This window comes from Antechinus flavipes, chromosome 2 (assembly GCF_016432865.1).
Source record: "Antechinus flavipes isolate AdamAnt ecotype Samford, QLD, Australia chromosome 2, AdamAnt_v2, whole genome shotgun sequence".
Taxonomy (NCBI): Eukaryota; Metazoa; Chordata; class Mammalia; order Dasyuromorphia; family Dasyuridae; genus Antechinus; species Antechinus flavipes.
Genome location: NC_067399.1, coordinates 278,673,045 through 278,745,133, shown reverse-complemented (window position 1 = coordinate 278,745,133; position 72,089 = coordinate 278,673,045). Strand labels below are relative to the sequence as shown.

General features: G+C 36.9%; 3 protein-coding genes and 1 pseudogene across 3 annotated transcripts; 1 reads left to right on the top strand and 3 right to left on the bottom strand.

Annotated features, from left to right (window-relative positions):
* The first annotated feature begins 2,048 nt into the window (after positions 1-2,048).
* On the top strand, positions 2,049-2,573 carry LOC127546641 (transforming protein RhoA-like; annotated as a pseudogene).
* Positions 2,574-14,212: 11,639 nt separating this feature from the next.
* On the bottom strand, positions 14,213-18,946 carry LOC127549342 (normal mucosa of esophagus-specific gene 1 protein-like). The gene is made up of 5 exons (XM_051977263.1): positions 18,814-18,946; positions 18,557-18,616; positions 18,359-18,444; positions 17,437-17,497; positions 14,213-14,838 (listed from the first exon to the last, which is right to left on the bottom strand). Exons 2-5 carry the CDS (start codon positions 18,590-18,592, stop codon positions 14,770-14,772), a joined length of 252 nt encoding a protein of 83 aa, XP_051833223.1. The 5' UTR covers positions 18,593-18,616; positions 18,814-18,946; the 3' UTR covers positions 14,213-14,769.
* Positions 18,947-22,308: 3,362 nt separating this feature from the next.
* On the bottom strand, positions 22,309-29,493 carry LOC127546271 (normal mucosa of esophagus-specific gene 1 protein-like). The gene is made up of 4 exons (XM_051973477.1): positions 29,301-29,493; positions 29,113-29,198; positions 27,720-27,780; positions 22,309-22,669 (listed from the first exon to the last, which is right to left on the bottom strand). The coding sequence occupies exons 1-4, from the start codon at positions 29,334-29,336 to the stop codon at positions 22,601-22,603; spliced, it is 252 nt and encodes an 83-aa protein (XP_051829437.1). The 5' UTR covers positions 29,337-29,493; the 3' UTR covers positions 22,309-22,600.
* Positions 29,494-41,458: 11,965 nt separating this feature from the next.
* On the bottom strand, positions 41,459-62,818 carry SPATA5L1 (spermatogenesis associated 5 like 1). The gene is made up of 8 exons (XM_051977262.1): positions 61,606-62,818; positions 59,226-59,411; positions 52,408-52,566; positions 50,025-50,234; positions 49,688-49,909; positions 48,289-48,423; positions 44,982-45,107; positions 41,459-43,611 (listed from the first exon to the last, which is right to left on the bottom strand). Exons 1-8 carry the CDS (start codon positions 62,743-62,745, stop codon positions 43,447-43,449), a joined length of 2,343 nt encoding a protein of 780 aa, XP_051833222.1. The 5' UTR covers positions 62,746-62,818; the 3' UTR covers positions 41,459-43,446.
* Between the last annotated feature and the right edge of the window lie 9,271 nt (positions 62,819-72,089).

The following is a 72,089-nucleotide window of genomic DNA, read 5'->3' as shown; positions in this document are numbered from 1 at the left end:
GGAAAACAAGGAAGGAAAGGAGGGAGGGAGGGAGAAAGGGAAGAAGGAAGGAAAGGAGGGAGGAGGAAGGAAAGGAGGGAGGGAGGAAGGAAGGAAGGAAGGAGGGAGGAAGGAAGGAAGGAAAGGAGGGAGGAAGGAAGAAAGGAAGGAAAGGAGGAAGGAAAGGAGGGAGGAAGGGAGGAAAGGAGGGAGGAAGGAAGGAAAGGAGGGAGGAAGGAAGGAAGGAAGAAAGGAAGGAAGGAAAGGAGAGAGGAAAGAAGGAAAGGAGGGAGGGAGGAGGAAGGAAAGGAGGGAGGAAGGAAGAAAGGAAGAAAGGAAGAAAGGAAGGGAGGGAGGGAGGAAGGAAAAGATGGGGAGAAACAGAAAAAAGGAGAGAGAAAAAGAGAACGAGACAGAAAGAGAGAGACAGAGAAAGACAGGCAGACACAGACAGGGAAACAAGGATAGAATTATATCTATTTTGTCCCTTAACTATTCTTAGTCTGGGGGATATGTTCAGGTTCCTCTAAGTTCTGATCATTTTGTCATTTTGAGGGGGTGGAGAACCTTCAGCTCTATATTTAAAGCTGGATCCCTTTTCCACGAAATACTGGTTCTATAATGAGCACACAATAGTAAATAAAGAAAGCCATTTCCCCCCAAAATCATAGCAAAAACAGAAATCAGAGAAGGTATACATAGGAGACTATATACCAGATAGTAAAGAAATTCTCCCATTGGGAGTGAGGTAACTCAGTTCAACAGTGTTCTACACCTCACCCAAGCAGAAACTCCCTGAACTTTAGAGTAACAAGTTGGGCATGAGAGAGACTGAGACTACCTGCTCCTCTTATGTTTTCCAAAAAATGAGATAGATCTCTTCCATCCTCTCTCTTGAATCTGGAAGCTAGAATCTCTCAATGTTTAAAGAGCTGAGAAGAAATTGAGTTGAGAAGATTCAACTTGAGTCTTGAAGATTCAAAACTTAAGAGTATGACAGAAGACCAGCGAAGATTGGAACTCTCTTGCTTCTCAAGACAACTTCCCATTCATCTTCACTAAGAAGTAGAGACTCCCATAGCAATGGCCTTTAGACAGGGCTTTCAGTTGAATGTGCCCACAGCTGTGGTTCATGTTTGGGTTAATTTTTCTTTGACTGGTTTGCTTTCTTCTAAGGTCTCTTCTAGTTCTCAATCAATTGATCCTGGGATTCCCAATGCCATGAATGTTTTCCTTTGTTACTAGGAAGGTTGAATAAATCAATCAATAAAAGTTCTTACTATATTTTTAGATATGGTGCTAAGTGGTGGAGAGGGAAAGTAATAAATAAGGAAATCACTGTAGAGTGATTAAAAAAAAAAAAAAAGAAATTGTATCATGAAAGTAGGTGGAGGTGCCTGCCCTGAGAGTCAGTTCATGCTTGTAAACTGGGACGGAGAAGGGAAAGTAAATAGAAACCCAGAGTCACTAAACCAAATACAATATCCAATGAAGATAAAAGGTCACGAGCATATCATTCTTTTCTGCGGGAGTGGTTACCTAGATAGGTGGCTGTTTTCCTTCAATTCCTTAAGTGTATCTGATTAATTTCTCTGTCCAGCATAGTTTCCCAGCGGCTTCCGAAATCTGCATACTGGGATTGGTAAGCCTAGCAGAGTTCTAAAAAGGAAAAAAGAAAAGAATATGGCAGGATAAGAGGCTGAGACTGGCAGATACTCTCCTGTTGAGATCTCAAAGAGTGAGCTAGGAAAGATAGTGTCATTGCTAAAGTCCCAGAAGAAGGATTTAGAGGTGCCAGGTTCCGTTACCTTCCAAATGGATCAATCCTGACAGCTGAAAAGCGAGAGGAGAGATATTAAAAAATAAAATAGGGCTCCAGTCGCCCCACTGCCACAGCTGCCCATCCGCACTCCCACTCCTCACTGGCCGGCTGATTTCTAGAATAGAAACTGCCTGGGTCCCAGAACGCCCAGTTTGCAGAGCACCTTGTCTGGGCCTTGGGACTCCAGAACCACTTGAGTTACATCCACCATCTAGCAAAAGTTATTAGTGTGTAATGGTGCACATGCTTATTGATTGTATTTAGCAAAGACCAAGTCCCTGAAGTTTATTTGCCCACAGTGTTTGAAAATCATGTCGCAGATTTTGAAGTTCATGGAAAACAGATGGAATTGGCTTTGTGAGACACAGCTGGTCAAACAGATTATAATCGCCCCACTCTTTCCTACCCAGATACCGATGTTATACTTAAGTATTTTTCCATAAAGAGATCTGATATTTAGAAAACATCCGAGAAAAGTGGACCCCGGAGGTGAAGCATTTCTGTCCTAATGTGCCCATTATCCTGGTTGGAACAAAGAGGACCTTCGACATGATGAGCATACAAGACAGGAGCTGGCCAATTTGAAGCAGGAGCCAGAGAAATGTGAAGAAGGCAAAGATACGAAGATACGGTGAAACAAATTGGCGCATTTAGGTATATGGAGAACTCATCCAAGACCAAAGAGGGTGTGAGAGAGGTTTTTGAAATGGCCACAAGGGCTGCTTTACAAGCCAAAGCCTTCCTTTGTGCCTCCAAGTGCCTCGACTTTTGAACTCAGAGGAAAGCCCAAGCCCTCACTCTGTTCATTTTTGAAATGATATTTGTTAATCTTAGTATATGATTACTGGTCTTTTCCATTTACCTGCAATTTACTTGGAGATTTACAGATGAGAAATCATATTACAGTATTTAGAAACCATAATTGGCTAATTAATGTCAGTGTGTTCAACATATTTGTGCATACTAGGGTCCTCTGACATTATTCTTAATGTCCCTCCTCATTCTCCCAACCAGCACATCTGGCATTAATTCAAAGGAATTCTTAACTTCTGCTTCTTTTTATTTTATTTTTTGTTAATAGAATTTTATTTTTCAAAATACATGCAATGAAAGTTTTCAACATTCATCGTTCTGAAACCTTGTGTTCCAAATTTTTCTCCTCTTCCCCTTCCCACTTCCCCAAGACAGAAAGCAATCCAATATAGGTTAAATGTGTACAATTCTTCTAAACATCTTTCTATATTCATCATAATGCATAAGAAAAATCAGACAAAAGGGAAAAAAACACAAGAGAATTAAAAAACAAACAAGCAAACAATAAAAGGTGAAAATCGTATGCTTTGATTCACATTTAGTCTTCAGAGTTCTTTCTCTAGATGCAGATGGCTCTTTCCATCCCAAGTATATTGGAATTGCCTTGAATCCTCTCCTTGTTGAAAAGAACCAAATCCATCATAGTTGATCATCATATAACCTTGCTGTTACTGTGTACAGTATTCTCTTGGTTCTGCTCATTTCATTTATTCTTGCTTCTTTTTAGAATATGAAAAGGTGATTACTTGTAAATTGGACTTTGACTACTTTCATACCTAACACATCCTCTTGATGTCAGCTGTAGGATCCTCTGGAAATAAATGGGGAGTCACTTCAGAGAAAAACCTCTTATAAGGCTTTTATGGTTATAACTTTGGTTATTCAATTATTTGAAAATGGGACTCAGAGACAGCTTCATGCAGCTGTAGCAAAGCATCAGTTCTGTGATTTCATGTTAGTGTTAGTTACTGTGTGATTTGTGCAGCTCAATGTATATTAAAAATTGTCTATCTTATCTTAGATGAAGTATTTTTGATATAATTGAGTTTTCTAATACTGATATTTGTTAGCTTCACAGCTCTCTGGGTTTTTGTTGTTGTTGTTTTGAAAAGAGTACATTTGAACATATAGTCAGATGAAAAAACATTCGAATTCCTTTTTGTCAATTACTCTACTGAATGACAGCCATTTGCAGTTCCCTTTATGCACTAATGTCCGCCACTCCTGTATCATGGATCTTGAGTCAAAGAATGGGAAATTGGTTCTACCCCACAGCAATGCAATAGCTCAGAAATTGGAGTGATTTTGTCTGAACTCAAATTGCAGCATCTTGATATATGAAATGTTTCTTTATATCACAGTAGTGAGTTCCTTTAATCTCTTTGGAGAGCTTATTTTTGCATCTCTTTGTTGGAGGTCAAAGTCCCCCTTAGAATTTTTCATTCCTTTCTAGTGAATTAAATTTTTTTTTCTGTATCAGTTAATTTTTTCCCAGTTTTCTAAACTTCCTGTAAGACAAAAAGAAATAAAATAGGTTCCTGCCCTTAAGTTTTCAGCCTAGACGGAAGAAATAAAACACACATATGCACTGACTCACATGTTGCAATACTTGTACATCTAGAAGTGATATCAATGATCTCTGCATATTGCCAATTGTAAGAAAGAAATAGAACCAATATCAATATTAAACAGCTAATGATATTGTTATTTATAATACTTTTATAATTATAATTTAACCAATGGGTGTCCAGTGCCTGGAAAAGTCCTAGAACAAAGTAAGTGCTTAATAAATACTTGTTGACTGATTCATCACTTGATAACTTTATTGGAGAGTTCCACATGTTCTACTGGGGCTGAAATGCTGAATAAGTACAGTATTCTCTATAATTACCAGAGAGTTTGAGGCCATCTATCTCTCAAACTCCACCTCCCTCTGTGACAGGTCATGACTGTAGGCTAAGAATGTATATATTCATTATTCTACTAAATAGATCCCTCACATACTGGCTAACTCCACCTTCCTTTGATGGTGCTGTATTTCAATGAGCTGAATACATGAGGTCACAATGTTGCTCCACATGCTGAAATACTCCACATACAGCAGTTCCACTCTTTAATACAGAATCAATTAAGTAGAAAATCAGTACTTAACCAGAGAACACAATACATAATAAAATAATAAACAAAAATAACATCAAAAACAACAAAAAGTTATAACTACAAAAACTACATCTCTATTTACAATCCCCAAAGACAAAGGATCAATCCAAACTAATGAATTCTATGACACATATAGTTTGAGTTCTCAAATAGACAAAAGACTGCTTCACAAGATAATTAGTTGTTGTTATTATCACTATTAATGGTTAGGACTTATATGAGCACTGAGGCTTTGCAAAACATTTTACAATTTGCATTTTAGATTTCTCATTTGATTCTTGTGAAATAGTGATGTTCTTATCCCCATATTGTAGGTGAAGGAACTGAAGCTACATGAGTCACCTGATCATATAACTAGTAAGAATCTGAGGAAGGATTTGACTCTGAGACCAACATTCTATCTATTATGGCTCCCAGATGTTGCATCCCATTTGATGGTCAACACACTTTCCCAAAGATATTGGTCATAGACAACAACTCTGGAATCAGGGTCTCAGCTAACCCACAACAAAGGGATTCAGTGCACTGGAACTCAGGAGAGTTGATATGTCCTCCTTTAGACAGCTGGTTATTGATATAGACTTTTTACCTCTATTGATATATCCAATTACCATGTATCAGAGTAAGTGGAATCGGCAGCTAACTATATGAGGAGACATAATATCATTTCAATTCCTTGTACCTGAGAGAAATAATTCATTTGAAACTCTATTTTATTCCAATTCGTATTAATCATTTTGATAGAATCATATCAAAATTCTGTATATAAGACCCCAGTACTGTGAGCTGCAGACTTTAAGTTCACTTGCTTAGTTAACTAAAAACCCTCCACCCTTGTTTTGCCTTTGTAATGCTGACCAAGCCCATTGTGGCAGAGATCACAACTACAACCCAAAATATTTTGTACCTCTGCACTAATCATAGGCCATTTATGACCACTTAGGTCATTGATTGTGATAGTGTGCACCATTTCCTCCTGCCCAAATTAAGAAGCTTATTCTTCTTATGTAGAGATAATCTTTCTTTCATCCAAATTATGACTCTGCCTGTTATAGTTTGCTTATTTTGACTTATACACTACATATCAATGGAATGTATTTGGTATAGCTGTTCCAGAATAACTGTACATCTAGCCCTATAAAAATAGAGCTCAGGAAGGAGGAGGCATCTCAGATCATGAGGAAGATCTGGGTTCCACTTCATTGAACAGGACTATGGACCCTTTAATAAAGGCCATTGGCTCAGAGTTCTGCCTCAGTCTTTTTTATTGTAGGTGAGATAATTATAATCCCCACAACACCATCAAACCACCATTCCTCAATGTCACAGTGACCCGTAACATTGTTCTCTTGCTTCTCTCAGTCCAAAATCCTCAATGTTCTTTGAAACATGAAAAAGGAATATTTACAAAGAAAGAAAATGTGTTTGTATATACACATATGTCTATATGTGTATATACATATATATATCATTTTACATACATATGCATATTTATATGAGTATATGTATGTTTATTATTATTTTTTAAAGAAGGCTATAGACTCAGAAGTGTTTTTCAGAAAAAAGAACAAGGGAGGGGAATATAAATTGAAATCCAGGCTCACTAAAATATAATACCCAATGAAATGCTAAACAAAATTTTACCAATGAACACCTCACTGCAGTATTATCTTCTTAATCCTCTCTTGGATACAACATCAATATTAAGGCCATTTACTGAATTTGAATTTGTTACTGTGGTAACTCTATGTACTTTGCTCCTCTTCTCCCTTTGTGCCTATAGAAACAGAAATATGTAGCAACATAAAGTCAATGGTCCCATCTTCACACACTTGTCCATTACTAATTGAAGCCATAGTAACAGCCCACAGTCATAGCTATGACCACAGAGACACCCCATATAAAAAGCTCTGGTCTTTATAGGAACACCAATTTAATTTGCTTCTTGGCATAGAGTTTCTATAATAATTTGCCACTTCATTTCATAGAATAGAAGGGGAAAGCCACTAATCAAGTATTCTTTTACATTATAATTTTGAGTCAGCAACATTTTTCCTCTAGGAAACAGTAAAATAGCAGAACCATTATTATTTTAAAAAGCAAATAATGATGTCCAATAAGGCTCTATTGCCACAATTTCCTGAAGTCATTGATGACTATCTTAATATATTCATAGGGTTGTTTCAAGACTCATAAAAATACATTATTATTATATGATGTAATAATAAAATGATATTATTATAGCTCATATAATAGCTAAAAATGCCAGCTATCTACATAGAGAACTTTATAGCACTTTACAAAAGACACAAAAGGGGCACCATGGATAGAGCACCAGGTCTAGAGTCAAGAAGATACGAGTTAAAATTCAGCCGTGTGACCCTGGGCAAGTCATTTAATCCTGTTTGCCTCACTTTTCTTATTTGTAAAATGGAGATAATAATAGCATATACCTCCTGGGATTACTGTAAGGATAAAATAAATTTTGATAAAGTGCTTTGCAAACTTTAAAGTAATATACAAATGTTGTTGCTGTAGCTAAATGGTCACTGGAAAGAGTGCCGGGCCTCTTGAATTCTCTTCCTGATTTCAAATGTAACCTCAGACACTGTGTGACTCTGAGCAAGTTACTTAACCCTGTTTGCCTCAGTTTCCTCATCTGTAAAATGAGCTGGAGAAGGAAATGGTAAACTACTCCAGTATCTTGATCCAAATGGAGTAATAAAGGGTTGGGTATAACTCATAACAACAAAATATTATTATGATGATCTCACAGTTTGCATAGATTATCTTGTTTGAGCCTTACAACTATCCCGAGGTTAAGTGCTATTATCAACATTTTATGGATGAGGAACTTGAGAGATGTTAAATGACTTACCTAGGGTCCCAAAGGTAGTAAACATATTAGGCAGGATTTGAAACAAGATCTTCCTGATTCTAAGTCAAGTACTCTAGCCACAACACCATCCAAACAACTACAACAGTTCCAGTAGCCCCAGCAGCAATATAAATACTTTATAAACTGCAGGCAGGGCAGGACTAAGAATAGCCATTGATCTTCCCGTTTTAATACACTTAATTAAGGGGCTCCAGTTAATGTGCAGAGAATAGTGCTAAATTCACACTAAGAAAGCTCAGATAGAATCTTGCCTCAGAAACCTAATTATGAGGAGACCCTAGGTAAATCATTTTACCACTCTGTGTTCCAATTTCTTCATCTGTCAAATTCCTGTAGTATTGGTCTCACATGGTTGTTATGAAGATCAAATATGATAATATATGTATATGACTAAATAAATGTATACTAAATATATGCATATATTTATATACAATGACTGGTAAAACTCAAAGCAGTATATCAATTATAATAGTATTACGTGTGATCAGTTCTCCCATGCTATTTGTGATATGGTCAGTCCCAGTCTGGTTCCAACACTAAAGCTGAGAAGGAACCTTGATAGGTTATTTGAACACTATAGGAAAGGAAATCTACTCACTTGACTCCACCACATGATCTCCTTTTTCCATTTTCATACATTGTACAAACTATTTATCCAATATTTTCAGGAAATGAGGTAAATGAATGAATGAAGCATTTATTGTTTTTATTATATAAAAAGCTCTGGAAATACAAACAGAAAAAGCCCCTTCTCCTAAGGAGTTTAGTGAGAGAAATAACACATGTGGAAGGATTCAGCTGCAAGTCAGATGGGAAAATTCTGTGAACCTTAGGGTATAGCAGCAAAATATATGTGATGCCTTTTCTTTAGTGCCATTTCTACCAATAAATTCACATTGGTTATCTTTGGAGGCAAGAGCATCCTTTTCTGGGTCTTCAGTTGCTATGGGTATAGCACCTGTAGAAGCAGTTTTGTTCTTATTGTTGAGTGATTTCAATCCTGTCTGACTCTTCATAACACCATTTTGGGGTTTTCTTGGCAAAGGTACTGTGTGGTTCACCATTTCCCTCTTTAGTCCATTTTACCGATAAGGAAACTGAGGTAAACAGGGTTAAATGACTTGACCAGGATCACACAGCTGCTAAGTGTCTGAAGGCAGAATTAAACTTAGGAAGATGAATCTTCCTGACTTTAGATTCAATACTCTATCCCCAAACTACCTAGCAACCAATCAGGTTGCATCTCCATAAGGGTTGCTTCCTAGAAAGATGGCTAAGGGAGCTGTTAAGCTTGAAGTATTAAAGCTTGAAGATTCTCAGGGATCTTGACTTGTAAGACTTTTTTTTAAAAAATTAATTAAAGCTGTTTATTTTCAAAAAAACACGGATAGTTTTCAATATTCATCTTTGCAAAACCTTGTGTTCCAAATGCTTTTTTTTTTCCTTCCCTTTCCCCCACCCCTTCCTCTAGATGGCAAATAATCCTATGTGCAATTCTTCTATACACATCATGGTACACAAGAAAAATCTGATCAAAAAGGAAAAAAATGAGAAAGAAAAAATGCAAGCAAACAACAACAAAGGTGTAAATACTATGTTGTGATCCACACTTAGTTCCCACAATTCTCTCTCTGGGTGTAGAAGGTCTCTTCATCATAAGACCATTGGAATTGGCCTGAATCACCTCATTGTTGATAAGAGCCACATCCATCAGAATCAAACTTCGTATAGTCTTGTTGTTGCCATGTACAACGATCTTTTGGTTCTGCTCATTTTTAGCATCAGTACATGTAAGTCTTTCCAGGTCTTTCTGAAATCAGCCTGTTGATCATTTCTTATAGAACAATAATATTCCATAACATTCATATATCGTAACTTATTCAGCCATTCTCCAATTGATGGGCATCCATTCATTTTCTAGTTTCTGGCCACTACAAAGAATGCTGCCACAAACATTTCTGCATATGTAGTCCCTTTCCCTCCTTTAATATCTCTTTGGGATATAAGTACAGTAGAACCACTGCTGGATCACAAGGTATGCAGTTTGATAGCCCTTTGGGCATATTTCCAAATTGCTCTCCACAATGGTTAGATCAGTTCACAATTCCACCAACAATATATTAGTGTCCCAGTTTTTCCACATTCCCTCCAATATTCGTCCTTGTCTTTTCCTGTCATCTTAGCCAATCTGAGAGGTGTGCAGTGGTACCTCAGAATTTTGACTTCCAAGTCCTGTGTTATTTTCTCTACTGTTTGAGAGGGTATAGTAATTAAGGTGATGACGGTGATTTGATTTGCCTGGTACATGCTATCTCCTGTCTTCTCTGGGATGCTTTGATGCTTCTGCTAGGCTGACTGGTTTAACTGCCCTGCATGTGGCAGTTGGTTGCCAATTGATGGGGTTGAACACATGAGGTGGTTGTCCATATAAGAAGTTTTATAGAAAATGTTGCTTTAGACCAGGTGCTTGGGTTTTGACTATTTTTCTTTCAAGAGAGAAAACTTTCCAGAATAAATTATACTTTTTAATCTTATTTAACAAACTGTGTTTCATGATTTAAACTTACCTTGGACGTAGTGCTGGATTTAGAGTTGAAGGACCTGGGTTTGAATTTCAGAGAGGAGAGGTTAGGAAAAAGGAAGGAAGGAAACGAAGAAAGGATGGAAGGAAGACTAGAAGGGAGGGAGGAAAAAAAGGAAGGAAGCAAAGGGAGGACGGAAGAAAAAGGAAAGAAAGAATAAAGGAAGGAAAGGAAATGAGGAAAGAAGGGAAGAAGGAAATACATATTTATTAAGTGCCTACTATGTGCCAGGCACTATGCTAAATTATTTAGAAATATTTTAAAATGTCTCATTTGAGAAGTTCTAAGAATATCTCAAAGAACATTTAACAAAAAAGAATAAGCAGAGACTTTGGATGAGAACCGTAAGATGAGAGTCATACTTCCAGGACATAATCGGGTACAGTAGTTAGTGAGCTGGAGGCGAATTCAGTGTAATAGAAGTCAAGGGAAGAGTGAGTATCAAGAACAAAGTAGCCAAGCTTGCTAATGTTGCAGAGAGCCCAAGGGGCAGGAGGCTGAAATACCCAGGATGACTGATTTTGAGATAAGGTCATAGTGACTTCGTAGAGAACTATTTCAGTTGAATAGTAAGGGATTGAGGAGTGAGTGAGTGGGTGAAGAGGAAGTGTTGTGAAGGAATTCTTTATGTAAATTTGGCAGGGAAGAGAAGACATAGAATGATAATCTAGGGATGGAGGGTGGAATGGAAATTCAAGGGAAAGGGGTGTGGATGTGTGGGTAGGTGTGGAGAGAGGGAGAGAACGATCTGAGAACATTTATAGGCTGAGGGGTGAATGCCAACAGAGAAGGGAAATACAGAAAGAGGGGATGGTGGAGGGATAAACTTTGGCAAGTAAGGTCATAAGTTTCCCAATTCCAGATTCTAATGAAGACAAGTGATTCAGTGCATGGAGGATTAGCCCTGGATTCAGTTTTAAGATCAGAATTCAAATCCAGCCTTACTTTATCACTTATCTGTGATAAAGTCACTTAACCCCAATTCCCCTCCCCCCTCAAAAGAACATGAAATGAGAGGAAAAAGATCATGAAAATACTGAAAGGTTTAGGAAAGTGAATGACTTCTATCTTTTCAAAAAAATTAGAAGCAAAGGGAGAGTTGTTAAAAGTAAATATAGAGATTTGGGATTCTTGTACAGAGTATGGAGAAACATAAAGATATATTTGATAGAGAACTGGATTTGAAAATGGATTTATGCTAGCAAGTCATTTAACCTTAGTTTTCTAGGCAAATCTGCCAATCTGTACTGATAGAAGGTTCTCTATATGATTGAAATCACAGGTCTGGTTTTTTAGCACACTGAGAATGAGAGGGAAAGGGGTAGAATTGAGGGCTTAGATAGAAGAAAATATATAACAAGTATTGTGAGACATGTGATAGACAAGAGATCATCACAAGATTTGTCATGCAATTCTAAAAGACTCATAATGCAAACTGTTATCCAAATCTAGAGAAAGAACTGATGAAGTCTGAATGCAGATCGAAGCATACTGTTTTTGCTTCTTTTCTTTTTTAGCAAACTGTCATTTTTTTTTTTTTTTTTGCAAATTGTTTCTTCTTTCATAATATGACCAACGGAAATGTTTTACATAATTGCACATATAGAATCTCTATCAAACTACTTACAGAATTAGGGAGGGAAGTAGAAAGGGGTAGGCAAAAATAAAATAAAAGGTCATTGAGAGAGCAAAGAACAGATATAAGAGGAATAAGGAAGAGGGGAGGGGAAGAAAGATTATAATGGAAGAGGAGAATTTCAGATTACAGGATTTTAGAGATGAAATTGTTTTGCTAGATTGTACACTAAAGGGAGAGCCTGTTCTAGTGGAATTTAGAAGAGTCATATGCAAACTGGCATAACCAACCATCATAACACTTGGGCCTGGAAGTCAGACCAAGTCCATAAGCATTAAGTGTTTACTATGTACAAAGCTCTGAAAGTAACTTTATAAATCATCTAATCCAACCTCCTCATTGAAAACATTTTTTCAATGAACAAAAATCACCTTTTCTCCCTCTCCTTTTTCGGTGCTAGAAAAAGAAAAAAAGAAAAACAAAATTCTTGCAACAAATATGCATAATCCGGTAAAACAAATTCCCAACGATTATTTTTTTAAATAAAGCTTTTTAGTTTCAAAACATAGGCATACTTTTCAACTTTCACCCTTGCCAAATCTTGTGTTCCAAATTTTTCTCCTCCCTTCCCTCCACTCATTGTGTCCAATTCTTCTATACATAGTTCCACAATTATCTCGCTGCACAAGAAAAATCAGGTCAAAAAGGAAAAAACGAGAAAAAAAAACAAAAAACAAACAAAAGTGAAAATACTTGTGATCCACACTTAGTTCCCACAGTCCTCTCTCTGGGTACACATGACTCTTCATCATAAAATCATATCACTTTTCATTGTTTTTCTTTTATTCACGTCTTGTAAAAAAATGACTAATATGCAATTGATTTGTATAATTGCATATGTATAATCTATATTTGTTTAGTCATAAGATAGTGTATGAGGAGAGGGTAGAATTTGAAACTTAAAATTTTCAATAAAATTGTTTTTTAAATTTTTAGTAGACATCTAAAGCATAATCTTTGCCATCAAAGAATTTATAGTTTAATTGTGAAGATGAGACTAGTAGAAGTGAAACAATGAATGCTACAAAACAATATATAATTAAGCAGTAAATTGTGGAGTTTAGTAATGTAGGTGTTAAGAGAAAAAAAATTAAATTTCACCCAATCCTTAAAATAATCTTTTGTCAATTTGGTGCTCCAATTATCAGCATGTAACATATAAGAAAAATAAAATAGAGACTGGCCCAGGATAGCACAAGTTAGTGTCTGAATTGATATTTCATAGAATTTTATTTGGAATATTCTATTCCTTTCGTGATTTACTACAATTTTGTTTAGATTAGCTTGATATAAATTGAATATACCTCAGAGCACTATCATGTGATAAACCATTATCACCGGTAGATATGTGTTTTTCTTGAAAAATATACAAGCATCATTTCAACCAGCAACCGTCACTGAAAGCTGCATTTTCCCATCCTGAAAGGCTAGACAAAGGGAAGATGGTGCAGTAGATAGAACATAGGCCCTGTAATCAGGAGAACGTGAGTTCAGATCCAGCCTCAGATACTTACTAGCTGTGTCACTTATCCCAGTTGCCTCCCCCTGAAATGAAACAAACAAAAAAAAAAAACTAACACAGGGCAAATATACATTTGTTAAGCACCTACTATATGGCAGATAATGCATTAAGTGATGGAGATAAGAGGCAAAGGAACCAAAGATAGCTCCTGCCTTGCATGAACTCACAATTTAATGGGTGAGACAAGCAAACAAATATGTACAAACAAGCTATGGATGATCGAAAGGGAAAGAACTAGAATTGAGAAGTTGGGAAAGTTTTCCTGTAGATGGGATTTTACTTGAAACTTAAAAGAAGCCAGGAGAGAGATAAGGAGGAAAAGCATAAATGTCCAGCATTGAGATGGAATATCATTTGGAGAACAGCAAGGAGATGAGTGAGCAAGGAGATGAGTGAGAAGAGTGTATAAGACTGGAAAGGTAGGAGACCAGATGAGCTTATAACGCATTTTGTAATTGATCCTGAAAACAAGGAGCCAGTAGAACCTTTTGGCAGTTAGAATTTCCCCCAGGTCCTGAGATTTCAAGGGTCAAAACTCTTTCTGTAGTAAGTACTATAACTTAATCTGTAATAATGAAGTTTCTATGCAAGACTAAACTCTGATAAATAGATGTAGGTTAAGGAGTTGGAAGTGACCCTGTGTTCTTGAAGGCAATGTCATGTAGAAGCTGCGAAGGTGTCTATGTCACGTTTTGGTAATTTTAGCATTGTTTCAAACTTTTTTCATTATTATAGCTGTTATGGTGATCTTAAAAAAATTTGCACACATTGAAAAAACTAAACTAAAAATTTATGTGACTTGCTTTGAGATATTTGCTTTTATTGCAGTAGTCTGGAACTTCTGAACCAATTTCTAAGGTATGTCTGTACAGACCCCAACAAAATCAAAGATCCCCAAAATAAAGTTATGTAATAGCTCTATTAGAGTGTATGTAATAATCTTTACATTCCAACTAGAAAGGTGTGAAAAGTTCTTATTTAAGAAAATGAAAATTCAAATTGTAGAGCAGCATTTTAGATTGTCTACTTGGATAATTTCTTACAAACAATTATACTTTTGCCACCAAAAGAACACTTAAGTACAAATGCTTGCAAAAAAAAAAATCTTCATAAATACTTGTAATGAGCTACATACATGATATAAAATTCACCTTTACAAGACAGCAAATATGAGGATTTTTTTGGACCGACTTGCTTGCCACTTCTGGGGCAAATTGGAATTTCCTATGTACAGCCCATAAGTGTAGGGAGATACTAAAAATGTAGCAGAAGCAATTCTGCACACTGGTTTCAGCAGTCTAGTTTGTGCAGAAATGTTTCCACTATATTCAGAGTGTGATTTAGAAGGAAAACTCTTCATTTGGTCATCTTTTTGACAGTCTGCAACTCTTCAATAGGTTCCCATCTTTGGTTAATTGTGACAAGCTATAAAAAAAACAAAACAACACATACACATTATTTCAGAAAGAGCTTTAAAAGAAATTACCATCTGATAATTATATATATTATATATATTTGGGGTATGTGTGGTGTTTAGATACATTCACATTCTCTAAGGTAAGGCATTAAAGAACTTAGATTCATGAAAACAGTTACAGGAAAAAAAAAGTTCTCAGTAACATGAGCAATGAAAGCAAAATTTTAGTTCCATTGCTTGAGTATTCCATACACTTTACTATTGGGCCCCAGAGACAACAATGATAAAAACAAATGCCTCTTGGGTACCACAATATTCATAGCAGCCCTTTTTGTATTGGCAAAGAATGGAAATAAAGTGAATCTCTATCAACTAGTCACAGGGGTCTTCAAACTATGGCCAGCGGGCCAGATGCAGCAGCTGAGGACATTTTAACCCCCCTCACCCAGGGCTATGAAGTTTATTTAAAGGCCCACAAAACAAAGTTTTTGTTTTTACTATAGTCCGGCCCTGCAACAGTCTGAGGGACAGTGAACTGGCCCCCTATTTAAAAAGTTTGAGAACCCTTGAACTAAGAGATAGTTAAAATTCCTGTTACTTCTAATATATTTTCTTGGTTCTATTCAAATTACTTTTTCATAGAAGTCTTTTTTTTTTTTTAAACCACCTCCTTCATTATTTTTTATAGACTAATAATATTCCATCACAGAATCATACAATTTTCTGTCATTCCCTAATTGACAGGCATTCTTTCAATTTTGAATTCTTTGCCACCATAAAGACTTGCTACAAGTATTTTTCTACATATAGGATCTGTTCCTTTGATATCTTTGGGACACAGACCTAGTACTGTTAGTATATATCCTTTGACCCAATATTAAGTTCTATAATCTGTTGGGAATAGTTTCAAATTCTTTTTTAGAATATTTGGACCAGTTCACAACTCTACTCAACACTACATTAGTGTACTTGTTTTTCCACATCCCTTTCATCATTTCAGATTTTCCTTTTCTGTTATGTTGGCCAATCTGATTGGCTTTATAAAATTATAACTAATTTCTTCTGAAAACTGCCAAATTCTATTTTTTGACCGTTTTATCAATTGGAAAATGGTTCATCTTACAAATTTTATTTATTTTCTTGAGAAATTTGCTGTCAATTTCTCCTGCCCCTTGATTTTCTTCTTTCCTTCCAATTTTGGAACATTGATTCTGTTTGTGCAAATCCTTTTAAATTTCATATAATCAGAATTCTCCATTTCATTTCCTATGATCCTCTTTATCATAAAGTCTTCCTTATTCCATATAAATGACAAGTAAAATTTTCCATGCTTTCCTACTTTTGGTAATATCATTCTTTATCACCTATATTTTGCACCCATTTTCACCTTATTTTTCTACACAATATGGGACATTGATCTATGCTTCATTTCTACCAAACTGCCTTTTGAGTTTTCCTAGCAATTTTTGTCAAATAATGAATTTTTACTTCAAAAGCTTAGATCTTTGAGTTCACTAGATTACCATCTATAGCTATATAGATGGCATATAACTTTATATTTTACTTATGTATTTCACTGATTTAATCTTTTTTAGCCAATACCAAATTGATGATTACTGCTCTGTAATATGATTTGAAATCTAGTACTACTAGACCAACTTTCTTAACTTTTTTCATCGACTTCCTTGATGTGCTTTATCTTAATTCTTAATGATAATGAAACGGATGAATACAGTAAATAATATCAATTGATGCAAAAAGCAGTCAATAGAACCAAAAAAAAAAATAAATCAAGACTATAGCAAGGTAAAAAAAAGTAACAATGCAATTCACACCTTATGCTGCATAATCACTCATAATGTACCTAGCATTTAGTCTTAAGTAGTCCAGAAACAATCTTCCCCCCTGCCCCATTCAACCCATTTTTAATTGAGAGAAATGTGTAGCATGATCCACATATTTTTCAACAGCCCTTTCCCATTGAAATATGAAGTTTATAGAAATCTTGATCAAAGAAAACTTAACCAAATATTACAGTTTGGTATCCATGGTCCAAACTGATAGTCACTGCTTGATTTCTTTCCTAGGTCATTCCCTGCCTCAAGGAGGTTTCTACCAGGAATAACCAAGAATTCCTCCCTCTAATGAAATCTAAACCCTTTCTGAATAAAGAGAAGACAATTCCAAATGAATGGAATAATGCGACCTTTTAGAATGTGGCAGACCAAGAGATTCAAGGAATGGAAAAGAGGAAACCAGAATAAAGAAACAAGAGTAACAGAAAAATCTATTCTTGTGAAGTAATAAGATTTCCTACTACAAGTATTCAAAAAATTGGATAATGACCAGTCAAGAAAAACTTTAGAAAGGATTTCTCTCAAATTGGATTAACTGACACCTAAAGTCTCAACTCTTATAGAATTCATTTATCAGCACAAGAATATTCATGTTTTTCCTATGTGGTAGGAGTTACGACTATATTGCATTATTCATTATTTGGCACAAGACAGTTGTAATATACATTTCTGAATTGTATCATTACTTAAGTTTGCTCAGAAAAATTCCTATAGTTTGGGCCTAACTTTGTCAGGTTATTTTATCAGTACCTTTTGAGGCTTGCTAGGATTCACATTTTCCCAAGGTTCTGGATTTTGCCATCTGTTAACACTAAAAAATAATTTTGACATTAGTAATATTGTGACATCATAATCAAGATTTTAAATTTAAAATTCACAAAGTTTTACTTTGTGTAAGTGAAACTCTTTCCACATTGTGAAGATCCATCCATTTAATCTATCCTATAACTGTAATTCATGGAATTGACTTCCAACTACCAAGATATTTGAAAAGTAAGCAGTCACACATTTCAATTCAGCTAGAAATTTAACTAAGTACCCTCGGCAATTCCTATCCTAGTCTCCTGGGTAGCAGCAAAAACTAAGTTTGTTCCTTTAAGAAGCAGTTTTCCCTTTCTCAGATCAGCTCTACAGATTATTGGTAGTTTAAAACCAAGCACTAGCAATAAAGCAAAGTACATTCCAAAGGGGACATATATAACAGCACCAAGCCCAAGCTGAGAATAAAATGGAACAATACCTTAGAATTGAAATCAATTTTTATTTTTATTTGATTTTGCAGTTCTTAATATTGTATTTTTTGCATTTTAACTTGCATTTTTAGAAATTGAAAAGTGAAATTCAAAATTGTATACCATAAATCATAGACTATAAGAGATTTATAAAAAGTTAAACTAATTTCTCGATATCAATTTTTAAAAATTCTTATGAATTGAACGATTTTTCCAGCTTTGACTCCATGTCCAGAAACTCTCACACAAGAATGAATGATTGAAGCTTTAAGATATTACTATATGCAAACTGCTGAAAATATATATGCAAAAGTAAGGCATTCCCAACTCGAAAAAAACTCACTTTCTAATACGGGAGACAACACAAACTTGGGGCAGCTTTTCACAATTCATCTACCACCCTAAAGCCAACCAATAATTCTCTTCCCCGTTGTACTTACATCACATCACTTTTGAAAAAGGAGTACATGGACATAGAAACTGCTCCCACTCCAGCAATACTTATAAATGTGATCAAAGGAATAAGCTAATGTAAAAAATATTGAAAAGAAATATCTTCAGATGACTTTGAAATCTTAAATAATACAGAATAATAAACTTTACTAATTGTAATAATTTTTTAAAATGCTAATACTTACTTCTTTCTTCTTCATGAGGAATTGTAAGAAGTTCATGATTGCGACTTTTGGAATGGCAGTCTGAAATAAAGAAGCCTAGTTATTGGTCAAGTCAGTCATCGATACCCCCAAATAAGCATCTGCGTCCAGTGCCCGTCAAGTGCAGTTATTATCCCAATCCCACGCCACAAAAAAAAAAAAAAAAAAAAAAAAAAAAAAAAGATTTAAGATTTCCAGGTGCAGTTGAAAATGGATAAAGCGAACCAATCTTTTCCTACCGGAGAGAAGGGGCTGGTCTTTGAGCAGGTCTCGCTACAGCTGAGAACTATTATTAGAGAGGCTTGCTGCCGCTTAACTTTATATACCGAAAATTACGCCCCGGAAGAAGGCTGGCCGAAATCCAAGTCACGTAGACATAGGTCGGTCACTTAATTTCCTTTCCTAAAGGGCCCTTCCCCTTCTCCTCCTCCCGGACATTGTTTAAGTTTTTGAGTGTTTGGGCGTAATTATTTAGGTTAAGTGTTGGAGAGGGAGATCCCAAATGTAATCCTCGCGCCTCCTGCTGGAGACTGAATAATGCCAGGTGAGCCGCAAGCGAGCGCCTGGTAAAGGCGACAGGTGGTTCTCCCTCAAGCCTCCTTCCCTCCCTCTCTCTTCCCAAACTCCATCCTCCAACTCTCTCCGGCGCGCGCCCGCTCAAAGTCTGGGCATCGGTGCTTTGGCTTCTGGAATGAATTTAAGGAGCCCAGCAGAGAGCGGCGGGAACGCGAGAATTGTTTTTATTATATTGTACAGGGGAAAAGAGGGAAGGTGGGCGATGCGCTTAGACAGTTCCATGTGAAGCCAGAGGAATCCGGCCAGTCTATCAATTTGTCAAAAGCCAGACACTGGAATGAGAGCTGCGGATAAAAAAAAAAAAAGAAAGAAAGAAAGAAAGAGAGAAAGAAAGAAAGAGAAAGAAAGAGAGAAAGAAAGAAAGAGAAAGAAAGAGAGAAAGAAAGAAAGAGAAAGAAAGAGAGAAAGAAAGAAAGAAAGAGAGAAAGAAAAAAAGAGAAAGAAAGAGAGAAAGAAAGAAAAAGAAAGAGAAAGAAAGAGAAAGAAAGAAAAAGAAAGCGAAAGATCATCTCTGTCTTCAATAAGTCGACAGTCTAATAAGTGAGACAACCAACCAAACAAATATAGACAAAGGATGAATGGGGAAGAATTAAGCGAGGGAAGGCGCTGGAATTAAGAGGAGTTGGGAAAAGCTTCCTATAGATGATAGGCTTTTAGGTTGGGAATTACAAGAAGCCAAAGGAAGTCAATATTTGAGAAGGGAGGAGGGAGAGTGTTCTGGGAATTGAGAGAAGCAAGAGAAAATGCCCAAAGATGAGACATTTAAGTGTTTTTGGTGTGGTAGTCTAAGTTCTTCATTACCTAGCCCCCACCTCTTTCCAATCTCCTTACACTGACTTTTCAAATCAGTGACATTGTCTCCTGGCTGTTACTGGCTAAATTCCATGGCTGGAATGCTCTGCCTTGTCCTCTCTGATTCTTAACTTCTCTGGTTTCCTTGAAGTCCAGCTAAAATCTCACCTTCTATAGGAAATCTTCCCCACCTCCATAAAATTCCAATGCCTTCCCTGTTTGTTTCCCATTTATCCTTTATGTAGTTTGCTTTGTATATATATACAATATGTATTACTTATGTGTATGTATATATATATATATAACTTATGTGTGTATATATATACACATACTTTGCAGGTTTTCTCCCCTGTTGATTATAATAAGCTCCTTGAAGTCTGGGATTGTCTTTTGCCACTTTTTGTATGGCTAGTGCTCTGCATTAGGCAAGCACATAGTGCTTAGTTTATTGATTTCGGTTGCCTCATTGGGAAAAACTTCATTGTTTTCCAAGATCCAATCAGCCTTGAGATTCCATATCATTATCAGCCTTTGTCCCTCTGATTATAGGAGGGAACTATGAATCCCCAAATCTCCATTTGAGGGATTACAATTCAGGACTTTTCATCTGGCTGAACTATCTTCCAACTTTACTTTTCCTATATGTTCCTGTATCAGATACCTTTTCTTCCCCTTTCCCTGCTTTTCAGCTTCCTTTTATATGATGGTTCCCCTCCTTAAACCTTGAGAACAGGTATTGTCTTTAACTTTTTCTTTTTTGGGGGAGGAAAAGGGAGTGCTATATGTATCTCTAGCTCTTAGCTCGCGTTCGCACTTTAGTAGGTGCTTAATGTTTATTGTATATTGTATATATGTATATATATACAATTTTGTATACATACAATATATATTATATAATAAAAAAAGTTTGACTGGCAATTCCACCCCAACTTCCTACCAGCTTTGCAATTCAATTGCCTACATTCCATAAATATTTTCCATTTCTCATTCATATGCTCTTTGATGAATTTTTTAAATCTTGTTTCATTTCCTTTGGAACCAGAATCCCAAAACCTATTGATATGGAACTCTCTCCTCAGTTATGGAGATCAATGCCCCGGCCAGAGCTGAGGGTTGCATCCTATTCTGAGATAGCAACAGCAGTCTCTTTTAGCCTTCCAGGCCTTGAAATCACTTGTTCTGGCTGTGAGAATGATGAAAAATGTTCTCCTGATGGTGTCTGAATACAGATTGAAACATACTTTAAAAAGGTGTTTGGGTTTTTTTTTTTTTTTTTGGGGGGGGGGAATCTTTTCTTTTACCACATGACTACTACGGAAATGTTTTCATCACTACACATGTATAACTATCTTATTGCCTGCCTTCTCAATGAGGTGAGTTGGAGAGGAAGGGAGAGAATTTGGAACTCAAAAAGTTTTAGAAACAAATGTTGAAAATTGTTTTTAACTTTGATTGGGATAAATAAAATGCTAAATAAACCTAATTAAACAAACAAACAAAAAAAAACTTGTTCTCATGAAGGGGGATACTCACTTTTGATCAAATTGAGACCTAGAGAGATTAAATGACTTGCCCCGGATCACATGACTAGTAAATGGCAAAATGACAATTTCTCCCAAGTCATAAAATTCTGAAAGCCAACAGTACTTTTACTGTACTATACTATTTTTATTTATTCAGCTTATTTCTACCACATCACTGAATGTAGAAGATTCTTATTAACGACATCACCTATTTAAGGGCATACTCTGAAAATGGAAATAGGGAAAGAAGCTGGAAGTGATTTTGGGTTGATGTTTTTGCCAAATAGAAGCTGGAAAAACCTCTTCCTTTAGGGCCTGGTGATAAGATGTCTGCCTTTTAAAAATCAATCTATATTCTATGCAGCTCCTTACCAAAAGTTTGATCAACAGGTGATGATTTTGAGGGGATTGGGAGCCTTCACTATTTACTAAAACTATCCACTAAACCATAAGGAAGCTGGGAATGGTTTTTTTTGGCTTCCATTATTCATTAAAATCATCTTCAGAGTAGTTGTGATATATTATTAGCAAAGTAATAAGCATGCACTCCAATGAAATAAAAGATCCTTAAAGTACAGAATTAACAAGAACTAGATGCAATGAATAATTTTTGCCTATTGGCATTAACTGTGGAAAAGATGTGAGTAAAAAGTACTTAAATTTTATTAAATTCATTTCAAATATGAAAATTCATATCATAAAGCTACATATACATTTATCATTAGTTTTCTGATTTCTGATCAGCAATGAAATAAATATGTATCTAATCTTTGCAAAAAACAACATTATATCACTTTATTATAAAATGTAATTTACAAATCATTTTACATATTCAATTTAATGGAAAAAATACATAGGTACAAATGCACTCAACAGTTCTTTTTCATGAATACTTTAATGAACTAAAATTCAACTTTACAAGACACCAAATATGAGAATTTTATTTTTGGACTAAATGGATTTTGTTAGGCTTTCCACTTTTAGGGCAAAATGGAATTTTCTCATTCAGAACCCTCAAATGCAGGGAGATCCCAAAATACAGCAGAAGCACTTCCACACACTGGTTCCAGTAGTCTAGTCTGTGCAGAGATGTTGCTGCTAGATTCAGAAAGTATACTTTGCAAGGACAATCATATCACTTGGTCAATTTCCTGACCTTTTGTAATTCTTCAACAGGCCTCCACTTCTGGTTAATTGTGATAAGCTACCAAGAAAAGGTCACACAAAACATTATGTTAAAGAAACTCTAAAATAAGAAATTAGTTTTTTCATTCAACAGCATGTGTTGTCATTGTACTTAAGCACTGCACAGAGAAGTAATAATATATTCAAAAAAGAAATCCAGTATTTGTAATGATCTAGAAAGAGAGAAAGAAAAAGAAATAAAGATAATTAAAAAGAGCTTCATATAAAAGATATGTCTGGAAGAACAGAGAAGATAGAAGTTCAGTGCTTGGGACAATAATAGTAATGTTAGCAATTGACTGAAATTGGAATCCCTCAAATCTCTTGCTTGTTTGCTTCATTAAAGGAACAATCTTTAAAGGGTTAAACAAAAATGGTTTGGAGAAAGAGCTCAACACAAATTAAATGGAAAATGCTTTAAAATAAGTTAACATCTTTGATGAAGAAATACGTTCTTGATATTTTTTTGGTGACATGAACCCCTTTGGTGATGTCTGTGGATCTCTTCTCAGAATAATGTTTTTAAATATGTAAAATAAAATATATGGAAACCAGGTATACTGTGATATAGTTCTCTATATCTCTGTATCTGTCTGTTTCTCCCTACACATAAATATATCTATAAAGACAAGCTTATACTCCCTAGGAAAGAATCTTTGGCTTATCTTTTCAATAGTGAGGTGATTCAGATCAGTTCCAATGAGTTGTGATGGAGAGAGCCATCTGTATTCAGAAAGAAGATTATGGGGACTGAATGTGGATCATAACATAGTATTGGCACCTTTTTTGTTGTTTTTTGCTTGCTATTGTTTTTCTTTTTTTTTTTTTTTCCTTTTTGATCTGATTTTTCTTGTGCAGCATGATCAATGTGGAAATATGTTTAGAAGATTTATACATGCTTAATCGATATTGGATTGCTTGTTGTTTAAGGGAAGGGTAGAGGGGAGGGAGAAACATTTGGAACACAAGGTTTTGCAAGGGTAAATGGTGAAAACTATTTTTCCCCCCTGAGGCAATTGGGGTTAAATGACTTGCCCAGGGTCACATAACTAGGATATGTTAAATGTCTGAAGTCACATTTGGACTCAAGTCCTCCTGACTTCAGGGCTAGTGCTCTATCCACTAAACTGATGAAAACTATCTTTACATGTATTTTGAAAATAAAAAGCAATTATTAAAAAAAAAAAGAATCCTTGGCATAGATGAATTATATATATCAGGATAATTCAAAGAACTTGGAAACATAAAAACAACATTAGTATTTTCTACGAAGTCACAGAAAAATAGTGTTTCACCTAAAAACTATAGACATGAGTGGAGAGGGAGAAAGAGATAAAATTAAGGAAATATAATTGATACACCTAATATCAGATAGCTTAGTGTACAGTAGATAAGAGTTTGGGCCTGGAATCAGGAAAACTTGAATTCAAATGTAGCCTCAAATACTAGCTATGTGACTCTGGGCAAATTTAATCCTGTTTACCTCATTTCCTTCATCAGTCAGATAAGCTAAAGAAGGAAATGGCCACTTATATATCTTTGCCAAGCAAACTCCAAATCGAGTCTTGGAGAATTGGACAAAATTGAAAAGGCTAGACAATAAAAATATCACTTTCTTGCAACATTCTACAACAAATATTATTAAGTACTTGACAGGTGTGCACTTAAGACAGTACCAGCTACTATGAGTTCATTCAGAACTGTCATGACAAACTAATTTCATTTCCTTTCCTGAAAGAGTTACTAAATCCCTGGAAAATTAGACTTCACCAAGACATTTTGGTCCATATCCTTGTTGACAAAAGAGAAATGTCAGGAAGATGGTAATAGAGTTTAGTAACTTGATAGCTGGATGAGTGGTCCTAAACAATTTTAATAATGGATTAAATATAAAACTGGGAAGTTTTCAAGTGATCTGCCAAGAAAAAAAAATCTTCATTCTATTCCTTGGCAATGATGAAAAGATAAAAGTCTGCAAATCCAATCAGAGTAAGAGAGATAATTCATTTGGTATGATAGAATTAGTATTTACAAGATGACTTGAACAAGATGAAACTTAACAGGAACATAGTAAAATCTAGTACTTCAATTTATCACTGTAGAGCTCCAATGATGGAAGAGACCACTTAAAAAATTCATTTGAAAAAGAGCTGAATTTTAATTTAGAAATTTAAGGAATCAAATTAAGGAATTAATGTTGCTGCCAGGAAAGCAAATGCTCCAAAGGAGATGAAATGTTGAGAAAGTATCATATTATGAATGAACCCATAAATTAGTGCAATCATTCTGGGCCACAATTTGATAAATTTGACAAACTGCAGGAGTACATATTTTAGTCAGCAAAGATTTTACTTAACTTACAATTTGTATCAGTGGAAGGAATATTTAGTGAGATCATGGTTTCATTCACTTATTTGTTGATATTAAGTTTACCATAAAAAGTGATGCTGGGGAAAATATTAAGTATCTCTGATAATGTTCTCACATCCAAGATATATACGCAACTAATAGAAATGTCTAAGATCAAAAGCCATGTTCTAAATGGTCAAAAGATTATGAAATGAACAGTTCTCAAAAGAAAAATTGCATAGAGAACTATGGAAACTGAATGTGGAGCAGAACATAGTATTTTTATTTTGGGGGGATGTCATTTGTTTATTTTTTCTTCCTTTTTTTTTTCCTATTTGATCTGATTTTCCTTGCATAGCATAATGAATATGGAAATATGCTTAGAAGAATTTCATGTTTAACCTATAGTGGATTGCTTGCTGTCTGTGGGAGAGGGGAAAAAAGAAGGATTTGTGGGAGAGGGAAAAAAGAAGGGAGGGAGAAAAAAATTGGACACAAGGTTTTAAAAAGGTGAATGTTGAAAACTATCTTTGCATGTGTTTGGAAAAAGAAAAAACTTTTTAAAAAAAAAGAAAAGAGAAAAAGAAAAATTACAATCTATAAACAATTATATTAAAGAAAGAATGCTCCAAATCATAACATGAGAAATACAAATAAAGCAAAATTTTATAATGAATTGTTTCCCTCACATCCAGCAAAAAGATGACAAAAGATGGGAAGTCAGTATTGGATACATTGTGGAAACATACAAAAGCACTGTTGGTAGAACTTTAAACAGTTTAAACAGTTGGTGGAAGTTTAAACCTCACAGATAATCATACCTGCTTGGTGATGTAATCACACCTGCCTAGCCTGTGCCTAATTTGCTATATTCCAAGCTGTACTTTCCCAGGAATTCCTGCTTGCTTAATTTGCACTCAGGCTGCAGTAACTCATGTCATTCTGACCTCGCACAAACTCCCACTTCAGTTTGCTCATTGGTCAGTGGAGGCCTGGAAGTATGGGAGTAGAAATGCTTGAAGTGAATGGAAACGGATTTGCAGGAGTGATAAGCCACCTGCCTGTATAGGACTAGAGACAGTTTATCTGAGAATGCTAAAATTTCTCCTTGAACCCAACTTTCACATAGTCCCTTCATACACTGACTGATTTATCTACTTTTGTTTTCATTTGTGTTTCCTTAGCAACATTGTGGTTAGAAAGCATTTAAGGGTAGAGTTAATGATAATAAACATCTTTTACTACTATTCTTTACTTTGGATTACGCTGGGTGTGTGTTTGTCTTACTTTCACTTTTCATGATTTCTGAGAGCCAGAGCAGCTGGTCTGATTTCTGGCATTTTCATGTATTGTGCATTCCACACTAATCATGCTGGAAAGCAATTTGGAATTATGTACATAAAACGACTAAAATGTCCATGCATTTGGACCCAGAAATTCTACTGTTGGGCCTATTCCTCCCAAGAAAGACAATAACAAAGTCCTTTTTGTATTAGCAAAGAACTGGGGAGGAAAGTAGAAGCCTGTCATGTTATTGTTCAGTTGCTTCAGTCATAGCTACTAACTCTTCATAACCCCATTTGGGGCTTTCTTGGCAAAATTACTGAAGTGATTTGTAGTTCCTTCTCCAGTTCCACTTTATAGATGAAGGAACTGAGGCAAAAGAGGATTAAGTGATTTGCTCAGGGTCATACAGGTGCTCAGTGTTTGAGGTTGTATTTGAACTCAAGTCTTTCTGAATTCCTGAATACAGGCTCAGCAGCATCCTATGCATTGTACCAACTAGACGTCCTACTTTGGAGAGGGTGTTAAACAACATTGTTGAGTTTTAAGAAAAGACAAATATGATGAATACTAAGGAACACAAGGAAATGGAAAATTGTATTCACTTATTGATTTCACATTTGATGGGTCATGAGTTAAGCGAGTAGGAAGCTTGCCCTGAAAAAGGATATTAAAAGATCAGAATGATTAGAAATCTGAAAATCCTTATCATGAAGCAATCTTGGTTCTTTTAATAGGTCAATAGTTAATCTCAAGAACAAGATATTTAATGGAGAGAAAATAATACTAAAATGGAGGATATATCTTAAATCTGAAGAGATGTCACCAGAAATCAGATATTTTCTGTGCCACTAATTTTATAGTAGAGTAGACAGGAACATGGCAGAGATTTTGGTTTCATGTTAAAAACAACAACAACAACAACTTTCTAACCACTGGTTACTTGACAATAAAACAGCTTGTGAAGTAGTGTGTCCTCTATCACAAATATTCAAGGATAGGGTGAACCTATCAGGGAAGTTTTAGAAATGACTTCTAAATTAGGGTAGAATGTGTGGACTAAATGACAAGTAGGCCTTATCAAGCTCTATAAAAATTATTTATCTTTACCTTGATTTTTTTCCTGTGTTGCAGGTACAGGTTTTTTGCATTATTCATTATCTGGCACAAGACAGTTATAAATGAAGCATGGTTTTCCTATATGCCCATTCTGATATTTAACAAAGTATTTATTATTATTTATTAATATATATTTATAATAATTTGTTAATTTCAGATGACCAAATTTTGCTAGTGGTGGCTTTTATACTTTCAATTTTCATTATTGTTATATATTGGGTTTAATATTGTTACATATATTTATTAACTCCATTTGCTTAGAAGAATGCCTATAGTTTGGATTACATATATTAGTTGATAGGATATTTTATAAGTACCTTTTGAGGCTTGTTAGGATTTACATTTTCCCATGGTTCTGGATTTTTTCTCTTGTTAATGCTAAAAAAAAATATGAAATTAAATAATATTGTGACAATTAAATATTTATTAATTGCCTACTATGTACCAGGTACTAAATTAAACCCTAGGATATAAAAGAAGACAGACAATCTCTGTTCATGCCAAATTAAGCCACTGGATAAAGGCAGAGGGTATATCCATCAGGCTATTTTCTATAATATATAACTCTAGTTGAACAGATCTGACTTCAGGTTAAGAACTATCAGTTACTTGAAACAACTACGGGTAGATTCACAAATTCTGATTCAACTAAATGTTTATTAAGCACTTTTTGTGTGCACAGCTATTTAGCTAAGAACCCTAGATATGACTGCCACCTGTACCTATCCCATCCCCTGGGGGTAGAAGGAGAAGAAGGGAAGTTAGAACTTAGTTCATCTTCCAAATAAGCATATTTTGCCTTCTCTCCCATTAGCTGAACAGCCAAAGCAAACTGTGGTGGTTAAAACCAAGTACAAAGTTGGATACAACAAAGTAAGAGAAAGGGGCCAAGAATTAGAAAGACCTGAGTTAAAATTTGGCCTTAGACACTAGCTCGAGTAATCCTGGACAAGTTACTTTACCCTTTTTGCTTCAGTTTCTTTATCTGAAAAATGGAGAAGGATATAGCAAATGACTCTGGTATCTTTGTCAATAAAATCCCAAAATAAAGTTACAAACAGTTGGAAACCAGTGAAAAGGGGTGTTTTTTCATAGTCTCTTCCTTTCCATGTTCCAAAGGGGTCATATAGTAGCACCAAATCCCTAGCTGAGAATAAATTTCAATTAGCAGCTAGCAGCTATATATAGCATTAAGAAAAAAAAAAGATGTTTGTAGTAGTTTAAAAATAAAATGGAAAAATTATTTTTGTTGAAATTATAATTTTTATTTGATTATATAATTCTTATGATTGTATTTTAGGAAAATCTTTTGTTAAGTTTAGAAAATGAAAAGTGAAATCCAAAATTATATATCATTTGAAGAATCATTGAATAAATAATACTTATAAAAAATTAAACTAATGAATTTTTCCATGTCTTTTTTTTATCCTTCTGAATTTAAAAACTTTTCCCAACTCTGTCCAAAAAATGGCTATTCTCACACTAGAATGATCATGATAGTCAATTATTATTAATTGTAGAATTAGAAAATGGAAAAATGAATAATTAAGTGATTACTATACACAAAAAATGAGGGTACAAATATAAATGTAAGATAACTTCACCTTTTAAGAAATTCATTCTAATGGGGAAGACAAAACATAAAACCGCAACTTTTCACAATCCAGAAATCAACCCAATGACAATTATAAATACACCAGTTTTACTTACATCACATCACTTTTGGAAAGGGAATATAACCCCATTGAAATTGCTCCACATCCAGCAAAACTCACAAATGTGATCAAAGGAATAAGCTAATGAAAAAAAAAAAAGTTAAATGATACAAAACAATAAGATGCTCTTACTGTAAATATCTATTTACTTTATTTAATGTAAAAAAAAATGACAATACTTACTTCTTTCCTTTTCATTATGAGTTCCAAAATGTTCATGATTATGCTTTTTGGGCAGGAGCCTAGAATAAAGAAGCTCTGTTAGTGGTCTAAGTAGTTATTGAAACTCTCAAATAGGAATCAGCATCCAGTTTCAGTAAAATGCAAGTCTTTACTCTCCATCACCTCAACCAAAGGCAGGGGGAGGAGAGAGACCAAATAAACCTAAAAACAAATAGAATAATATATCTTGGGTAAAGAGATCCAAAAGTTCAAGAAACAAATTACCCTATTAGTGAGGACTATGCATGCTGGATGCTGCCTCTAAATCTGTGACTGCTCAAAACATGTAGTAGCTTTGGATTGGTCATCTGATTTCATTTTTGGAAAATCCTACCAGTAGCCCACTTTTTCTAGGTTTGAAATGTGGTATGCTCCAGGAGTGACTAAGTTTAAGACAAAGTGTTGGAGAGGTAGAGAGCATGTAATCCTGGCTTTGCATGTCAGACCCTAAATTATACCAGGTAAGGTGGCAACCAAGGCCAACGATAGGTAGAAAGGGAATTGTCTTGGTAAAATGGGAATTGTCTCTTTCCTTCAAATCCTTTCCCTTCTTTCATCCTCTTGGGGTCTCCACCCCAATCCATTCCTGCTCTCCTGCAATGGCTTGGGACCATGTTTTGGCTTCTGGAATGAGTTTAAGGAGCCCAGAAATATGGCAGCTAGAACATGAGAATTGTTTTATTATATTTTGGATGGCAGGAAAGAAGAAAAGTGGATGATTTGATTAGATGGCAAACCATATTCTTGGTTTGTGTGTGTAGGTGATTGAAGACTTGGCTGACCCTTATAACTAGTCACTAACTTTTAAAGTCCTTAACAAAGAAATCTTGTCAAGTACCAGCATTATCATTTCACATGTGGAAAATTGAGGCAGAAAGATGAAGTTATTCGTTAAAAATTATTTGCAAAAAGATGATAGCCAATTATTCTTAAATTGTAGGGATAATAAAATAAAAATTAAATTTAACCAATAACCTGAATGTTAATAAAGTCCCATTAAAAAAAAAAAAGTAGTAGTAGCCTGACATAGGACAGAGACTGGCCATGAAAACTGGATCCAGGTTTAAGTTTCACTTCTTACACACTCCAAATGATATTTGGACAGATTAATTAACCACACTGTACCACCAACTTTGGAAAGGAAAATAAAGATGGATGCAAAAGTAAGCCAAAAAATTTTTTTCAAGCTGAATGTTGAAATGGGTATCAAAAAACACTCAGAATCCCTTGAGCATTAAGGAAATCTGGATTTTTGCCATGTTATTTCACATGGAGACCGAGCCTGATACATCTAAATCAAAGTTTCCCATTCTGGAATCCATGACTTGTTTTTTTAAAATATTCTGATGACTATATTGTAATAACATTGGCTTACTTTGTAATTTTATGTAGCTTTTAACAAAACTGATTGGTTGTTGTCCTTTGTTCTCACAGAGGATCAAAATGATGTTGCTATGTAAGGATCATGGAACAATGTCTCCAATTATGGCTCATCAAACTGATAATGAAGTGGGAAGGCTCCACTATAGGTCAGTACAAATAGTCAACATGGACATTTAGATGTCTCTAAAGATGGACGTCTCACATTTCTTTTGTGCTTCTGCACGTGGCTTTGCCCATAGCACGCCATGGTGGGCAGTTCTGTGCCAGTGTCTTCCATGTCTCACAATCATTTCCAGAATTCTTCAGAGAGACCTTGAGAGTATCCTCGTATTGCTCTTTATGACCTCCATGTCAGTACTAGCCTGGTATTGACTTCTCCAAAAAGTAGTCTTGGAGGCAAATAGGCTTTTGGCATTCAAACAACCTGGCCAGCCCATCTGAGTTGTGCTCTCTGCAGTATGGTTTGGTTGCCTGGCAATTCAGTTTAAGAAAGGACCTCAGTGTCCTGTACCTTATCTTGCCAAGTATCTTCAGAATCTTCCTGATTCAAATGGACTTAAATTGGAATAATTCAAATGGAAGCCATTCTGTTTCCTGGCATGACCATAATAGACTGTCTCGGTTTCACAGGCACACAACAATGAGGTCAGCACCTTCAGTTTGGTAGGCAGTCTAATATCTCTTTTCTCTGACACTTTCCTTTGGAGCCTCCTAAACACTGAGCTAGCTTTGGCAATTTGTGCACTGACCTTAGTATTATCATGTGTATATCCTAGGAAAGTATACACCAAGGTAATTGAACTTTTCCCCAGCATTCAAAATTTCTCCATTTGCAATAACTGATGGTTCCATATATTGATGTGGTGCTGGCTCATGAAGAACCTCTATTTTTTTTTATATTAGGCCAAAATTAGCACAAGAAGCAGAGAATCAATCCATACTATGTTACATTTCAGCTTTAGAGGCTATATTGAATGCAGCCATGTGCAAACAAAATGTCAAGCACTAACTTATCTTCCATTTTAGTCTTGGTTTTATAGCCTTTTCATATTACATAATTCATCATCAGTATGAACTGTTTTTGTCTTTGTTGAAAAAATCTAACATTACTGAAAACATCATGCTAAAAAGCATGGAAGGAATCACATAGCCCTGTTTCATCCCATTGGTGACTGGGAAAGTTTGAGAGCATTGTCCACTAACAATCCAGAACCCAGGCAAGCAGGCCATCATGAAAATGATGTACTAATGAATTCTGGGCAACCAAATTTCGCCATTATTTTCCACAACCCTCTCAATGAACAGTAATAAAGGTCTTGTTCAAGTAGACTAATGTTGTTTAAGATCATCTTTTCTGCTCTGCATTTTATGGAATTGTTGAGCAGCAAACACTATATGAACCATTCCTTGGTCATTTCTCAAGTTACATTAGCTCTTGAGTAGATGACTATCTTCCAAGCGAAGGATCAGCCTATTAAGGATGATTGACAAGAATCTTGCCAGCAATGACTAAGAGACACACATACAGCTCCTCTCCAGAACACCTATTTCCTTTTCCTTTACAGAGATGGAAAATGGAGGCATCCTTAAACGACTAGGTGTGATCTTCCCTTGCCATATAACCCAGAAAATTTCAGTCAATTTTTGTCTGAAGACATTTAGACATTTAGTAGACTCCCCTGTCTTGTAAATCTCAGCTGGGATAGAATCAGCAGGATTTACTGTATAAGGAGCTTTTCCACATAAAAGCCGAATGATATTCAAAACCTTTTCTTCAATTGGAAGTTCAGCTAGAGAGGGATTGACCTCAACCTTACATGTACGATTAATGGCTTCAGTATTTATTGATGATGATCTGTTTATAATGCTATGGAAATGTTCAGCTCATCTCTCCAGGTCATGTCTTTATAACTAATCAATGTGGCTCTATCAGCACCGAGTAGCTGAGCTGCACCATAGGTCTTTGTAAAAATACTTTGGAGTGTTACTATCAGCACAAAACTGAATTTCATTTACCTTCTTACTGAGCCAAGAATCCTACATTTCTCTAAGCTTTGCTTGCACTTCATTTTTCAAAAGAGCATTTTATTTTCCAAATTCTTTATGTAAAGATAGTTTTCAACATTCATTTTTGTAAGACTTTGTGTTTCAGCTTTCCCTCCTTTCCTCCCTTCCCTCCTCTCTCCCTAAGATAGCAAGCAATCTGTACCACTTGATTTATTTGCTGAGGCAACTGGGATTAAGTGACTTGCCCAGAATCATAAAGTCAGGACGTGTTAAGTGTCTGAAACCAGATTTGAACTCAGGTCGTCCTGACTTCAGGGCTGGTGCTCTATGCATTGCACTAACTAGTTGCCTCCAACACTTTATTTTTGATGGAGTTAAATGCTGTCTTCTTAGAAATGCATGAACTATCCTGATGGTAAACCCTATAGAGTTCTCATTTTTCATTTAATATTTTTAATTTTTTTCCTGATAAGTCATTGGTAATCTCTACAAGTGGCAGTAGGAACATATTGGGTAATATTCAGATAAACATAAGAATTGGGTTTAAAGCTACAGTGCTATAAAAATGTAGGCAGGACCAGAGGTTTTGATAGCCAAAAGGCTGATTGGGCTATTTACCAGGAAAAATGCCCCATTCTAGTAATTTACACTTTTCTGATAAATACCCAGGTTTCTGATCTTTACAATCCTTGCCAAGAGAATTTTGCTTTGGCTTAAACCCAGACCTAAGCATGTAAACTAGGCACATGCCATACATCTAAGACAAAGTACAGTGAATTATCTTAAGCAACAGCATGATGCCGGGGCATAAGCACAGATGTGGCCTTCAAGTAATAGTTCTGTCATTTATTATCTGTGTTATTTTGGGCAAGACATTTTCCCTCTGAGAGCCTGTTTCCTTATCTCCAAAATGAGTTGTTGTACAAGATGGCCTCTGGAGCAGTGGATTGAATATCAGCCTCATGCCAGGAAGATCTGACTTCAAATCTGGCTTCAGACACTTCCAAGTTGTGTGACCCTGAGCATGTCACTTCACCTTGTTTGCCTCAGTTTCCTCATCTATAAAATAAGTTGGAGAAGAAAATGGCAAACCATTCCAGTGTCTTGCCAAGAAAACTCGAGTTAGATAAAACTGAAAAATGAATGAACAACCTAAAAGGTCCTTACAGATCTAAAATCTGTGGTCCATTAAATACTTCAAGATTTCTTATTCCTTATCAAATAGAATTCCAAGACTTGAAAACACCCATATTTGGGCCTGCTTATTCAGAGGGAACATCAAGAAAATTCTAGGGCTATATAAAGCATTCAAGAAAAATGTTTATAAATATGCCTTTTTTAAATTTCCCACCCAAAAAAAAAAAATTCCCACCCAGCTATACTTCTCTGGATTTCTCCATCATGCATCCAGGGAACATCATCATACTAAAAGATATCAAGCTTGTTACTTTCATGTCCTCATGGTTGCAGAGCAGAAAGGGTTCTTCCCAATCCTCCATTTAAGGAAGGTGTCTACCACAGCCATTTCCTACCCAGCTGGGCTCCTTTGGGTTTCTTCCTCTGGCCTCAGGGTATTTCCCACTCCTTCCTTTTCAGCTTCCTTCTGTGCATCTTCCTCTCCCCTTATTGAATTGTAAGCTCCTTGAGGGCAGAGACTTTTTCCATCTTTGTACCCCTCTTTCCTTTCCTGACAATTGCTTAGCCCTGTTCCTGGCGTCAGAGTAGACCCTTAATATTGGTTTATTAATTGACAAGATATATTCCCAATTCTGTTTATTACATATAAAGAATATAGACACAAAGCAGCCATTATCATTTGAATGCTATTGGCCGACTGTGTTTTGGAGAGCTTTATTGTTGATATTCTGTGCTTTCATTATAGTCACAGCCATTCACAAAGACCGACACAGAGAACTGTCATAATATAGTGATTAGAGATCTGTCTTTGGAGTCAGGAAAACCTGAATTCAAGTCCTGCCTCTGACCAACACTATTGTCTGACCCTGGGCAAATCACTTAACCCCAATTTCTCCCCAACTACATGTTACTAGTTGTTGCTGGTCTGTGGAGGGGGGGTTTTAATGAAGTGGATAAGACGCCAGTAAAAAAGACTTCAGGTCCTTGGTAGCTTCAGGGCTGTAGGGAGAAGCATTAATGGGAGAAGCAAGCAGGGAGGAACACTGACAGAATTAGCTCCTTAAGACCTTTGAATGCCTTGTCATTCCATGCAGTGACAAAATTGTCACGAACCCAGTTACTGTATCCAATCAGAAGGCCAAGTTATGATGTCATCCCCTGAAGTTATTTTTCCTATTAAAAAACCGATGAGTACCTCACTAACTGCTTTAAGTTAGCCCAACTGCTATTGCATAACCTGCTAACTTCTTTAAGAATTTAGCTGGCCTTATGGCATTGAGGATTCATTAGGAACTGCCTGCCTTATGGAGCCTTTCCCCTTGTTATAGCTAATTAGTTAAAACTTACACCGTCTTAATGGCAAAATAAAATCTTTGCCTCTTGATTTAGAGATGGTCTAAGACGACAGATTCTTTTGAAGCCTGATATAATTTTGTTCCCCAACATTTGGTGGGCTGCATGGGAATGGTGAAACCCCAATATTTTGGAACTTAGCATTTCTGTACCCACACTCCATTTCCATACTGGGCATTCCCCACACTGATCAAATTAGAGCTTTAGGCTAAGGTATAAAGGGAGAGAACGGGGTCTCTCTCATTGACAGGAGTTCCTATATCAACTGAATCAAATGTTTTAAAGTATATTAGTAAAAAAAAAGAAAATTGGAAGAATGAACGAGCATCCTTCTACACACAATCCTCCCTCCCCTTCAAAACACAGAGATTCCAAGATGGCGATCCAGAAGGCCATTCCTCCGTCCTACCCAAGCCTGCGAGGAGAGAAAGGCTTCAGATCACACCACCAGAAGAGACCCTGGCAGCTTTCGAGTCCAATTTCCACCAGTTCAGTGCCCCTCGCCAGGTTCCTCAGGTCCTCAAATGGCAGCTCCAGACCTCTTCTGCCAGGACCCGCCTTCTGTCGGATCTTACTGGTTAGAGCCAAGCAGGAAGCAGCTTCCTGAGAGAGCAATAGGGCTGTCACTCAAATGATGACAATTTACCCATAAGCCCTTGCAAGAGCTTTCTTTCACCCTTTCCCATCTCCAACTGTCAGGAACTTCCAGAACCTTCTCACCCACCCCAAGTGACCTTTCTGGCCTGTTTGTGTGGCTACAGGGTGGGACAATGAGGACTTTGTTCCATGTCTCCCTTTCTCTCATCCACTTGTCCAACTTCAATCTCTCCCCTCAGGAATTTAAATTATTCTTCTCATCCCCATTCATGAGTTCAGGGGCTAGAAGAATTCAACATGTCATGCTTTTATTTTTGGATTCTGGGAGCTAGAGTATTATGCTTCAATAGGGAAACTTCCTTATCCCAGAGAAGGATGCCCATCTCTCAAAGGCTTGAAGTATTCCTAAGTGCATTAAATTGTTGACCAAGTGAAAACTAGCCTTGGGTGTTTGAGTTTCAACATGCCAATAGTAAATTGGTCAAAATAGCAATTTCAAATATGAGGAAAATATAAGGGCAAGTATATTTTAAAAAAATTTTTAAAATAACTTTTTATTGACAGAACATATGCCTGGGTAATTTTTTATAACATTATCCCTTGCACTCACTTCTATTCCGATTTTTCCCCTCTCTCCCTCCACCCCCTCCCCTAGATGACAAGCAGTCCTATACATGTTAAATATGTCACAGTATATCCTAGATACATTATATATGTGTAGAACCGAACAGTTCTCTTGTTGCACAGGGAGAATTGGATTCAGAAGGTAAAAATAACCTGGGAAGAAAAACCAAAATGCAAACTAATCACATTCATTTCCCAGTGTTCTTCTCTGGGTTTTGCTGATTCTGTCCACCATTGATCAATTGGAACTGAATTAGATCTTCTCTTTGGTGAAGAAATCCACTTCCATCAGAATACATCCTCAAACAGTATCGTTGTTGAGGTGTATAATGATCTCCTGGTTCTGCTCGTTTCACTTAGCATCAGTTCATGTAAGTCTTTCCTAGTCTCTCTGTATTCATCCTGCTGGTCATTTCTTACAGAACAATAATATTCCATAACATTCATATACCACAATTTACTCAACCATTCTCCAATTGATGGGCATCCATTCATTTTCCACTACAAACAGGGCTGCCACAAACATTTTGGCACATACAGGTCCCTTTCCCTTCTTCAATATTTCTTTGGGACAGAAGCCCAGTAGTAGCACTGCCAGATCAAAGAGTATGCACAGTTTGATAACTTTTTAGGCATAATTCCAGATTGCTCTCCAGAATGGTTGGATTTGTTCACAACTCCACCAACAATGCATCAGTGTCCCAATTTTCCCGCATCTCCTCTAACATCATTATTTTTTCCTGTCATCTTAGCCAATCTGACAGGTATGTACTGGTATCTCAAAGTTGTCTTAATTTGCATTTCTCTGATCAATAGTGATTTGGAACACTTTTTCATGAGTGGAAATAGTTTCAATTTCATCATCTGAAAATTGTCCGTTCAAATCCTTTGACCATTTATCAATTGAAGAATGGCTTGATTTACTATAAGTTAGAGTCAATTCTCTATATATTTTGGAAATGAGGCCTTTACCAGAATCTTTAACTATAAAAATGTTTTCCCAGTTTGTTGCTTCCCTTCTAATCTTGTTTGCATTAGTTTTGTTTGTACAAAGGCTTTTTAATTTGATATAATCAAAATTTTCTATTTTGTGATCAATAAATGATCTCTAGTTCATCTTTGGTCACAAATTCTTTCCTCCTCCACAAATCTGAGAGGCAAACTATCCTATGTTCCTCTAATTTATTTATAATCTCGTTCTTTATGCCTAAATCATGGACCCATTTTGATATTATCTTGGTGTACAGGGTTAAGTGTGGGTCCATGCCTAATTTCTGCCATACTAATTTCCAGTTATCCCAGCAGTTTTTGTCAAATAATGAATTCTTATCCCAAAAGTTGGGATCTTTGGGTTTGGGACAAGTATATTTTAACTGTACAAACAATTGTTAAGTACTATAAAATCACTTCAACACTAACTTACATAAAATATGCTAATGATCATTCTAATCTACTAATTAAAGAAGAAATTTCGTGGGAATTTCCAGGAATGGGCCATAAATCCGATCAACAGATTGGGGGATGAGGACCATAAATTCTTGATAACTTAGGAGGACTTAGGAGCCAGGATGTCTGAAATAGAAGCTCTCCCCCTTGTCTGAGATTAAATATTTAGTTTATAACCCTAGAGTAGAGTATAAGTTATCAGTCCTAATAATCAGGAAGAGGGGTTTTGCAAATGGGGGATTGAGGCAGAATAATTTAGGGAAACTGAGGCATAACATCCCAAGTAAAAGAAACTTGTATATTTTAGAAAGTTGTTTATCAATGTCAAAGGCATCACCCTATTACCAATCACCAAGCTAGCAATCTTAGTATCATTTTTGACCCCTCACTCTCACCTCACATATTCAATTGCCAAATCTAATCATTTCTACTTCACATCTATATCCCTATACACAATTACACAGTTGTCATCAGCAGCAGCTTTCTAATTGCAGTGGGAGAACAGGTTCTATAGGTAAGCATTACCAAGAGACCCAGATTCACTTCTTAAAGAAATAAGCTTTGTCATCATAAAAAGTCACCAAAAAGCATCAGATAACTCTCTCTGGTCTGGGGAACTTGCCTCACATAAAACAAAAGTTGTTTCCTCCCAAGGTAGATGACCCTTCAATCAAGCAATTCTGCTTGTCCCCAGCACTTGAAACACTCAGCAATTCCCAAACTTCCTACAACTGGCTTGGATGGGCAGCAGCATCCCCCTACAATCAGCTGCCCATGCAGAACTGACAAAGGCCTTTCTGGAGCCCATTCAACTTCCAAGAGACACTGAAGCCTGTTTAGCAAGGGGAATTAAAATCCCCTGGATAACCATATGGAGAATAGATTGGAAAGGAGAGACAACCGACATCAACTTGCTGAGGTTTAGATTTAGGGAACCAAAATGAGATTAGGGTTTCTGGTGGACCGGGAGTTAAATGGTAAAGTCTAATGGAAGGTTCGGGGTTTGGGGAACCAAATGGAGAGGTTTGGCTCCCCTGCAACTCCTTGGGATTTGGCGCAAGGGTAGGGAGTTTGGGGGATTCCCTTTTGGCAGCACAGAGGTTCTCTGTGAAAGATTTTACAGGCCTCAAACCTAGATTAATAAAAGGTTTATTATGGGGATTGGAAGTAAGATTAAAAATCCTGACAGAGAGGCATAAAGTCTGGATAGGGAAATAGGTGAGGATAAAGAGAGGATGGCACTGGAAAGAATATTCCAGTGGACAGAGGCCCTTAGTACACCAAGCATAGGGCTGGCATGTTTGGAACCTCTGCAAAGAGAGGATTTTAGTTTGGCTCTTTTTATGAGAGATTTAACTGAAGGGCACCCATGGGGTGGAGTCCCAAGTTGGCAGCTTGGGTTTCAGCTTGAGCTAGAATTTGAAATGAATTCAATGAGTTTTAGGACTGAGCCAACCCCACCCAGATAACAAAGATGAAACTGTTTGTCCTTCGGGGTGGGATCCCTCACTTGAGTTGAAGATTTTCTCCTTTAAGGATTTTCAGAGTTTCAGGGTCCCCTCTTAAACTGATTAGTGGAATGTAATCTGGCCCCATCCTACCTTTCCAATTTTACATCTTACTCCCTTTTCTAAAATTCTTTGATTCAACTACATTGGTCAATTTGCATTTCTTAATACACATTATTCTATCTCCCATCAATGTACTTTTTCACATCTGTTTTCTTTGGATGAGCTGTTCTGCCTCTTCAAGGTTTCGCTCATAACTGCTGTAGGTTTCACTAGTTTCAACTAATAAACTCTTTCAATTATGTATTGGCTGAGGTGTAAGACTATTTTTCCAATTCCTTTAGTACTAAGGCCTTCCATCTAATTCTGTACCTATATGTATGTGTTACTTAGATGCCCGCCCAGTTTTTTTGTTAGAAGGCATTCTTTTTCCCCCTCCAAATTCCTCGAGTTTAGCATAGTGGCTGGTACACAATAGGCACTTAAATCCTTTTGGACTGATCAGTTAACATCGAAGCCATGGCTTAAGTTTCTGGATGTGACAGGGCTAGATGAAGATGAGCCCCAGACTTAGAAGCAAGCTGCTATCCTAGCTTATGGGGAGTTGGGAAATCTCTAAATCTTTCTCTGCACTGTTTCTGGAAGCCATGAGTTGATGGGCTGGAGAGATCAAGACAAGACTTTTGTCCCAGTATTTCATTGTTTCAGTTGAATAAGACTTAGGATGTCTAAAAAGAAGTTTTAGACCCATAAATTCCTCATAGGGAACTGGCTTGAAAGATTCTTCATGGGGGCAAGAGGAACTGGAAATATATGGGTATTGCACTCTATGAAATAGGTTTCAGGACTCTGTGAACTAATCCAAGTAAGCCATAAAACTAAATAAGGTGCTACTTTGTAACTCAAATTACTTAGTTGTAATGGGCTGAGGCTTGAGTTGATGCACTGAGGTCCCAAGCTGTGAGGCTAAATAGAATGGACCATATTCTATTAAATATATATGCTTGGAGAAAGAATGGCCCCCGCCCACACTTTGTGCAAGTCTGATGTGTTATATAGGAAATGATGTTTTTGGTGGGTGGAGCAGGGGGGCGGAGAAGGAAGCTGAGAGGCTTGCTGGCTGGCGTCTTGTCACAGCTGCTCACATTGCTATCACGACCTCCCTTTCTTTCACCTGCGACACCCCCTTTACTTCTGCTGGCTGGCTTCTTGTCTGCCCATATTGCTATCGCAATCCTTCTTCACCTCTACTGAGAATAAAGATTGAATATTTTTCCCATAACCTGAATTCCTGACTCCAGCTGATTTTAAATATGCGGTCATCACACTTAGTAGCTTTAAAAAAAAAAAAAAAAGCTTTAATCTTATAGTATTTAATCTTCATGAAAATTACTTTTTGTTTTGAACTATTTGGACTTTTGACTACTCAGATACATTCAAAGATGGAGCATGTGCCAATACCAAGTTATCACTTTTCCTAAGGAGAGGGAGCAGACCAATGAAGATGCAGCCTTTAAGCACACCTTTGCTTATGATATATCCACCTTCTCTTTCCTTTCCCCCTTTCCCTCCTCACTAGTGTTTTGCTTCTACCACCAACCCCAATCTGCCTTCCCCTTTCACAGCTCCTCCTCCTCCTTTCTTCTTCTACTTCTTCCTTCTACTTTTATTCTATTTCCCCCATTCTCCTACTTCCTTATAGGATAAATTTAAATATATTTGATATTTTCTCTGAGCCAAATCCAATGAGATTAAGGTTCACACAAAGTTTCTCCCCTTCCCTTTTTCCCCTCAAGTGAATAGTTTTTTGGGTCTCCTCATGTGATGTAAGTTACCTCATTTTACCTTCCCTTTCCTCTTCTTCAAATACAATCCCTTTTCCATCCCAGTATCTTTTTTGTATCATCGCTATAAAGTCAGATTATACCTATACTCTCTAAGTATACCTCTAACAAAAAATACAGTTCTTGAGAGTTGATCATTTTCCCATTTGGGATGTAAGCATTTTAACTTTTAAAAACATTTTCCCCCCTTTCCTTTTTACCTTTTTATGGAACTCTCGAGTTCTGTATTAAGATCAAATTTTTTATTCAGCTCTGGTCTTTTCATCAAAATAAATGAAAATACCCTATTTCATTTAATGCCCATCTTTTCCCCTGAAAGAAAATGCTTAATTTTGCTGGTAGTTGATTCTTGGCTGCAGTCCCAGTTCCCTTGCTCTCCAGAATATTATATTGCAGGCACTTCAATCCTTTAAAGTGGAAGCTGCTAGGTGCCGAGTAATCCCAATTGTGACTCTTTGATATTTAAATTGTTTTTTCCTGCCTGCTTGCAGTATTTTCTCCTTGATCTGATAAACTGGAATTTGGCTACAATATTCTTTGGACTTTTTATTTTGGGGTTTCTTTTAGGAGGCAATTGGTGGATTCTTTCAATAGCTATTTTACCCTCTGGTTCTAGAACATCATATTTTCCTTAATGATTTCTACAGGCTCTATTTTCCATTGTGGTTTTCAGGTAGTCCAATAATTCTTAGATTGTCTCCCCTGAATCTATTTTCTAGGTTAGTTGTTTTTCCAATTAGGTATTTTATATTTGGGGGGAGGGGGTTTGGTTGTTTGACTCTTGATGTCTCATTAAGTCCTTCAATTCCATTTGTTCAATTCTAATTTTAGTAAGTTATTTTCTTCAGTTAGCTTTTTCCCCCTTCTTTTGCATTTGACCAATTGAACTTTTAAATGTTTTATTCAATGGATTTTTCCCCCCATTTCACAAATTCTGTTTTTCAAAGAGTTTTCTTTTTCCATTTTTCCAAAACTATTTTAAAGGAGTGATTTTTTTCCAATCCCTTTCCTCCCCCGCGCCGAGTTCTCGTTTTCTTTCCCCATTTTTCTTTTAACTCTTTTAAAAATTCTTTTAAAATTTTTCCAAGAGAACCTTGAGATAGAGACCAACTTTTATCACCCTTTGGGGCTTCATCTGCAGATGTCCTCGGGATTTGAGGTCTGTCCTTCACTGTCGCCATAAAAGCTACCTATGGTCAGAGTTTCTTGTGCTCATTTTTAAAGGCTGAGGTCTGCTTCTACTTCCTCTACAGGTGATACACTTGGAGCCAGTGGCTCACTATTTGCCTTCTGTAGCTGCATTGGAAGTCTCACAGCTAGTCTGCTGATTCCCTGGCTTTTGAACCAGGAGAGCAGCAAACACCATACTGGGCTAAAACTTTCCCCTCTTCCTACTGTCTGATTGAGAGAGACCTTTCCTGAAGTCCTTCCAAGTTATCTTCTGCTGGAAACATTACACTATAAATATTTATGAGTTCTGTCGCTCCAAAACCTATTCAGAGACTGGCTCTGATCTGAGGGAAACCAGGAGGAGCTCCAAGACCTGGCTCTTCTCCACCATCCTGGCTCCACTCCCTGTATTTGTCAATAGGGTTTTATTTACTCCAGTCCAACATTCTCAGGGGAACCACAGGAGCCTGGGTACTGACTAATTTACTCTAAGTATTTTCACTGAATCCCAACAGAATTCCAGTTGTCATCCCTTTCTTCCTAACCTTAAGACTTAAGGGAATAGGTGGGCTTTGCTCCTTCTAAGTTTTTCTGGCCTCCAAAATGGGATCACCCAAGCTTAGCTGCTGCAGGAAGTAGCCGACATGGTTGTGCTGTGTGACGCCAGGCAGAGATCCAAGGGAACTGGACAGGAGCCCAGGCATGCAGCTCAGCCCCCCAGATGGTAGAAATGAGGAATAGGGGCCCACTGAGGGTGAGCGAGCTGCCCACGTGAAGTGAACACATGGCTGGTGACTGACCCTGGGCCCATTGCCTCCTTTCCTACACCAGGGCCTAATTCAGCAGTGAGTGGTGGGGAGGAAGGACTAACCACTGGAGCCAGATTAACTTCACTAAGAGCCCTCCGAAGATGCAGCTGGTGACCCCCAACTCAAGTCCCTGTTCTCTCCAAACCCATACACAGAATATAGCCACCTGAAATGTAGGGGAAAACCCCACACATTTCAGTTTATTCATGGACAAGACTATAAAAGTAATCTAAACAGTCTCTAAAGTAGAGAGTTCTTGCTTTTGAAATCCTTCATAAAGAGTCAAATCTTGATGGCATAAAGATGGTTTTATGGTCTTCAGTGATTTCAGAAAGTGTTCTTGATTCACTGTGGTTGCTTCTAGTCCATTTTCTTCTAGAGCCAATAAGGCAGCCTTTAAAAAACAAAATCCCATTAAATTAATGTTTACCTTCTGTAAAAGTATGACAAGGAATAATCTGAATACAAAATATTGCTTTAGCCAATCCACTATCCATGAAATGATGAGACATCACTTATTAACCTAGATAAATACTGAAAACTCTTTTAAGTTTTTATTTCTTTTATATTCTAGATTTTCAAGTTATTTTTAAGTTTTTCTTGATAGATAAAAATATACTCAAAGCAATTCCTATTGTAAATATTTAAAAGATATATTAACATTATGTAAGTTGCATTTCATATGGTTGTGATGCTTCTGTGTTATATGGTTTCACCTTCTGGAGGGTGGGGAGAGATGGAGAAGATTATATTTTTACTCTGTTGGTAGGTTTGAAGGAGATACAAATAATACAGAATGGGTGTGTATATGACTGACCTAGGAGAAGTGATCTTACTTTTGTTGTAAAAGCAGTTGAATGAGAGAATCAGAAAGGAATCAATGTTACATGGTAGTCACACTTTAAGAAAGTGTGTCTACAATGGACACATAAAAGGAACTGAGTAAATCTGGTTAAACAACAGTAAAGCAAGAAGAATAGAGAAGGACTTTGGGAGCAAATACATAGAAAGCCTTGACAGAATAAAGGCACAAGTTAAATTTGCTGTAAAGAGCAACTATAAACCAAAAAATAATCTGATGTGACCATTAATTTCTTTTAAAAAATTAAATATTTAAAATAGAGTCAAACTATATTAGGCTCAATTTAATATTTGTAGACATTTATATTGTCATTAAAACAAGATTAACATTCTTATTCCAAGAAATTAAATCATTTAAAATTCTTTTTAATGTCATAATGTAGGAAAATTAAATGCCTAGAATTAAGTTTTTTTTTTTTTTTCATTACTACACTTAATTGGTGGATGGCAAATGAAGAAGATAACAGTGAGGATGACACTTGAATAAACAGACGTTTTTCAGTAAGCAACCTATGCTGTTCCAGTTTGCCTTCTAAATTCTTAAAAGGATGGATGCCATCACAATGGGTTTGTGTGGGGTTACAATTCTACCTCAATCCAACTCCCTTATATGATCAGGGAAAATATTTGAGCAATAAAAGACCATAAGGTAAGCTTGAGGAAGATGGTGGTCCTTGTTCTAGAAGTATCAAACAGAGATATGGGACAAACTATCAAACTTTACTCTTTCATATTTAGAGGCATTAAGAATTACTCTTATTAGATACACCTCTCCATGGCACAAAAGTAACCAGATAACAAACTTGTCAAAAGCTTTCTGATTGCACTTGATGATTTGGAACAACTCAATTACACACCATTCTGAATAACAGGTTTACTCACTGATTATGAAATAAAACTTACTTCCTTGCAGAGATTTTCAAGATCAGCTCCAGAGAAAAAACAGGTTTTTGTTGCTAAGCTTTCTAAAGACACATCAGGACCTAGAGGTTTATTTTTAGTGCAGATTTTCAAAATACAATGTCTGTCCTAGGGTAGAAGTAAAAAATACAATATTAACTTCCTCAAGAAAGTATAATACTTAGCCACATAAGCTTGCATTTTCTACCACAAGCACAAAATAATAAATATTTTTATATTAGTAATTAACTTACATTAAGTGTTATCTATTACAAGATTTTCAAAGGGCTTGACATATATGCATTTCATTGGATTATCATCATTAACTGTGAAGTAGGCACTATTAATATCTCCTTTTTATTAATAAGGTAACTAAAGCTAAGAGATAGTAAATGACTTGGCCAGGATTATATACAGCTGTTTAAGAGTGAGGCTAGCCTCAAATATAGGTCTTTTCTGATTTGAGTCCAACATTCCTCACTTAAGAAGAAAAAAAAAGGCACCATGGTGCCTTCATGTGATATAAATAAAAATATAAAAATTAATTCCAATGTTAACATTTTATATTATGTTAATTTATACATAAGAAAAAATGTAATTAAAACTCCAAAAGCTCTGACATGTATTTAACTTAAAAAAAAAAAAAACTCTTTTTAAGATAACAGCTTTTTATTTTCAAAATATATCTAAAGATAGTTTAACATTCACCCCTTGTGTTCCAAATTTTTTTTTTCACTTCTCCCCAGTCCCTCTCCTAGACAGTAAATAATCCAATTTGCAATTCTTCTATAAATATTTCCACATTTATTATGCTGCACAAGAACAATCAGATCAAAAAGGAAAAGAAATGACAAAGGAAAAAAAGAGCAAGCAAACACTAATAAAAGTGTCCACTCTCTGGGTGCAGATGGCTCTCTCCATCACAAATCTATTGGAAATGGCCTGAATCACCTCATTGATGAAAAGAGCCCAAGTCTATCACATCTTAACTTTTTTCTCTATGTAACAAGAGAGTGAACTGAGAGGTATTATGATTTAGGAGGATAATAAGAACATTGATTTTTTTTTTTTTTAAGAATGAAAAAAGGTTGGCTTTTATTCCACTGATTTCATAGCCTTCACCTTGTGACAAATAATTTACATCTGCCTAGGGGAAATCCTTTACATATATAAGATCTTTCTTTCTGTCACTGACCTCCCTTCCCAGTATATATGTGCAGTGGTAGATCAAAGTGTACTAGCAGATTAGGGTTTGTTTTTTTTTTAAATAATTCCAAATGATTTTCCAGAATGACCAGGTCAATTTCACATTAGTTCTATCTTTTCATGATCTCTCCAATTTTGACAAATTGAATCTCTTTTTTTGCCTGTTTAATGGATGGGATGTTGTTCAATTGCTGATCTAGGCTGGTCTACTGACCTCTCTTCTTATACTTATTAAACTATTCTTTTTATTTGTTTGTTTTTAACTTAGACAGTTAGGGTTAAGTGATTTGCCCAGCTAGGAAGTATTAAATGTCTGAGGCTAGATTAGGTCCTTTTTGACTTCAGGACCAATGTTCTATCCACTACACCATTTAGCTGCCCCTATTAAGCAATTTTTAAAAAAAATTTTTTATTTTATTTTATAATAACTTTATATTGACAGAATCCATGCCAGGGTAATTTTTTTTTACAACATTATCCCTTGCACTCGCTTCTGTTCCGATTTTTCCCCTCCCTCCCTCCACCCCTTCCCCTAGATGGCAAGCAGTCCTATATATGTTAGATATGTTGCAGTATATCCTAGATACAATAGATGTTTGCAGAACAGTTCTCTTGTTGCACAGGGATAGTAAGCAATTCTTAACAAGTTTTGAAGATTACTAATTTATATAAGGTTAGAAACCTGAAAATACAAATGGTCCCCTCAATCCTGTTTTTTCTTGCACTTTCAAAATTCTAGACATTTGGTTTCTTCATGTGAATTGTATAGTGAGTCATTTTGTGCTTATTTTGTAAATAATTGTATATAAACTCGTCTTCTCCTTAAGATTATGAACTCTGTGCAAGTAAGGAATTTCATCTGTTTCATCTGTACAATTACTACTGCACCTTACATAGTGCCTGACATAAAGGAGGTACTTAATGCTTGTTGACTAGTTTGATTTTGCCCTTAAATTTTCCTTTGCTTTTTTTTTTTTTGCTGAGGCAATTGGGGTTAAGTGGCTTGCCCAGGGTCACACAGCTAGGAAGTATTAAGTGTCTGAAGCTGGATTTGAATTCAGGTCCTCTTGACTTCCAGGTCAGTGCTCCATCCACTGTACCATCTAGCTACCCCAATTTTACTTTGCTTTTTAACTCCTTCTTCACCAACTAAGGAAGGCTTATCTAGAAAAAAGAAATCTCTTGCCTTTTTCAGCATTCACCATCACTGTAAGCAAATCTCCATCACCAGGGATTATTTCTAAGGCAAAGGACTAAGTAGTTTGTGAGTAAATCACTGAAACTCATTATATCCTAATTTCCTCATCTATAAAATGAGTAAGTGGTTGAGCCCATATGGTTCCTAAGGACCTAAATTGGTAGCAATATTCCCTGATTCTACAATTTTCCCTTCAGTCTTGCTACTGCAAGACTGAACAGGAGATGACCCCACCATTCCTGTGCTTGGATCTCCTGACAAAACAAATGATGACAGAAAAATGAAGAGCAGAAGAACAAAATGTGATCCAAGACAATGCTAGGTGAAAGGATATAAACCAGTAAAGTAAGACATATACAATAACAGCTGCAAAACCATTTGGAATCATAGACCTGTGATGGAAAAAAGAATGATGGAATAAGCAACTAATAAGCATTTATTAAGTACCTATTAATTTAGTCAAGCACCATGCTAAGAATCAGAACAAACTACAAAAGAAAATATAAAGTTGAAGATTTATTCTGGAGAGGTAAGACCCAGAATAGAAGGAATGGCTACATAACTGCAGAATTGTTTTCTATCCAGACAGTGCTTTGGAGACTGAAATGTGGATCACAGCAGAGTATTTTCACCTTTTTGTTGTTGTTTGCTTTTTTTTTTTTCCCCCTCCTTTTTGATCTGGTTTTTCCTACACAGCATGATGAATATGAAAATGTTTAGAAGAATTGTATATGTTTAACCTATATCAGATTGCTTGCTGTCTTGGGGGGGAGAGGGGGAGGGAGAAAAATTTGGAACACAAGGTTTTGCAAAGGTGAATGTTGAAAACTATCTTGGAAAAATTAAAAACTATTTAAATCCCCCCTCCCCCAAATTTTTGGAATAGCAGAGAGAGGCATAACCTACCTTCTGATCTGGAGGTGGAATATAAATAAGCTTGTCTAGTCTTCCAGGTCGTAATAAGGCATCATCTAATACATCTGGTCGGTTTGTTGCAGCAATTATCATAACATTTTGATGAAAAACCTCTTGAAACTCTAGCTGAAAGAAAACACACATACACAAATGAAAGTCACCAAATTTTAAAACATACATATACCCATATAAAATGAACTAAATTACGAGAAAGAAGAATCTTGGTAAAACCAAATAGTAGGGGGAAAAAATTATACTTGGAAACATCATAGAAGATTTCAGCAAATGATTCTTAAAAGTCTTCTAAACACCAAAATAAATTATCAATATGATTAGAGCACAGATATATTTGACTTAAAAAAATTAGGAAGAGCTTCTGTGAACAAAGACAGTATGGTTATTAAAACAAGAGCACTGAGCATGATGCCCAAAGATCTGGATCTGAATCCCACTTCTGCTCCTTTATCTTAGCAGTGGGAATTCTGGTCTCTTCTCTGCACTTTTGCTCTCTCATATAGGTTGGTAAACATTACTGTTTTACCTACATCACAGACAACTGTAATGAACAAAGAATACAGAGAATAAATACATTACTATGACTTAATTTTATTAGTAGAATGATGGAATAAGCAACTAATAAGCATTTATTAAATACCTATTAATTTAGTCAAGCACCATGCTAAGAATCAGAACAAACTACAAAAGAAAATATAAAGTTGAAGATTTATTCTGGAGAGGTAAGACCCAGAATAGAAGGAATGGCTACATAACTGCAGAATTGTTCTCTACTATCCCAAAGGGCAGAACTAAGCCCAAGATGGGGAAAGTTACAAGGTAACAGATTTCGGAAAAGTTCTTCCTTTTGCTGAGTCAACTCAAAAGATAAAAATAATATCTGGCATTGACATAGCACTTTATGGTTATTAATTAACAGCCCACTTTCTTCACAACAATCCAGAGTTAACAGCAGCACAAATATTGTGCACATTTTACAGCTGAAGAAACACAAGTTTAAGAAGTAAGTGATTTGCTTAAGAAAATGAACGGGGGTCTTCAGACTCTTAAGTTCAAATCTGTCTTTTCTTCTCCTCTGCAGATTCTACTAACAGCTCCTTATGGTTACATAGCATTTCTTGCTTCTAAACCTTCAGGAATTAAGCAAAGGCCTGATTAAACTGAACCAGTATAACGCTTTATTATAAAATCTGTCCCTGCCACTCTAAAGAATTACAATCCATATCATATTTTATGTAAAAGCAGATGTGGTAAAATTGGACAGTTATTACTTTGCTGTTTTTATATAATGAATACAGCAAAGGAAAGGCTTTGTGAGAGACAGACAAATATTTGGCGTAGTTTTTGTGTGTGTGTGTGTAAATAAAATTAATACCTCATTTTCTCTCTGCTCTTCACAGTTATCCTGTAATCTCAATTTATTTCCTCTTCTTTCTACTGTCTTGAATCCAACACCATCCAATTCATTGAGGAGGACAGAAAGAACTCTCTCTTGAATACCATTTTCAGTTTTGTTGATGGAACGAGATCCCAAGATTGAATCAATTTCATCCAAAAATACAATTGCTGGAGTATTAGCTCTTGCTTGTCGAAAAACCTTTCATGAACAAAAATTTGTTTATTTAAAATGTACTTTAGAAAGTTAACTAAAATAAAGGGGGAAAATGAGGTAAAAGTAAAACTGTGGGGGAAAAAAATCACAGATACCATACCTGAGCCAAGACTTTTTCTGAATCGCCAACAAAAGGTGAGAAGAGGTCAGCGGCACTTACAGATGCAAAAGAGCAATGACAACTTGTGGCCACAGCCTTCACTAGTGTGGTTTTAGCACATCCTGGGGGTCCATAAAGGAGAATTCCTTTAGGTGGACTCAGGCCCATCCTAGCAAATTCCCTAGGGAATTTCAAAGGCCATTCAACACTCTGCAAATACAGCCCCCCAAAAGGGCACATCAGCAAAAAAAAAAAAAAAAAAAAAACAAAACACCAAACAAAAACCAAAGCATAGTAAGATACTTACACTTTAAAATAATTCAAATGTATATTTAAAGATATTAGGAGCTAAACTTTTAGTGCATGAAAATATTTCATTGTTTATAATTTCTCATGGCCAAATTTGGGGATCCCTATCTAAAAAGAGAGAAGACAACATGGTATAATAGAACACTGGTTCTGGAATGAGTCTCAGTTAATAAGCTTCTGGGCTTACATGTGCTAAGTACTGGGGATATAAAGGTGAAAAACTCAGTCTTTGTTTTCAAAGAGCTCACAACTTAAAGGATGAGATAGCAAGCAAATAATGGTATGTATACTTAATAAGTGATGTGTAAATGGAAAGAAATCTCAGAGGAAAAAGATTGCAGTGGAGGAGGAAGAGGAGAGGAAGGAATAAAGGCCTTCTACAGAAGGCAAGATATAAGCTGAGACTTAAAAGGGAGTCCCAGGAGAGCAAGGTGAGGAAAGAACCTTCCAAGTATAAGGGACAGTCAATCAAAATGTAAAGCTGGGATATGGAGTGTGATGGATTAACAACAACAAATAGGCCAATGATGCTGAGTCACAAATATATAGAGGTTAAGTAAAATTAAAAAAAAAAAAAAAAAAAAAAAAAAAAAAAAAGACTGCTGAAAGTAAAATGGGGGGTGGAGGGGGAGAGGGAGGAAGCCTTAAGACTACAAAGGTTGGGAAGAACTTTAAATGCCAGAAAGGGAAAATTTTATATTTGATCTTGGAGGTAGTAAAAGGAATTGCTGGAGTTTTCTTAAGGAAAAACATAGTCAGACCTGTGCTTTAGGAAAATTACTTTGGCAAGAGTGGAAGATGAACCAATCTAGGAAGATGTTTGAGGCAGGGAGACCAATGATAAGGCTATTTCAGCATTAGGCAATGAGGTTCTGTATGAGGCTGATGGCCATGTGAAGGGAGAGATGGGAACATGTGACAGGAATGTTGTGAAAGTAAATTTGACAAGATCTGGATTTGCAGGGCAAGTAAAAGTGAGGAAGAAGATAATGAGTTCTATTTTGTTCAGAAAACATGAGATATACATGGAACATCTAATTGAGATATTAAAAAAATAGCTGGTGATAACAAATGGAGCTTAGGAGAGAGTGAGGGCTGAATATAGAGATTTGGGAATCGTGCATAGACATAATTGGTACCATGGGAACTAGGTCCAAAAAACTACAAGACGGTGCGCACCCTTTGATCCAACAGTGTATCTACTGGACCTGTATCCCAAAGAAATAATAAAAATAGGAAAAAGATCCACATGTGTAAAAATGTTTATAGCAGCCTTTTTTGTAGTGGCAAGGAACTGGAAACTGAGTGGATGCCCATCAGCTGCAGAATGGCTGAATAAGTTATGGTATATGAATGTTATGGAAGATTATTGTTCTTTAAGAAATGATCAGCTGGATGATGTCAGAGGCCTGGAGAGACTTACATGAACTGATGCTAAGTGAAGTGAGTAGAACCAAGAGAACACCGTATAGAATAAGATTATGTGATGATCAAGTGTGATGGACATGCCTCTTTTCAACAACAAAGTAATTCAGGCCAATTCCAATAAACTTGTGATAGAAAGAGCTATCTGCATCTAGAAAGAGGACTGTGGGGACTGAATGTGGATCACAACATAAGTATTTTCCCTGTTTTGTTTTGTTCTTTTTTGCTGTTGTTTCTTTGCTTAAATTTTTTCTCTTCCTCCTCCCCTTTTTGATTTAACTTTTTTTAATGCAGCATGATAAATGTGAAAATATGTTTTAAAGAATTGCATATGTTTAACCTATAATTGATTACTTGCTGTCTAATTGAGAGAGGTGGTGGGAAGGGAGGGAGGGAGAAAAATTTGGAACACAATATTTTGCAAGATGAATACTGAAAAGTACCTTTGCATTTATTTGGAAAAATATATTTGCTATTCTAGGCAAAAAATAATGAATAAAAAGAAGGCTAAACTACATGGTCCCTGAAGTTCCTTTCAGTTCAAGATCTATGATCCCTTTAGAAACTATTTAAATTTGTTTCTAGTATTCATTCATTACAACTAAAATATTAATAATTTTTCCTATCTTAATATGATTCTGTGTTTTACCTGCTTTAATTTTAACTTCACATCTTCAAGGCCACCGATCTGTTCCCAGCTAACAGGCTTAATATCAGTCAGTCCAATGAAACTTCGAATGGAAGAAGGCTGAATCTTTTTGAAGGCTTTAAAGAAATCTGCTGCATCAATCACAGGATTTTCAGAATTCTGAGGGGGAGAGGAAAAGTACCACCAGAAATCAAGGGTTAGAGCTACTTTAATAATCTTTTGAGAAGTCCCTACTGAAACTTCCCTGAACACAAAAGTACTATATATTTGTCACATCTAGTGAAGTCAATGCTATCATATACTAGTGTTTATACTTCCATAATTATTCAAATACTGCCCTCACATCTTGAACCTAATCAATTTTTAGGAAATCACACAAAGTGTGCCACCTACAACAAATTTCTACTTAGCCCTTTTTTCCGACTAAAAAGAATAACTATGGCTTTCAGCAAAAATTTCCTGAGATCTTTAAAAAATTCCTGTTTTTATAATTTGACAGCTCCTATTGTATTTCTATAGTGATTTCTTATTTCTATTAGAAGACACTTCACATAAAACTAGATGAGCTTCATTTATGTCAAATTAGTAAGGTAACAAATAGCATCCAGTTACACTGGAAATAGGAAAGACACAAGACATTTTTAGACTCTTGCCAACTTGACTCTCCTCCATGTCATCTTTTTTCTTTTCCCCTCCACTTCAGCTGTTTTTGAGTCTGATTAGCAATGAATTGTGGTTAACTGACATTAATAAGGCATTTATTTAAGCTCCCAATCCATTACCAACCTCATGAAGTGACAGTGGGGTAGCTGCTCAATCTTCCTTTCCCTGGACCAAAAAGATGCTTAAGTTCCCAACCTGAAACTTTAAGGCCAGGAAATTCTACTTAAATATAAAACAACTGATTATACTTGCTCTCTCCTTACAAATTACTAAACCTTCACACATAAAACCTCCATTAAAATTTCTTTGAATACTTTGCCCCTCTTCTTTATTCACAAGTCTCATCTGAGATTCAACTCAATCCCTTCCCCTCCATTTTTTGAGTGAAAACATCAGGCTATGGAAATGTGTGAATTATACAAGTAGAGAGACAATTCTTCACAATTTAGAATGAAGTACTATTTTCATTTTATAATAATTCATATTAGTTTAAAAAAAACATTCAAAGTGAAAGAACCAATTCTTTTGATAGAGGAACCCTTTGCTTTCTTTAGTCAATTCTCTATTTTATCAGCAAATTGAGATCCAAAGGAGTGAAATCCCTTGCCCAAAGCTTGATGGAGCACAGCTGGGAACAGCACCCAGGTCAGCTGGGTCCAGTGTTCTTTCAATTATATTTCATACTGAAAATGAAAGATACGCAAAGACCTAAATTTACAGACCCAGGATTCCCAGTCTGATGTTGGTTTCAAGTGTTTCTAACTGCAAAATCAACTGTGTCAGACACTCACCACTAGCACTAAAATGTAATAACTCGTTACTTTATTCTTAATGAATATTTGAAGTAGTTAATGAATAGACTTAATACTGGGAACATTTCTGTGTAGAAAAGACTCGTTATGTATAGGGAAAGATAATGAGATCCACCACCAGGAACTGTATGAATAGTTTTTAAAAGCAAGGGGAAGGGAGTCAGTTCCCAAGTTCAATCTCTAAACCAGCTACAGAAAGCCTATTTCAATCTCCACTACTCCCTACAGCAATAACAAGTGTATGACTCAAATACAATATTCCAGGGAACCTTTTTCTCGACCCAGATGCCTTTGGTAAGGTCAATTTTTGCATAAATCTTTTCTCTTTCAAAATGCATGTCTGACTAAGGACTAGGATTTTTATTTTCTGCATGCATAAATTTTTTATTTGTTGGTTTTGTGTGCATTTGAAATGGGTTGAAATTATCATTTTAATTGCTCTTGGGTAGAATTGTGCAATGTTTACTTTTGGAATTCAAGTGGTTTGCTAGCACGTGGTGTACAAGACTGCTTCAATTTGTGTAGTCATATCTCTTTACAATGTACTTGTATTTGTGTACTATATATTCCTGTGTTAATTAGTGTTATCTTTGAGTGTTTACCTTTAAAATGGGACAGATATGTGGTAAGGGCAAAGGAGAAGTCAAAGCAGTTCTCCATCAACTTTCCCCCAGAACAAACATATATTTTTCTTTCTTTTTTTTTTAAATAACTTTTTAATGACAGACAAACATATATTTTTCAAATACATAAGAATGGCCCTGACTGTTCTCCTCATATTGCCAGGACTGGGTTGATCTGAAACCCCAAAGTTTGCTGGCCCAATTGCAACAACTTTGATAAGACCAAATTAGAGGATTTAAGGCAGAAACTGATAAATAGGGAAACATTCTAGAATAGGAGTTATAATAGGTACTTAAGAGGCAAGGGAAAGAAAGCATAGGTCTGAATTAGAATCAAGGAAAGAAAGGATTAAATCACTTGAAAATCTCCTTAACAGCTTCCAACTACCTAAACTATACACACCTTTATCAAAAGACCTCCAGCGGCTCCCCAGTTTCCCTGTCAAGGTGCAAGCCAAAATTTATGTGGAGAAAAACCCTGAGGACAGTAGCTTGATCAGTACCTGTCATTGTAGAAAATTCCAGGCTATTGCCAAGGAGTATCCCATCCCACAGGCTTTGGTGAGCAGTTCCAACTCACCCATACGGACCCAGGCTATCTGGATCTGTGTAAACTCATGGTTGCTTTGGTCAGGAAAGGGGGCACTAAGAATTGGTGCCACAAAGCTGATTGGTTAGAACCAGAGGAGGATCTTAAGATAGAGTGGGACCCCAAGATGTGAGGTACCAATTCACACAAGTTATGGGTAAAAAGCTGCTTGAGGCCATACCCCTTGCAATCCCCCAACCCATTGATTTAACAAAGGTCCAAGATTTTAAACAAAACTCTGAGGACTCTACCAGTTATATACAGATTCAATGAAGCTTCTGACGCCAACTCTGGTCAATAGTGCATTAGGAAATTTTCAGTTTCTCTCCTACTTTGTTAATAATCTTCACCCACCTATGTGGAATAGAGAGCTAAGGTGAAGAACTTACAGGAATGTATAAATTCTTTTTCTGTATTTTATTTTTATTACTTCTGTATTTCCCCTATGACCTGTATAATATGTGCAGGCCCATATTTACTTGAGCCTTGGCCAGCTATAAACATATTTACATAACCTGAGTTGATGACACTTATCAGTATTTGACATTTATTGATATTTAGTCTATTAGCTTGACCACTATCTGCTTGATTAAGCCTGAAGGCCTGATTTTCTGTTTCCTAGAAATCAGGTGATTTTGGGGAAACAGAAACCTTCCATTCCAATGTCTCCAGATAGCAACAACCAATTAGATTGCCCCCCCCCCCTCTTACCTGTGACATAATCTCTTGTATAAAAGCTGGGTATCGTTACTAATTCTTCAGCCCTCCTACCAGAAGCTTTACCAAGACCCCAGGCTGACAAGCAGACGACAGCAGAACTGGATGTGGGCTGAAGGTTGCAGTTACTCCCCCTATAAACTAAGCCTTTTCTCTCTCCTTGCTATGCACACGATCATGCACATAATGGTGGTTTTTTCTACACTATAATCACGGCCTGCCTGCCTCCCTTCTGAGAAGGCCTCTGTGATTTTGTCTACACTGTGTCCAGACTATCCCTATTTCCAGGAACCACTCCACTGAAGCTCCTCTCATTAAAGTTGTCCCTCCATTGGCAGCAGGTTTGCTTTCCTGCCCACTGCGACCCTGCTGGCATCCCCTGGATCCCTGACTGGTTCCATAGCCATCCTGGACCCGCTCTACCCATCTGCCAGGAACCTCTGAGAAGAACTAGCCATAGGCCAGGGAAGCTTATCACCAGCCTCCAAATGCAGACTGCTTCACTTGCCCTCACAACAAGCAGCCCCAATTACTGAGAAAACTCCTAAGGAGGAAGGTAATTTCTATGGCAGCCAATGTTCTGCAAATAGAGGAAGACCTTACTGCTCTAACTAAGCAAGCAGATTTAGAGAACAGAGGGTAAAATATTCTGAAGCATGTCTCTCCCTCACCTTCCTCTGATCCTACTCTGCTGATTGCCTGGAAGCCTTGGCAGCATCCTGCCCTTCCTGGCACTGAAGTTTCTATTTTTTATTTTCCTTGCCATCTACCTTAGCATTAACCTTTTTCAAAACTATGTTTTAAATGAATGTTTCTCATTGATCTATAGGGTTGTTCCAACCTTAGATTGAAAGGAAGAAATGTGTGTGTGTGGGGGGGAATTAGGATTGTCATAGTAATTGATTTTTGTAAAGAAAACACTAAAAATTTAGATTTTTCAGAGCTACAATTTTCTCAGTAGATTCTGACTTAGGAGTCAGGGCCTCAGAATGCAGCATGAAATAACTGAAAAATTCTTGACAACACTCTCCTATGTATGTTATGAGATGCGAATCAAAGACAGTAGAACCTGTTCCCATCACAGAACTCTGGTCTTGTTCCCTAACAAGTAATAACCCCCAAGATTTGAAACACTTAAAAACTTCCCACAGGATTCAAGAAGACCCATAGTGTCCTGCATTCATGGGTTTGCTGTGGGAAACTATTGAAGCCCAGGGAATGATTGCATTGTAATCCACCTTCTCCCTCCCTTCTCATTTATGATCTGTGATTAAAATCTCTTATCAGCAACAGGTAATGTCTCCTTCTCAGGAGAACTTCTAGTTTGCAAATTGAATTCCTTGCTCTGAAATTAATTACATCTCTTTTTGATCTCTAAAAATCTGTATCTAAGCCTGCTTTGTGTAGCTTCAGCTATTCAAAGTTTAGCATCTGATACAGTAAAATTCCATTAACAAGGTAAAGGAAATATGCTAGAGAAAGAAGGAAAGGAAGAAAAAAGAGGGAACTCTACTAGCTCTTTCCTTAGTATGATAAAGCCACTTTTTCCTGATCACCCATGACTAGAACATCTTCTGTCTAGCCCTTAAAATACAATCCACTAGAAAATGCAGAAACTTAGCCCAATTCACATAAGCCATTTGTTTCAAATGACTTCAAATAGTTTCAAATAGTGTGTATTGTATTAATACAGTAATAGGATGCCAGAAGTTACTATAGTTATTCATTTTAATTCAATGGTGATTCTACTCTGGGAAGGCCACTGTAAAAACCGGATCCTACAATTCCAATTGTCTTTGTGGTATAGAGAGCCATCCATATTCAGAGAAAGGACTATGGGAACTAAATGTGAATCACAATACAGTATTTTCACTTTTTTTGTTTTCTTGTTTTTTTCTTTCTCATTTTCCCCCACTTTGATCTAATTTTTTCTTGTACATGATAAATGTGGAAATATTTTAGAATTACACATGTATTTTGAAAAATAAAAAGCTATTATTATTTTAAAAAATAAAATAAAAACTGGACCCTGCTATATTTTCCTTAGCCCCGCAATAGATAAGTACTTTAGGAACCAACCAGCAAATAGTAATCATAAATGGAATAAAGGAAGATCTCCCTAGGAAAATGATGAGATTCCATGTGCTTCTTTCTGTTACATATTTCATATTTCATTCAATGTTATTATATTTCATTCTATGTTACTCTTCTAATAATAGCTAGTGCTTATATAGCTATTTGCAAAGGGCTTGAGAAATCTCATCTAACACTTAAAATAACTGGGAAATAGATGTTGTTATTATCTGGTACCTCTCCTCTTCCACACCCACTCCTTTCAACACCAAGTGAATCAAGTTTGTGGTCAGTTTCAATTCAATGACGCTACCATTTGGTATATAGATCTGAAATTTAGGTTAGATTTTGGGTTTTAGCTCTGAAAAAAACTCAAACTATCTGGAAAATGTTTTGCAGAGAGGAAAAAAAATAGAAAAATTAAAAATAGAAAAATTTTAAATTTTAAAATGCCTAGTTGTTAAACTTCAGAACAACTCCTAAACATTTTTAGAATTTTGCCACATTCAACCCCCACTGTCTCTAAGTAGAACTGAATTATGCTTTCTCCCCATCCAATTACTGAAAAATGTGTGGCATTGCTGAAAAGGCATTACTTTCATACAACTGTTAAGTTGTATGAACACTCTAACATAGCATTTATTTTCCATTTACTTTGTATAAATCTTGTATGTTCAAAGCTGTGTTTACATATTGTGTCTCCATTTTAGAATTGTCTCTCCCCCCCTTTCAATCAGTTGCCAAATCCTATAGATTCTATCTTTATATTACTTCTCATGTGTGTCCCTTTTTCTTTCCTGACACAGTCACCATTTTGGTCCATGCCCTTATCACTTAAATCTGGACTATTACAATAGTCTGCTGGTTGGTCTTTCTGCCTCAAATCTCTTTCCCTTCTAATCTATCCTCACTCAGTTGTCAAATTGAGCCTTCCAAAGTGCAGCAGATCTGACTATGCTCCCTAGTGCCTCTAAGCCTCTCAAATTTAGCCAAGCTCCCTCCTATTATTTCTAATTTTCTTATATTTTATCCCTCTTCTTCCCCCAATGTCCAGAAATCTCTTTTCTTCTGTTTTTTTCAAATCCCAGCCAAAATCCCACATTTTACAAATTACCCTTTATGCTAGAACCTTCCCTCTATTGATTGTCTTCAATTTATCCTGACTATATGTTGTTTGAACGCAGCTCTCTGCATGTTTGAGCTCCATGAAAGTAGAGACTATTTTTGCCCCAGTTCTCAACATAGTGCCTAGCATAGAATGGGCATTTAGTAAATGCTTGTTGAATAATTAAACATCTACAGTATCAAAGAAAAGGCTCCATCACTCAAGTAACTTCATACCTTACCAATGTGATGCATTGCCTGCATGGCAGCCTCTCGGCAGAGTGCGGTCAGATCAGCTCCAACATAGCCAGTTGTCATTTCTGCCAAGTGAAGTATATCCACATTACTGGAGACAGGCATCTTTGAAGTTATTACTTGCAGAATATCCTTCCTCTGCTTAAGTGTGGGTGTCCCAATGATGATCTAAAGCAAAACAACACCCTCCCCATTAAGTCCATATAGTTTTTGAAATTATATATATATATTTTTAGGCAGCTCGATTCCACAAGCATTTTAGCACCTACTGCAAAAAATATAAAGAATTGGGCAATTTCATTTCTACCAGAAGACCATTAACTGAAAATTTTGCCAATGAAAGTGTGACAGGCATTCCATGTAGTAAGGCAGTTGCACAGAGTACCAGGTCTGCAGTCAGGAAGGCTCATCTTTCAGAGTTCAAATCTGACCTCAGACATTTATTAGCTGTGTGACCCCATACAAGTCCCTTAATGCTGTTTGCCTCAGTTTCCTCATCTATAAAATGAAGGATATGGCAAGTCACTCCAGTATCTTTGCCAAGAAAAATTCCAAATGGGGTCACCAAGAATTGAATATTACTGAAAACAAATGAACAATAAAGAATATAGCATGGTGGTAGAAACCTAACTTGGACTCTTTGCTGTTGTTCAGTGAAAAGTTTACAGGATCTTAAAAGTTCCTCTGTAGCTCCAACAAAAAATTCAACTTAGTACAAATGCTAAGTACACAAAATGCCAATAGCTCATTGTACTGAAAGTCCAGGTAGCAATTTTTTTTCTTAAAAATAAATTTTTGTTGCTATTTTTGTCACTTAAATCACTTAAATTTCCATCCTTAATGGCTCAGAAAGCCACCTCCTATAACAAAAAAATTGGTGACAACAGTTCTAAAAGTTTTCCCATAGGACCACAAACCAAAAGAAAATAAACTTGCACTTTTAGGGAATTCAGTTTTAGAAATTCCCCCTTTTCCATCTGATGAATCACAAATCAAAACATCACATGTCCATGGTATTTACCTTTAGACACTGTGGGAAGTGCTACCTAATAAACAATAAGCTGCATTCAAGAGAAAAATGAGAAAAGGTCAATTTTTAAAAAGTAGTAATGGGGATGAACAGCTGGGAAATGAACAAGACAACTTTATCTTGATATGAACCTGTGTGCTGGGAGATATATATCATAAGTTTAGAGAACCACTGAAGCTCCATTAGGCAAATGAGCATTTAATATTTGCTGGTAGCCAAAATATGCAGGATCTGGAGTCAGAAACTTGGTTTTTACCTCTGATTTTGTGACTTATTATATGAGACATGGACCTCCATGTCCACATCTTAAAAATGGAGTTACACATTACCTGCCTCAGAGGGCTGTTTTGAGGGAAAAAATGGTATATAATTCTTGCTTAATGAGAAGTATTACATTTAATCTCTGGGTACTAGTCTCTAAAACTGGATTGGAAAAGAACTGCACATTACATACCTAAAGGTAAAATTCTTTTGTACCACTCTTCCCTAACTGGACAGAAATGGGCTGAGATACACTCCTCTGAGGGCCAGGCAACCTACAAGCTAAGTGACTAGAATGCCGGCTTTGTTGTCAGGAAGATGAGGGTTCTAGTTCAACTTCAGACACTCACTCACTCCAGCAAATTACCTAGCTCCGAATTTTTCATCTGGGAAAACCACACGTTGACAGCAGAACCCAAGATTATGACAATAAGAATGATTACCACTTTAAGGTTTACAAAGGAATTTACAGTACCTCATTTGAGCCCCACAAGAGCCTTCAAAGGTAGATGCTATGATTCCCATTTTACAGATGAAGAAACTGTTAAGTAACTTGCTCAGGGTCATACAGCTACAAAAATAGGGGACTAGGTGGCAAAGCAGCTGACTTTGGGAAAACCAGAGTTCAAATTGCACCTCACTTAGCCCCTGGGTGATCTTGACCTCCACCTGCCTGTCTCTTCATCAGCAAAATACAGCACCCAGCTCCTAACGTGGGAATCCAATAAGCTAATATCTGTATAGTGCTCACCACACTGTCAGGCATATATTAAGCACGAATTATTATTAAGCTATTATTATTAAAAGTGTGGTAGGCCACATCTGACCTCTTCTTGACATCAATCAGATAAAACCGGCTGAAAAGCATTATGCAAGACCTTAAGGAGCTACACGAGTGTGAACTATGATTTCTTTGGCACAGGGCACTTCCAGATGGGAATACTCCCTTACCCAGCGCCGCTGGCACCTTCTCTGCAACTTACAGCGAGCTGCTTAGTGCAGAGAGGTTAGGTGACGTCCCCTGGGTCACACAGCCTCGAACCCAAGTCTCCACGCCCTCGGAGCTCTCACCTCGCGGTCCAGGCGTCCAGGCCTGCGCAGCGCCGGGTCCAGTGCATCGGGCCTATTGGTGGCAGCCACCAGGAGCACCCGACGCTCGCTGCCCACGCCGTCCATCAGCGTGAGCACTTGGGCCACAGCTCTACTCTCGGGGGCTCCGCGCGAGCCGCCCCGCCGGGGACACAGTGCGTCTAGCTCGTCGATGAAGAGAAGTGCAGGGCCTCTCCGGGACAGTTCCCGTGCCCGCGCGAACACCCGGCGCACGTTCTCCTCGGTCTCTCCGGGCCGCGAGCCTTGCAACTCTGGGCCGCTCACAGCCAGCAGACGGGCCCGCGCCTCCCGGGCCACAGCTCTCACCAGCTGCGTCTTGCCCACACCGGGCGGCCCGACGAGCAGGAGCCCGCGGGGAACGGAGACGCCCAGCGCCGCCAAGGCGCGGGGATGTAGGTGAGGTAGACTCAGGAGTTCCCGCAGCGCAGCAGCCGCCTCGGCCAGACCGCCCAAGGTCGCCTCCGCGGGCAGCTCCGGGGCCGAGGACACCGACGGCTCTCCCAGTTCGATGCGGGTGCGCGGCGTAACCAGCCCAGCGGGCTCCGGGATGGGGTCGCCCCCGAGCACGTGCACCGCGGCCACCGGACCGATGGCGCCCGGGGGGGCCGTCAGGACCGAGCACGGCCCGATCCGTCGGTTCCGCAGCAGCTCCTGCACTGCCTCCAGCACCGAAGCCCGGCTCGGGGCCCCGCCCGGAGCCTGCGGTTCTCGCAGTGCCGGCCACACGGTGATGCTCCGTAGAGGTGGGCAAGGCACCGCGCGGAGACTGCTCAACCGGATGCTTCGGTCTGCACCCCACGGCCCCGTGGCCGCGCCGGGGCTCGCGCACCCCGGGTCGAGCTGCACAAAACCATCTGACAAGTCGCGCCGGGGCCAAGCGGTGCAGATGCAAGAGCCGCCGTCTGGCAGAGTGACTATAAGTGTGGCACCCAGACGGACCCTCAGGGCGCGGAGGGCAGAAGGACCCAGGCGGCAACGCTGCGTCCCCCAATCCCTGGAGTCCAGAGGTAGCAACTTCAAAAGTGGATCAGCCATGGGGAGCCCTGAGTCCGGAGCCATTGCACTGGGTTTGGCAAAATCAGCGGAGGAACTGCACGCCATCTCCAGTCCAATCGTGTCGCAGCGCGATGACGTGTTCCTTCCGTCCCTCACCCCGGCTTGGGCGAGAGGGCCGGGGGGGGGGGAAGGGGGGGGGAAAGATGCTGCGCCTGCGTCAAGCAATTCTCGCGCATTCAAACTTTAGAACAAGCAGAGCCAGTGCGCTTAGATGGGTGAGATCAAGGAAACCTCTGCTCTCCAGTGGGAGGGTAGTATTTACATATGGCTTCTGATTGGTTCCATCACACTTGGCTTTTCCCGTGTCTGTGGGAGCCGCGATCTGTCATTTAGAGCTGGAATCACCCAACAAACCGCTAGGTGGAGGGCTTAGGCGATGGGGTCTTGCACTTACAGTCAGGGAGACCGTGCTCAAAAGCAGCCTTGGACAGTGATAACTGTGTGGCACCGGGCCTTCTAAATGATATTCATCAAAAAGGGTTACAGATACATGGCTTTCTTTTTTCACCCTTCTTATTACACCTCCCTACCTTTATTTGCATTCTCTGCCATACTACTTTATGAAGCTAAAAGTCAAATTATAGCAGGGGTTCTTAACCTTTCTGTGTCTTGAACCTCTTGGGTAAAGTCTCAAGATTTTTAAATAATTGAAGGAAATGCTAAATTTCATTTAGAGTTTAGTAAAGATAAAATTTTTTATATATGTGTTATTAAAATAATATTTTCCAAAATTCATAATTGTTAAAGTCTAAATGATTAAACAATAACTTGATAAATCTGTTATTTAAATTTATAATTTTACTTTTTGCAATTTATTTTTAAATAAAATAATGCTATTATTAATAATGAAATATATAGTACTGTCTTTAAAATAATATCCATTTAAATATATGTGTATACAAATGTATTTTTATGGGGAAAAGGTATTTTTTACCTATCCAAATTAGTGTATTCTTTGAAATATCTTTACAAACCCCTTGGAGGTCTCTGGAACCCAAGTTGACAACCATATCAGACTTTGTGCTGCAGCTAGACCAATTGGTGCTGCTTAGGGCTTGTGAATTATATGATTGATTCCTTATTCCTCTCCCTAGGTTTCCAGTTTCAACGTCCATAGTGCACATTAATTTAAGAGAAGGAAGAAGTTCTGGAGGTCTAAGCAAGTAACTGATTACCTTCTACTTTGTTACTTTTTCAATGAATCAATCACCAAACATCTATTAAGTACTTACTAAGTGCCAGGGACTTTACTATTCTGATGAGGATAAAAATTTTTTTAAAATTATCTCTATACTCAAGGAGTTTACATTTCATTGGGGAATGCAGTATGTACAAATGTAATAGATACCCATAATTGTTATAAATTCAAGAGACTTGAGGAAATGTGGAAGATGGCAGAAATCAGGAAATATTTAGTATAGAAAATAGTGCTTAAGTTGTGTATTTGAAGAGAGATATTCTATGAAATAGAGGTGAGGAGGAGTCAATATAAAGGCAGGGGATGGTATTACAGGGACCAGAAATGGAGTACTATGTGTGAAGAACAAAGAAAAGCCAGTGTGACTATATTTAGCCAAACTCCTCTTTTCTCCTAACAAAGCCCCACCTTTTTCTAGTAGTTGAATTACAGGGGGGGAAATGATATATTTCTATGGAGCAGGGTGGGTTTTATATGTCAAAATTCTTTCTGTGTGTATATCTCTATCTCTTTCTCTCTTTGTGGCTTTATCTGAGTCTCTATCTCTCTGTCTCTGTCTCTCTGTCTTTGTCTCTATTCTGGCTATTTTAAAGTCTTAAAAATTAGAAGAATGGAGGAGAAAGAATAATGCCAACAAGTTTGGAAAGACAGATTGAGGTTAGGTTATGAAGGCTTTTTTAAAAAAATGAAACAGGAGTTCATATTTGATCCTAATGTCAATAATCTCAACTCTACAGAACCTGTAGAATTTATTGAGTAGAGAAGTGGTGTGGTCAGATCTGTACTTAAGGAAAATCACTGTAGTAGCATATGAAGGTCATATAAGAGTAGGAAGACTTTTGAGGCAGAGAATTCAATTAGAAGGTCATTGCAGTAGTTCAGGAAGAGGTGATGAGGGCCTCACCTAAGCTAAGTGAGTAAGCTAAAGAGACTAAAAGAGAATTTCAAGAAGGAAATACCAAGATTTGACAGCTGATTAGATATGTGGGGTGGGAGAGAGTGAAGAGTCCAAGTTAATGCTGAGATTTTTAGAAGAATGGTGATATATTCACCTTACTGGTTTCCACATTCTTGATTTGTGAACTTTTTTTTCCTACCAATTGCACCAAAAACATGGTTTAGAAACCAGTGTTTTGATTAACCATTAGGCACAGTCCTGGAAAGAATGAATGTATCTTTCCAGTCTGACATGGAAATGAATTCAGAGACAAACCATCTACTAAACTCACAGTTCTTTGGCCCAGGCCATGAATGTTTAAGAGAGAGGTGATGAAGGCTTGAACTAAGAACACTGTGAGGAAGAAAAGAGATGTATGTAATAGACATTTTTTTTACTCTAACATTCCTTTTTAAAAATTCTGAGTTCCATATTTTCTCTCTCCTTCTAGCCCCTACCCTACCCACTGAGAAGACAAACACTGATATCAGATATACATGTGATGTCATGTAAAACATTTATATATTAGCTATGTTGCAAAAAATTAAAAATGAAAAAAGTATGCTTCATTCTATACTTTAGTCTGTACAATCAGTTCTCTTTCCAGAGGTGGATGGCTTTTTTCTTTATGAGTTCTTCCAAAATGCCTTGGATCACCACAGTTGATAATCATTATAACACTGCTGTTACTGTGCACATGTTCTTTTAGTTCTGCTCATTTTATTTTGCATTAGCTTATGTAGATCTTCCCAGGTTTTTCCAAAACCATGACCCTCCTATAACATATATAAAGGAAGATCTGACCAAATTGGGATTTATTATTCCCAATGGGTCATTATTATTTCAAGGATCTGTGACTTTGTCAATGTGGGTATTAGCTCTGTAATGAAGACTAAAACCAGAGCTATAACTAGGACAGGTGACTAGAGCTTCTCCCAGAGGCACACATTTTAGAGGGTACAAAGAACAGTGTCTGGGAATGTACTTCCTCACCCCTTCCTAATGACTGTGTTCCAGGTACCCATCTCCACCCTTGATTCAAACATTCCTCAGTTCTTCAGAAGCTTAGAAATATCTCGTTGTTCCTCATGGTCAGTGTCTCCATCCCAGGTGAGCTTCCTGCTGCCGTGTGATATCTTTTGGCAAAAGTTCTTAGGCATGGGTAGGAAACCAAATTCTCTGTGCAGTTTAGCAGGTAGACTTTGCCCCCTCTGATGGAGAAATCATTCTGGTACCTGATAAATTTTACCTAATCTGACTAGGCTAGTTCTCAGAAATAGACACAGAATCAGTTAGAAATGAAAGACTTACTGAATTCTAACCATGTCATCTAGAGCAAAAGGTCAATTATAATTAGAGTGGTCTTAGGGATTGAGTGAATGACTAGTGGTGAAGTTTGTAGTGAACCAGAATAAGGCTATCCCCACCTTCTAGTCCACACCCGCAAGCAGAGCTGCCTCTGCCCTGAATCAGGAACCTTGACAATTAGAATGGGTAAGACAAGCACATTCTCATGAAATTGCAGTGATGCTTACAGGACAAAATGTTTCAGAACATGCACATCCTAGAATTAGAATGAAAACGTTGAAATTGCAAAATGTTATAACATTCTTGGCATTTCCCTATCTTTACTTAAACTATTCATCCTTTAAACATATAAAAATTTAAAGCTGTAGAATTGGAACAGTTCAGAGCAATCTGGTTCTGTTTCTTGTCAGCAAATAAAATCTCTTTTGATTCAGTTATTTTTCTTGGTCTGAGTTTGGATGATGTGAAGAGACCTTCTGGACACAGTGTACTTAGCATGATTACTTGAATATGCAAATATTCAACATGAGTTTCTTGATTCATTGGTGAGTACCATAGGGCTAAATAAATAATGCTCTGGACATTGGGAAAATTGTCAAATCTGGAGAGAAAAAAGAAAACATTTATTTTATTTTTTCTTCTGTTCCTCTTTTCAAGTTAAATTTCTCCCTTTTCCCTAATTCCTTCCCCTATACTTATAAATATGCTTATCATTATAATCGTCAACAAGCATTTATTAAGCACTTATCAGTCCATAGATGCTGTTCTAAGGGCTAGAAAATTAAAAAATCCCCTATCCTAAAAAATGAAAAACAAAAAACTTAACATCTGTCATTATTTCTCCCCCTAACTTTAGTTTTATTTTTAAAACAATATCTGTACTAATTACTTCCACTTATCCCCCATTTTGCTCTTCCAAATTTTGTAATTTGGCTCCTCCCCCAAATATTCTTCTGATCAAAGTGACCAAATCTAGTGAACTCTGCCTGAGGGACATCACTGATCACCCCCTCCCTTTTGGTCCCCTTCCTTACCTTGGCTTCTATAATATTATAGTTCAAACTTGTTCTTCTCTTTCCTCTTTGACCAATTCCTTTCAGGTTCTTTCTATTCACATTGTTCAAGAACCTTGGCAATCTCATCCATTTCCATGGATTCCAATCAAGACTATGTAAATACTTCTAATCTGTTTTGCCAGCTCTAATCTCCCTTCTAAGCATCAGGCCAGCATTTTTCCCCCTAATACTGTGTAATATCTTCATCTAGATTTTTTTGTAGGATCTCAGATTCAACAAAGTCAAGAACAAATGCATCATCTTTTCCCCAAACCGGTTTGGGTTCATCCTACTTTCCCTATATTTTTTTCTTTTTTCCCCAATTTCAAATGTCATTTTTATTATCAGATAGTTCAGAATTTCTTCTATAGGAAAATATATTGGGAATCAGTGGGAAATACATTTACTTATAAAATAACTACTTTTATACACATTTTGTGACATCTTAAAAAACAAGAGTACTAGTATTTTTAACCAATAATTTAAGCCAGAATTTACCACTTAAAAATAATATAATATTCATCAAAAATAGTAATTGGTGGCAGGACACACTTCACAACAAGGAAAAACAAAAGTTAAATGGACTGCCTGAATTGTGGGGGGACTCCCCTGCTTATTCTCTAATGGAGATTGTTTCCCTGTATTTTTTTTAATTAAGGTTTTTTATTTTTAAAACATATGCATGGATAATTTTTCAACATTGACCCTTACAAAATCTTGTGTTCCAAATTTTCTCCTCCTTCCCACCATTCCCTTCCCTAGATGGCAAGTAATCCAAAATATGTTAAACATGTTAAAATATATATTAAATCCAATATATGTATACATATTTATACAATAATCTTGCTCACAAGAAAAATCAGATCAAAAAGAGAAAAAAATGAGAAAGAAAACAAAATGCAAGCGAACAGCAACAAGAGTTAAAATGCTATGTTGTGATCCCCACTCAGTTCCCACAGTCCTCTCTCTGGGTGTAGATGGCTCTCTTCATCAAAAGATCATTGGAACTGGCCTACTTTCCCTATATTTCTTAAAGGAACTAAGGTTACCTGTCGAAATCTATTATTGTTGAACCTGACTTCTCTTCAATATGCAATTAGTGATGAAGTCCTGTTGATTCTGTCTCCAAAATATCTATTCCTACTCTTTCTTCTTTTGTTTCCTTTTTTTTAGCTCCATAGTTTCTAATTTTTTTTTAAAATAACTTTAATAATAACTAGAACTTATATAACATTTGAGCTATGCAAAATACTTTATAAATATCTAATTTTATCTTCAGATGCTATTATGATCCCCATTTTACAGTTGAGGAACTACATTTGCAGAAGAGAGGTACATTTTCTCATCTCTTCTCTCAGGCCAACACTGGACTTTATAATTATATAACTTTCTGTTTTATTTTGTTGTTTTCTTTGTTTTGCTTCCCTGATACTGCTTTCTGCATTAGTTCATATGTCTTTCTATGTTTTTCTATGTCTTATGTTTTTTTTTCTGTTTCTTTATATTAATTTTTTCTTACAGTACAATATTTATTACATTCAGATATCACAATTTATTTAACCAATATCCAGTGAATGACACACACTTCGTTTTGAGTTTGTTACTATAAAGGAGTGCTATAATTAATATTTTTCTATATGTGGAACCTTTTTGTCTGAGATTCCTTGATTTCTGACACAAGAATTCCTGAAAAGTCTTAGAAGTTTCTTGATTAGTACAAACCTAGGTGGGATTTATAGGTCAAGGACTATGGATAGTTTAGTCTTTTTCTTAGTATAATTCCAAATTGTTTCCCAGAGTGCTTAGCCCAATTCAGAGTTCCACCTTAGTGTTTGTAGGCTTTGTGAGCTTATTTCTCTGTAGGCTCTCCAACATTGGTTTCTTGGTATCTTTTCCAGTGTGTTGTATGCGAGATGAAACTTCAGAGTTTTGATTTGCATTTCTCATGATTTGTGTTTGGAGCAATTGTTTATATAGTTGTCTATAGTTGGAATTTTTCTGAGTACTGTTTATATCCTTTATCCACACTGGGCAATGTGCTCCTTCTTTTCTATTTCTACCTAGCTCTACTTACCACTATCTACCCTTGGACTATTATAATAAATTCCTAACTGATCTCCTTACCTGTAGCCTTTCCCCAAACCAATCTCTCATATTATTTGCCAAATTAATCCTATGAATGCATAGCACTGATTATATTATTTCAATAGTTGAAAATCATAAATGCTTCTCTATTGCTCATGAAATAAAGTCCATATTCCTGAAAATGGCATTCAAATGTCTTCTATAATTCATTCTATTCCAGTTTTATCTTACACTGTTCTCCTTTATATCGTCAATATTGCAGTCAAACTGAACTATTCACTATCCCTACAAAAATTCATAGATTTAGAACTAGCTTAGAGGCCATCTAGTCCAATCCATAATTACAATGAGAAAAATGAAGCTCAAAGAGGTTAAAGGGCTTACCTAGAATCACACAGCTAGCAAATGTCAGAGGCAGAATTTGAACTCTGGTTTTCCTGACTCCAGAACCAGCACTCAATCTGCTTCTCCATGTTGCCTCTTTAATTTTTATTCTCTTGCCTCTCTGCCTTTATCCCTGGTATTCCTTAAACCTGGAGCACTCAAGTTTCTGCCTATTGAGATTCTACCCATTTTTCAGTATCCCATGTCTTTCTTGAAGCTCTACTTGAAGGCATATGAGACTGTACACATGTGAAAGGTTGGAAAATGATGTTGGAGTTTAAGCTTCTTTTTCCATACAGAAGCCATTTCTCCCCATCCATCAAATAAGCTTCCATAACACCTTGCCTGTGTCTCTCTATTTGGCTCTGCCCTCAGGAAATCCACTGGAGAGATCTGAAGTGTTCCTCGTTATGTAAATATAAGGTATTTTAGGGCAAGAGCACATCATCGCCTTGGAGTATTAGTGAAAGCTTCTTGGAAGAGATGGCACCTGAGCCTTGTTAGAAGGTAATTATTTCTGAGAGGCTAACTTGAAAACTGAGTGTGAGGAATTGTTTGTTTAAGTCAGAAGCCAGATTACAGAGGGTTGAGAAGTGAGTGGGTGATGAGGAAGAGGAGGCCAGCCCATATTAAGACTCTTTTTAGGAGTTTGGCAGTGAAAGGAAGGAGAAATGGAGGGAAATAACTTGAGAGAGTGGGCAAGGGAACTTTTTCTTTCTTTCTTTCTTTTTTTTTTTTTTACATGAAAGTAGAAGCTTAGGTATGCTTATAGTCAAAGTGATAAAAAAGATCCTAGGTTCTAAGCCAAAAGAAATCTCAGAGGCCATCTTCATTTTACAGATGAGGGAATGGAGACTCTTTCTTTGTGGAGAGATTTACTCAAAACCATATTGATAGTGAGTGCCTTGTGGCTCAGTAGATAACTGACATCCTGATTAGCTTGATAGGGTGGTACAGCTGGTGGGGATTAGGGAGCAGAATGAGGATTTGAGAGTGTGAGGAGCAAGACTCATACCAATTCTCCCTCTTGGGAGGAAGGGAAAAGAAGGAATTAGCAAAATGTCATCTAGAGAAAAGATTTGTGATAATACAAAACTATGGAAAGGATGTGAAAGGAACTCTATTTAAAAAACATTATTAATAAGTGATGGCTTCTGAGAGAAGAAGGGATGTAGGGCAAAATTTAGGAGATATAAAAATAAAAGATATCAATAAAAACTTATTTTAAAACAAGAATATGAGAAGAGATATAGGATGAAGACAATTTTAACAAGCAGAGACAGGGAATAAAAAAGTTGCTGAAAGGCATAAAGGCCTAAGTTCTGAAGAGGGATAGAGCTGAGAGCTAGGCAGAAATGAGGGGAAAAACCAGGGGTTTTGTTTATTTTGGCTTAAGGTCTCAAGAATTCATTTCACTACTTAGCACATAGGACACATACCACAGAGAACATGGCCAGGAACAACAGGCCTGCAGAACTGCCAGCTCTCTGATGAATAGGTCTCAATTGACTTAATCTCTCCCTCCTTCCAAGACCACTCTGCAAACAGTACAGTGTGTCCCAAAAGCTTAAGCTATCTTTAATACATTTTAAAGCTACTAAGAGAGATTAAAACTTCATTAAAGCATTTGAAATATCCTTTATAAAGAAACAGCCTGCAAAAGTGTCCAAAATCCCATTTCTCCCTGCTTTTATCTGCTGCACACTGGCAGTCCCAGAGGGAGCTCATAGCTGCTACTACACTGGATAGCTTCCTTGGGGTAATAAATAGTGTCCCCCCTTCTCCCTTCTTCTGTCCCCATCTTGTTATTTGATGGCCAAAACATATTCAGAGTTTTGACTCCCATCTCAGGGATAGTTAGGTGTTAGAATGGTTATTGCTACACCTGAAATCAGGAAGAACTGTCCATAAGCAGGCTTCAGACAATTACTAGCTGTGTGGACTTTAACCACTATCTGTTTCCTCTTCTGGTAAAATGGGAATAATATTAAAACCTGCCTTACTGGATTGATCATCCTCAGGATCAAATAAGATTGTAAGTATGTGGAGGGCAGGGATTGTGTCTTGTCTAAACTCTAGCCCTGTGTGGATAAAATCTAGGAGGGACCTCTGAAGCTTTCTAAGTTCAACTCATATCCAAACAAGACTCTCTCAACAACACATCTGTCAAATGGTCTTTGGCAACACATCTGGCAAATGGACAGTACAGACTTCCTATTAAATCTTTCCTCCAGTGAGAGGAAATCCATTTCCTCCCAAGGTACCCAATTTCCCCATTTTTCTATTGTTAAGGAGTTTCCCTTCCATCAGACCTGTATTTGTCTTTTTGAAAATAACTCACTTATTGATCCTGTTTCTATCCTCACCAAGCCAACAAAAGTGTGGAGAAAGCAATTGTGTTTGGTGCTCACAGGAAAGCAAA

Excerpts from the sequence above, each read along its gene's own strand:
- LOC127549342 (XM_051977263.1), bottom strand. The coding sequence starts at position 18,592 with ATGAACTTCTTACAATTCCTCATGAAGAAGAAAGAA. Across the intron at positions 18,445-18,556 it reads TCCTCATGAAGAAGAAAGAA|CTTATTCCTTTGATCACATT; the intron begins GTAAGTATTAGC and ends TTTTTACATTAG. Across the intron at positions 17,498-18,358 it reads TTTTTCAAAAGTGATGTGAT|TGTTAACAGATGGCAAAATC; the intron begins GTAAGTACAACG and ends ATTATTTTTTAG.
- LOC127546271 (XM_051973477.1), bottom strand. The coding sequence starts at position 29,336 with ATGAACATTTTGGAACTCATAATGAAAAGGAAAGAA. Across the intron at positions 29,199-29,300 it reads TCATAATGAAAAGGAAAGAA|CTTATTCCTTTGATCACATT; the intron begins GTAAGTATTGTC and ends TTTTTTCATTAG. Across the intron at positions 22,670-27,719 it reads ATCCTAACAAGCCTCAAAAG|CTTATCACAATTAACCAGAA; the intron begins GTACTTATAAAA and ends TTTTCTTGGTAG.
- SPATA5L1 (XM_051977262.1), bottom strand. The coding sequence starts at position 62,745 with ATGGCGTGCAGTTCCTCCGCTGATTTTGCCAAACCCAGTGCAATGGCT. Across the intron at positions 50,235-52,407 it reads TGAAGTTAAAATTAAAGCAG|AGTGTTGAATGGCCTTTGAA; the intron begins GTAAAACACAGA and ends CTGTATTTGCAG. Across the intron at positions 45,108-48,288 it reads TTCCACCTCCAGATCAGAAG|GACAGACATTGTATTTTGAA; the intron begins GTAGGTTATGCC and ends CTTCTACCCTAG.